Source organism: Lissotriton helveticus, chromosome 4_1 (genome assembly GCF_964261635.1).
Source record: "Lissotriton helveticus chromosome 4_1, aLisHel1.1, whole genome shotgun sequence".
In the NCBI taxonomy this organism is placed as follows: Eukaryota; Metazoa; Chordata; class Amphibia; order Caudata; family Salamandridae; genus Lissotriton; species Lissotriton helveticus.
The window spans coordinates 174,241,295-174,313,383 of record NC_136063.1 but is presented as its reverse complement, the minus strand read 5'-3'; the positions used below and the strand labels follow the sequence as shown (position 1 = coordinate 174,313,383).

Below are 72,089 nucleotides of genomic sequence, written 5' to 3'. Positions count from 1 at the left end.
CCGTGAGGGTACTTCCCCCCAGCAGATCACCCCCATACGCCCTTTATGCCCGCCCTCCAACCGGAGTGCGCATGCACAGCGGGCCCATTTGCCGTGAGGGTACTTCCCCCCCCAGGTCACCCACGTACACCCGGTAGATTATCTCCATAATGGGGCCCTTGCAGTTATGCACCACTTACTTGCGCCATTGTGCATGTGTGGGGTGACCAACCAGCCTACTGAAAAGCATAACTCCCACTCTCCCGCACCCATCCAGCCGACCGGCTGTAACTGCCCCTGGAGTTTTATGAGAGACCACTTGTCCCTCCCCCTTGGGTGATTCAAGAATGGTGCCGCCCTCTAAGGACCTTAAATTTACTGTTCACCAATCATGACCTTATCGCCTGACCAAGGAATGGCACTAAAAATACGACAATAAACATAACCTGTACAAGGACAAAACCTACTAAAACAATGGGAAAGAAAATTATTGCACATATGATAATACATAACCATGTCCGCCTAATAATAAAATTCATGACAAATACCCCCATAACCCTGCTTTTAGGGGACGGTGGGTGGGAAAATGAATTACAGCCTCCTAAGGAGGCTTACGTAACTAATGGCAGGCTGAGGGAGCGGAGAGCAAAGAGGCAGACTCTGCCGCTCCCCAGCCTTTAATCACCAAGAATCGAGCAAGGCCAGTTCTAACTGGCCTGGCATTAGCCCAAATGCGTGACCCGGAAGTGGTTGAAACCCCTTCCGGGTCACGCCCGGACCACAACCAATTGGAGGCCTGCCCCTGTATGTACGCCGTGCCCCTCTGTTTCACACAAATCCAAACAGGTTTATAAGCTGTGGGGGCAGGACGGTAGGGTGATATCAGTGGGGGAACCAGAATCATTCATATTTTCGCTTCTAAAGTTTTAATTGTGACCCGAGAGGAGGGCGGGGATCGCATATGTGCAACCCCGGGTAGTTTCAGGAGCTGCCTACACCAACAGGCGCCAAAGCTGGGTTTGGCTAAATTAAACTAACTGGCGCCAAGGTAGGGTTTCGCTAAAAATAAGCAGCACCCAGCGAGACAACCAGCTCGGACCCGCTCATAAAATATTCCTGACTGGATGCACTAAATTGCTGCAGTTCAACTTTGCAACACCCCGTCAAAGGGCATGTGGATGTAACTCACAGGAAAGCAAGCTTGGCCCTCGGATGCAGGTGTTAGTGTTACACAACAGTTGTGAGAAGTGCAACAACTTCAGTTCTGCTCACTCAGCTGAGGATTAGCTATGGAAGAAAGGAGACGGGAGGGACAGAGAGATGGCGACAGTGTGAATAAGGGATGGGTTAAGGGGGCCTTGGGAAGGCAGGCTGGACCGGAGAGCCGTGATATCATTCCCTAATCAAATGAAGGTCGGAAGGAAGGCAGGAAGGAAGCGAAGTGGGAGGAGGAGGGTGAGAACCATAGACAGCAGGGTGGAATGGAGCAATAGCAATGGGGGGGGGCTTATTAAGCAGGTTAAAGCACACCGGAAGTGCAGAAGCAAACATGTGGTGTGCTCAAACATACTGCCTGGTATTCTATAGCATGCAGGCAGTGGACACAGAGACAGGAGATACCCGGTTGTCACTGCACAGTGCTGCAATCAGACAGCAGGCGTAGGCTATTGGGGAAAGGCATCTATACAGCAACTATGTTATGTTATGTTATGTTATGTTAATTTATTTCTTCTATAGCGCACGGCTACTCCATGGAGCATCCCGGCGCTTTGGCGAAGAATATCAGCAGATAAAAACAGCCACAACAGCAAAAACAGAAGCAAAAGGAGAAGAAATCTATTTCATAAAGAGCCATGTTTTCAGGTCTTTTCTAAAAGCAAAAAGACAGGGAGCCTGTCTCAAGGACAAGGGTAAGTCGTTCCAGGCCTTTGGTACTAGGTAGCGAAAAGACCGACTTCCCATTCTTGCACGCCGAATAGCAGGAACTGTCATCATGGACAAACCAGATGACCTCAAGGTCCTGCTAGGTAAGTACCGGGAAAGACGCTTCCCAATATACTTGGGACCGGTACCATGTAGGGCTTTAAAGGCCACGGTCAGGCTTTTGAAAAGAATTATCTTAGAGATAGGCAGCCAGTGTAAGGTGTTCAATAAAACAGTGGCACCAGCTCTCCTCGGGAGTCCATAGATGGCTCGGGCTGCCGAGTTCTGGACTACTTGCAGACGGGTCAACAGGTATTTCGGTAAACCCAAAAAAAGAACGTTTGTGTAGTCCAGTCGAGAACCGACCAAGGCCTGGACAACTGTTTTCCTATGATTGAGTGATAGTAAGGGAAGAAATTTCCTCAACATCCGCAAAATGCCAAAGCATTTTCCCGAGAGGCACGAGATGTGAGGCCCAAAAGACAATTCACAATCCACTATCACTCCCAAATTTTTGGCCTTAAAAGACACTTTATCAGGGGGAAACATATCTTGTGGCCACCAAGATTTCCAATCGGGTTCGGAAGCGCAGCCAAAAAAAGAGGAGCTCCGACTTATCGGAGTTGCATTTTAAGCCATGACATCTAAACCACTCAAATACCGCACCCAGACAATCCCTGATCTGTATGCCATTAAATGACCCGCCCCTATCACATGTGAACAGGAGCTGGGTGTCATCAGCATATGACACGATCTGGGCGCCAAACGATTCCGCGACCACCGCCACAGGGGCCATAAAGATGTTAAAAAGCATAGGGCTAAGGATGGAGCCCTGGGGGACTCCCACCTCTAGCGGAGCCATATCAGCGGAAAAAGGAGGCGCCCAGATCGTATGGATTAATAGGGAGAGTCTGTCCTCCACTGGGTATAGCATCTATCTATCTATCAATCTATCTATCTATCTATCTATCTATCTATCTATCTATCTATCTATCTATCTATCTATCTATCTATCTATCTATCTATCTATCTATCTATCTATCTATCTATCCATCTATCTATCTATCTATCTACCTACCTATCTATCACAGATGGCGAGAGAGAAAGAATAAAGATGAGTGTCCACCATGTCTGTCTATCTATCTAAATATCTATCTTTCTATCTATCCATCTATCTCCAAATGCCACTTAAGCACTGCCTAGCCCTTTAAATGGGTGCCTCCGTCGTGCCAGTGGCCGTATATAGTTTATTTATTTTTATTTATTTAATGCGATTTCATATAGCGCGAACATTACCCGAAGGTGTCAGAGCGCTTTTCAAAAGAACCAGTTGCGTTACATAAGGACTTTGAATTACTTGAGTTACATAAAAGATAAACAGGAAAAAAAATGCAAATGTACAAGAGGAGTTAAAGAAGGGAAAAATTGCAAATGTAAAGTTACTCATGGAAGAGATACAAACAAATAAACTCTGAAATCACATAGGAATGGTAGTAAGTACAAAGGTCTACTATATATACTAGTGGTTAGAGATATATATATAAATTCCCTTAAATGTTAGAAATAAGCATTTAAAAAACCTTTGAAATTCACTGAAAAAAAATAGGTTTCAGGCATGTTATAGTTAGAAATTAGCATTTAAAAACCTTTGAAATTCATTGAAAAAACCATAGGTTTCAGGGGCGTTATAGTTAGTTGGACATTTCACTCATACAAAACCAGTGAAATCCCCCCGCTATAGTTAGTTCAGCTAACTATAACCCGCTCCCCCACAATGTACTGCTGATGATGGCACATATTACATCACTCATGACATGATCAGTGACATCACTGATGACATCTCAAATGACATCACTGATGACATGATCCAGTGACTGTGTGTTCCTGTAAAGTTTAAATATGTTTAATATATATAGGGAAAGGCGTATTGAAGAATGAGTGGGTGTATAAGTGTCTGAATGGATGATTTAGTAGGTGCGTGACTGACTCTATAAGTGAGTGATTAAACGTATCTTACTGAATGCATGGGTTAGTGACTAAACTGTGTGAATGTCTATATCCGTCTGTCTGTTGGTGTGTAAGCTGCTGCATGGGTTTGTGAATAGCTACATGAGTGTCTATATGAGTTATTGATTGGTTGTCTAAGTATCTGTATGGGTGTCTGAGTGTTTGTGTGGTTGGGGTATGTGTGACTCTACATCGATGTGTGAGTGGGTGAGTGTGTGTATGGGTGTGTTAGTGAGTGAATGTATATCTCAGTGGTACATGTGTGAGTAACGACATATGTGAAAGGCAGTATATATGTGTGTTAGAGTATATAAATAGCTATAAGTGAGAGTGTGTGATTGTGAAAGTGGCTGTATGGATGAGTGTGTGCTTGTATCGTGATTGTATAAGAGCATAAGAATGCGCTAGTATTTGTATGAGTAAGTGAGCTGGTGTGTGTATAACTGCATAGGTGAGTAAATGGGAGTGTGAATAATTATTTGCATGACTGACTAGGTGTGTGAGTACCTCTATGGATGAGTGCCGGTGTGTGAGTATCTATATAGGTGTAAGAGTGACTATAAGTATGAGTGACTGTACGAATGAGTGAGTGGATGTGTGTGTAGACCTCAGAATCAGTGAGCGTGTATGTAGTTATTGGTGTTGGAGTGTCTATGGTTTTGAGAATGGCAGTCTGTAATTTAGAGTGGGTGTATCAAAAGTTATTTTAGGGTGTGAGAAGATGCATGAAATTATCACATGGATGATGTCATCAGTGATGTCATCCGCGATGTCATGAGTGATGTCACTGACCATGTCATGAGTGATGTAATATGTGACATCATCAGCAGTGCATTGCGGGGGCGCGAGTTATAGTTAGCTGAACTAACTATAACGGGGGAATTTTACTGGTTTTGTGCGAGTGAAATGCCCAACTAACTATAACGCCCCTGAAACCTATGTTTTTTTCAGTGACTATATATATATATACTATATATATACTATATATATATATATATATATATATATATATATATATACTCTCCACTCCTGTGTTTACACGATCATAAACAGGCGCTGACACCGTGGGGTCTCATTAAGGAACAAGTTTTATTATTTATCACAAGTGCAAAGTTCGACGCGTTTCGACGGATGAGACCGTCTTGCTCACAACAAAGAATTCAGGTAAGTGAGTGCTTTTTAAACAATCAAAGTGCTCATTGGTCTGCGTGGCGGCATCATTGTTGCCATAGCAACCATTACACCATGGCCACTGAAGAGTTACAACTTTAAATGCAACACTTAAAAACGCGCTGCACATAGCATTCACAATAGACGCAAACCAATAATAAAGTAAACATATTCGACAACAATTCAATTCCATTGTATCAAAGTATAATCTTTTATCAACTAAGGTTCAGCGCTTGTGAAACTCGTGAAATTGCCACCTTCATCTTTCAAAGTGACTCAGCGCGGTATGTGGTTGGTCATTGTTTATATATTTTTGGTCATGTGTGTATAAAATTGTACACATATTGTCTATATACATAGGTACTAGTCTTTACTGTAGGCTAAGTAATTACCCTAGCGATACATCTCACATGTGCCATATGCTAAGGAGGGAAAACTGACTTAAGGGTCTAGTGCCCCATATTTCAGACCAAAATAATCTAATGGTACAAACCCCTCCATCTGTTTAGCATATTCCGGATTGTTCTTGAATACAGCCCATGTGGGCAATTATAAGTGAAAATCTGACATATAGTGTTTCAAACTATTAATGTTAATTTACCTAATGTAAGATATTTGTTGAATTTTCTTACATGACAAGCAATGTTCACATCAACCATACTTTATGTTGCCACCACTAAAATCTCTTTCGACCTTGTGTGTTTTCTACTGTGATACTTACAGCCTTTGCTGAAAAGTAATAGTGAAGCTAATTTTAACCTTCTCCTACGGAGGAGTGGGTTCAGGTTCGCATAGACAGCTACTTTCATTGCTCTAATTTTATGGGCTATAAATGCACACTAAGGGCCTCATCTGCGTTCAATCCCTGTGGGGCCTTAGTGTCCAGAAGGATAATGTACAGCGACTCTAGTCTTCGGAGGGCCAGTTGTCTATTCCCCCCTCTGATATTCTTCTTCACATGGTCGATCACAAAGTACTTAATGTTCTCCGCTTTTCCCCCATGTATAGTATTGATGTGCCTTGCCACTGGGTATGAGGGGTCGTTGTTAATGATAGCTCTTAAATGTTGTAACACCCTTACGTAGGCGGGATGGATAGTGCTGCCCACGTATTTTTTATTACAGCTACATTGCAAGACGTAAACTGCAAAGTCCGTCTTGCATGTATAGTTTGCACATATCTCTAGTGGGTTTTTTCTATGTGGCACATCAACTTTGGTAACATTCATTCCATACTGGCATGCTTTGCATTTAATGCATTTAAAAAAAACATTTTTTGTTTTTAACCGAGGTGGTTCTTTCTTCTTCAGGACAGGGTCATTCACTACCAATTCTTCCTTCATACTTTTAGTTTTATGAAAAGTAAGCTGAGGAATTTTATTACAGCTTTTCCCTATCACAGGATCATTCCTGACAATGGGCCAATGCATATAAATGATATTTCTAAGTTGTTTCTGATAGGCATTGTCCCCTGTGATTAGGCGTGGGGTCCCTGTGTTTTGTTTTGACCTTTGTGTTCCAGGTTTGTGAGAGAAAAGTAAATCTTTTCTTTCCTTCGCATCGCATTTTTGTTCTGCTGTTTTTAGTGTGTGTTCAGGATAGCCTCTGAGGCGCAATCTGCCAAACAAACTAGCCTTAGAATCTTTGTAGTTTGTTTCGGTACTGCAGTTACGCCGCATTCTCAGACATATATAACTTTGACTCCTTTTGATGAATCTCAATGAAACCTTAATTAAGAGTGACATGTTGGGGAGGAGGAGCTTGGCGGGCATCCGAGATGGCCGCGTGAGCACAGCGCTCCCCGGACCCCCGCAACTCCCGGCATGATATCCTGAACTTATCCTGACTTTTTACGAGGATTTGTATAGAGGACACTGGGCTGATTGCCCTGGACTTTTTGGAATTCGATTTGGACCCGGGGTTCCGGAGTTACGTCTGTTCGAACTTTCGGGCTCCACTCTCGAGGTACGCCCGGGACTGGGTGAGGCTCAGTGGCCGTCTTGTAGTTGAACAACAACGGCAGGGGGATTCGACCTGTGGGTCCCCCTCTTAAGTTTCGGTTTCGTTTCTGCCTCAGACTGAGACATCTGGCAGAGGAGCCTGGCCTGGGCTGCAGTCGGGGCACGGAACGGCTGTCGGGCCTTTGGCTAGCTTATTCTCCTATCTGTTGGCCCTTCTACTAGTGGTGCCCTAGCTGCGGTTCTTTGGTCCCGAGGCCCTACTTTCCTGTGGCCACTCCATCCAGCCTGGTTAATTACCTGGTGACGCAGTTCTGATATGGCGGGCAGAGGGGACCGAGAGACTCGGAAGACCAAGACGCCCCTGCGTGGGGGCCCGGTCCAGTCTAACGTTATGGACCGCTACACCCATTCCAAGGGGTCCCCCGGAGCCGCCCTGCCCGGAGCCAGTAATGCTGATCTCACTGTGGACGCGTCAACGGAGCCTTCTTTGCAGGACATCATGGGTGCCATTTCTGCTATGAAGGAGTCGATAGGCCAACAATATGAAGCTTTGGCCCACAAAATCGACACCGTGGCCATCGAGGTCAACTTGATTCGTGCTGACCTGTCGAAAACCAATGAGAAGGTGAAGTCACTGGATCTTAAGTCATCCAGTCTCACGGAGGACGTTTCGGAGATACAGACGGAGGTCGGCAACCTTCGCAGGGTGAACGACTTCATGACCCGGCGCTTGGAGGACTTTGAGAACAGGGCACGTCGCTGTAATGTACGAGTGGTCGGAGTTCCGGAGAATCCAGAACCTCACTCTGTTGATCTCCTTGTTGAGGATTTGATCCAGAACCACCTCTCTCCGTCTGGTCTGACGAAGTTTTTCGCTGTGGAACGTGCCCATCGTGTTCCGGGGGGCAAGGGTAAACCAGGTGCCCCGCCGAGGCCTATTGTTGCGAAACTCTTCCATTATAGGGATCGGGACGCTATCCTGCAAGCATCGCGTGTGAAGGGCCCGGTGGCCTTTGAGAACGCCATGGTGAACTTCTATCCGGACTTTTCTCAACAGGTCCAGAGACAGCGTATGGGCTTCCGTGATGTTAAGAAACGTCTCCGAGACATGGGGCTTCGCTACGCCATGCTTTTTCCGACCAGGCTGCGCGTTGAGTACAACGACCGAACCTTCTTCTTTGATCGGCCTGATTCTGTAAATGACTGGATGGACTCTCTGCCTGATCGATCTCCTGAGACTGAGTCCGCCGCCCACCCGGGTGGTGCTGAGGGTGGTGTGGAGAGCTGAACAATCCGCCTACGCCTGGGCCCTCGAATAGAGTAAACTCTTCAGGGATTTGATGCCTCAGTGCCTCTGCTGTTTGTGTATTCTCCTCATTATCTGTCTTACTCGGGGTGGCGGGTGGGCCGGAGCCTCTCCTCCTCCGGGGTTCTTTTTGTAGAATGGGGGTTCTTGGGCGACAGGCACACTGCATGTTGGGGTGGCTATTTAGCATTTTGCAGGGGTGCAGGGTGGGGGGTGTTTTCTTGATTGTTGGGGGGTGGGTGGTTGGGAAGTTCGATGTTTTTGTGTTATGTTTTCAAGGCGAATCAATCTGGCTTCTGCTCCTTTTTATGTCATGCTCATTGCGGGGGGGTTTCGGGGTTGCTGTGTGGGATGGGGGTAGCGGGTTGAGGCTTGTTTCGTGGAATGTTAATGGTCTGGGAGATCGCATTAAGCGGAGTGTGGTGTTAAAATGCCTACGCCGTTTATCTCCCGATATTGTTTTCTTGCAGGAAACTCATTTGGTGGGCAATACTTGTCGTGCGATGGATAGGTGGGGGTATCGCCTTGCTGCACATTCGGGGTTTACCACGGGTTCCAGGGGGGTGGGTATCCTTGTTCGGGCTTCCCTCCCCCTAGCTATTGATGATGTGATCCTTGATGATCGGGGGCGTTATGCTGTCCTCGTGGGTCGCTATGAAGGTCGTACCCTCTCCTTGTTTACTGTTTATGTGCCCCCCGGCCTACAGACTTCTACCTTTGCCGATTTGGGCCGTGTGTTGTTGGACCTTCCTGATAGTACTCTTTTTCTTGCAGGCGATTTTAATTCTGTGATCTCCGGTCTGCAAGATCGCTACCCCCCTAGGGATACTCCTTTAGCCCAACAGTGGTTAGGTGGGTTTTTGGATACGTTTGGTTTGGTGGATTGCTGGAGGCTCCTGCATCCTACCCAGCTTCAATGCACTTTCCATTCGGGGGCCCACGGGAGTCTGTCTAGACTGGATTATTTCCTGATGCCCGCGGCGCAGACGCCGGCGTTGCGTGAGATCAGACACCTCCCCCGGGGCATCTCCGATCATTCTCCGCTCTGGCTTTGTTTTGAGTTGGGGGTGGAGGCGGTGGGCCGAGTGGCTCCAATTAACCCCTGGTATATTGCCTCCCCTGAGACCCGGAACCTTTTGACTAAGTCTTTAGATGCCTACTTTTTGGACAACGAGGGGTCGGTTTCCTCGGCGGTATCCCTGTGGGAGGCCTTTAAAACAGTGATTCGTGGGCAGGCCCTTTCTCTAATTGCTGAATCCAAGAAGGCTAGGAATCGGGAGGTGGTGGACCTTGAGATAGAGATTGCTGAGAGGGAGGTCGGCTTAGAGTCTGAGATCACCTCTGATAAACTCCACGCCCTGGGTCTGAAACAATTTGCTTATAAATCCTTGGTCACGGATGCGGCTAGACTGATGTTCCGGGAACAGCAGGGTCGTCTGTATGATGTGGGGGACAAAGCGGGTAAATTGTTGGCATGGTTGGATAAGAAAGAGAGAGCGAATCGTGTGGTGCCTGTGATTCAGTCGTCGAATGGTGTCGGAGTGACAGACCCGGTTGGAATAGTTGAATGTTTTGCTGAGTATTTTCGTGTGGTGTATACCCCTGTGTCTGGATGAGATGTGGCTGACTCTCGCCTTTTGTTGCGCGATATAGCTTTGCCCAGTGTTTCCGATCTGGACCGTGTCTCGTTGGAGTCCCCTTTTACTACGGATGAAATAGCGACTGCCATTCGCTCGCTCCGTTCGGGCAAGGCATTGGGCCCGAATGGATTGCCAATTGAGCTGTACAAGTTACGCCCTGACAAGGTAGCGCCCTATCTTCGTGCCATGTTTTTGGAGTCCCGGGAACGGGGTATTCTCCCGTATGACCAGCGTCTTGCCACGATAGTTGTTATTCCCAAGGACGGGAAACCGCGGGACCTCTGTTCGTCTTATAGGCCCATTTCCCTGTTAAATGTTGAGCCTAAGGTCCTGGCTAAGCTCCTGGCAACCCGCCTGCTGACGGTCATTAGTGACTTGGTTCATCCGGATCAGTCCGGATTTATCCCGCATCGCAACACGGCTCTTAACCTACGTCGTCTTCACGGCGCTGTTGCGAGGGCGGGGCTTCTGACGGAGCCGGCCATTTTGGCCTCGTTAGACGCCTCGATGGCTTTTGACACGGTTGAGTGGCCCTATCTTTGGGCAGCTCTCGAAAAATTTGGTTTTGGACCTGAATTTATTGGATGGGTGAAGTTGTTGTATGTGGAACCCTTAGCGCAAGTGGTGGTGAACGGTAGAGTTTCTGTCCCCTTTAGCCTTGGTAGAGGGACCCGTCAGGGTTGCCCCCTGTCTCCATTGCTTTTCGCGCTGGCCTTGGAACCATTAGCTGCGTGGCTTCGATGGGAACCCTCCCTCAAAGGGATCCGTTGGTCACCGGACTTTGAAGACCGCGTCTCTCTTTACGCGGACGACATTCTTCTTTATTTGACATCCCCGCGTAAATCTTTGAACGTCTTATTTGATGTTCTTACTTCGTTCGGTGCTAACTCGGGCCTTGTTATTAATTGGGCTAAGTCCTGTGTGTATGTTCTTTCGGGTGTTTTGCCCTCCTTGCCGGCCAGATTCCCTATCCAGGTGGTCCAGTCTGGCTTCAAGTATTTAGGGATTTTTATTACCCGGGATTCCTCCCTCCGGTTAGAGCGTAATCTCCTCCCCCCGCTTCTTAGATTGTGACTGGATGTGGCCCGTTGGCGTAAGCTGCCCCTGTCTCCTCTGGGTAGGGCTGCTCTCTTTAAAATGATGTCTTTGCCGCGGTTCCTCTACGCCCTTCAGAATTCTTTCGACGATGTTCCTGCTACTTATTTCAGAGAAATCGAGAGTCTGCAAAGACAATTGATTTGGGATGGGCGTCCACGTATAGCCCTTGCGAAACTTACTATCCCTTGGTACGACGGGGGCATGGCACTCCCCGACATCAAGAGGTACTACTGGGCAGCCCAGCTATCGGCCATTAACCATGCGATGTACTCGCCGGGTCGCGATCCGGCGTTTGAGATGGATAAGCTCCAGTTGCCGGGAGGAGACTTTAATAGAGCGATATACTCCAGATCGGCCGGGCGCCACCTTGTGGGCCCGACCAGGGCAGCGGTCAACGTGTGGCGCGCAGCGAATGTGAGTTTGGGATAGGAGAATCGGCTGACGCTGGCGACTCCGCTTTATGCTTCTGAACGTTTGGGATGTCTCTGGTCTTCTAAGGGCTTTGACCGCTGGGATGTGATCGGGATTTGTAAAGTGGGTGACGTTTGTGTGAATGGTCGCGTGAAATCATTCCAGGCCCTTAAGGCGGAATACGACTTGAGTGATAGAGAGTTTTTCCGGTATCTGCAAGTCCGACATGCCTTGGCCTCGGTTCTGACTCCTGATGTGGCCCTGCCCGAGTCTTCCCCCCTTGAAGATCGTATACTAGATGGACATTTGCCCGACAGCACCATCTCTCTCATCTACAAGAAGCTGATTCATAATCGCGCTGATTTGTTGGTCCGACTCCGAGAAATGTGGGTAGGTGATGGATTGGAACTAGATGACGAGGACTGGCAGTCGGCACTCTCCTCCCCGAAGGAGGTCGCCATTCCCGCCCGTCTTCGTTTGGTGCAACTTAAGATCCTCCACCGGGTGTATGTGACTGGTCCGCGTCTGGTCGTGATGGGTTTTTCCCCGGATGGCTTGTGTAGGCGTGGCTGTGGGATGAGCGCTACCTTTATGCACATACTTTGGGAGTGTCCTGTGGTGGCTGCTTATTGGGTGGACGTGCTTGCGTTGATGACTGAGGTGACTGGTGTTGACCTGCGGCCTGAGGCCCGTCGATGTCTGCTGAATGTGTGGGAACCCTCCGATTACTCTGTGGCCCAGACTAGATGGGCGACCCTGGGTTACATGGTCGCGAAGCGTGACATTGCGCAACTCTGGGGCGCATCCCGACCTCCTGATGTTTCAGTGTGGGAGGACAACATGGACTGGTCCATGTTCCGTGAGAAGACAGTCTACATGGCTAGGGGCAGGCCGGGGGCGTGGACGAAAATTTGGGGTCAATGGAATGCGTACCGTGGAGAAATTTGTACCCCTCCCTTGGTTGCCACCTCCGATGTTACCCTGTCTCCTTAGGCTGACGTTCCCGAAATTTTTCGCTCTGTTCTAGGATTTTCCTGTCCTCCCTGCTCCCCCCCCCCCTCACGGCCTTCCCGACTTTCATTGATGTATTTTTGTTCTCCTGTTTCGTGACCTCCCCCTCTGCTATTTGGGCTGACTTGATTATTGCACTCGCCTTATGTTTGTGTTGGTTATTTTCATGTTTTATATAGAAAATGGTTGTATCCTGTTCTATGTCTGTAGCAATTTCGTTCTACGATTTGGCCTGACCTAGGAAATGATTGTTTATTTCATGTGTCGTACTATGCGACTTAGCGGCCAGCCCGTGTGGTTGTGGGCCCATCTATGTAATTTTATGTGATTGCTCAATAAAAGTTTTTAACAAAAAAAAAAAAAAAAAAGAGTGACATGTTGTATTTATACATTTTTATTTATATATTTATATAATATATATATATATATCCTTTTGATGAATCTCAATGAAACCTTAATTAAGAGTGACATGTTGTATTTATAAATTTTTATTTATATATTTATATAATAAATATATATATATATATATATAAAAAAAAATAAAAGGGAGATGTTGTACATGTTGTACTTGTTGTGGGGCAAAAGGTTATTTCCAGTATGTTTTCCCTTTCCGTTAGGTAGCGTCACTCATTGTCACCATGGAATGTTCAGAGTGTATTTAAGTGACGTCACTGTGATCTGTATGACAGATGACAGCTGACGCCGCGGTGACTGCCAGCTACACCCACTTCCTGTGGGCCCTTGTAATCAATAAATCTTATTTGATGACAATCGTTATTCTCATGTCATCTGTCACACTACATTTATTGCTACTTTGGCCCAGGGCCCGTCAGGAATTTCTACTTTCTGCAGTTCATTCTTTTCAATTCTCCAATGTTTATCGGATTTTAAGCATTCCTCGCATTTGTCTACGTGACTCCTTATTTCACTGTCCACACCTGGCCACCAATAGTACATCCTTAGAACGTTTTTTGTAGCTGTGGTGCCTGAATGCCCTCTGTGAGCCATTTTTATGATCTTTTGTCTGAGCTCGAATGGCGGCACAAAAACTTCTCCTCTTTTTAAATAGTTATTCTCCAGTGTCAGTTCATCGCTCACCTGCTGATAAGACCTAAGTTCACTTGGGAGATTTCTTATATGTGGCCAACTGGTCTGTATATACTTTTTCACTTTGGACAAGATGGCATCTTTTTCCATACATTCTTCCCATTCATTGTCCGATATCGATCCTTCGCACATGACCGTTGCATCAATGTGCGCTACTACACATTCAGTGTCGTCTTGTTCCTCCTCCTTTTGTTCCTTTATTGGCAACCTCGATAGGCAGTCCACACTCTACTGTTTTTTCCTCCTTTTATGTGCTCAATCTTGAAATTAAATTCCTGGAGTTTAGACATCAGTCTAATCAACCTAGAGCTTGCGTTTCCATTGCCTCTACCCTTTCCATCCATCATATATATTAAGGGTTTGTGGTCGGTTACAAGTGTGAAGCTCTTCCCCCACAAATAGTCTTTCAGTTTATGCACTGCCCACACGCAAGCTAAAGTCTCACGTTCGATGGTGCTGTAGTGGACCTCTGTGACATTAAGCTTCCTGGAAATAAAAGCAATTGTGTTCTCTTCACTTCCTTTTCTCTGGCAGAACACAGCACCAATTCCTTCGTTGCTTGCATCTACGGTCACTACATTGTCCAGTTGTGGGTCATAGGGTTTTAGAGCGGGTGCATTCGCTATTTCCTCCTTGACTAACTTGAATGCTTTATTCTGTTCATCCTCCCATTCGTAAGCTACGTTCTTTTTCAACAATTTTCTGAGAGGTTCCACTTTTACTGCATATTTCTGTATGAATTTTGCATAATATTCACTGAGGCCAAGGAACGACTTGAGAGTCTCCTTGTTTCTTGGTTCCGGGGCCTCCCTTATTGCACGTACTAAATCATCTTTAGGCAAGATACCATCAGCTGTTAGGACATGCCCTAGGTACTCAATCTCCTTTGTCATGAATTTACACTTATCTTTTGAGACTGTCATGCCTTTCTTCTCCAATACATCTAGAACCATTCCAATCAACTTTATATGTTCTTGTTCAGTTTTTGAATGTAACAGAATGTCATCTTGAAAGGCTTCCACCCCTTTCATTTTCCCAAACAAAACATCCATGAGTTTCTGGAAAACCCCTGACGATGATGCCAGGCCAAAAGGAAGCCTCACATACCAGAATGCTCCAAAAGGAGTGATGAAAGTTGTCAATTTCTTAGACCTTTCTGACAGACACACCTGATGATATGCGGCTCTTAAATCAATCAGTGAAAAATATTTTGAACCTGATGTTGACTGAAGAATGTCTGTGATTTTGGGTAGAGGATGGCAATTTACAATAATGTTTTTATTAAGCGACCTCAGGTCTACACATAACCTAATATCCCCTGTCTTTTTCTTCTTTGATACTACAATTGCAGAAACCCATTCAGATTCTTCTGCTTCTTCAATCACACCTTCTTCCTTTAGTTTTTCGATCACTTCCCTCAACTCTTTCCTTATGGATAATGGTATCGATCTAACTTTGTGTTTACTTGGTATAGCGCCCTCCTTTAGTTTGATGTCATGGTTGAACCCCTTCACACAACCAATTTCATCTTTGAACACTTCTTTGTGTTTTTCAAAAACTGTTTCTAAATCTTCATCTCTTTCCTCTATACAAATGCTGTTCATCCATTCCTCTCTCAAAATCACTGGGTCCTTAGCTCCCGGTACCAGTATCACCCCTAGTTGGGCTAGATCTCTCCATCCTACTAGTATCCTTCCTTTCTCTGCCACATAAATATTGGTTTCAATTACTCTTCCCTTGAAAGTTACAGTGTCAACAAAATATCCCAGCATATTTATGTCCTTTTTTCCAAACGCTTTCGGGTTTATATCAGATTCTATCAGTTGTATACCTTTCCATTTTTCTTCAAAAAGAGTGTCAGATATAGTCGTAATGGGCGCACCAGAATCTGCAGTAAATTTTAGTTCAACCTCACCAATTTTCACATCACTGACAGGACCTTTTATCCTTCCTTCCTCTATTTCAACATATAAAACTATATTCGCGCACATATCCTCATCAAAATTGCCTACTGTACTTATACTCATACTGTTACTCATTCTTTTGGTTTTACATAAGGTGGAATAGTGACCATATCTCTTACATTTAATGCATTTTTTACCTATTGCAGGACAGTTTTTATAATCTGCTAAGTGCTCATTTGATCCACATCGGAAACAGCACAACTGCTTACCTCCCACCTTCCTTTCATTCATACCTTTGTCATACGCCTTACCATCGACCTTCTTCTTTTCCTGTAAATAAAATACATTAGTGTTATTCCCCGTAGAAGATAACTCTTTAGTGGAAATTAGAGACCTCTCTATACCCCTTGCAATTTCTATGACTTCCTGCAAGGTCGGTCTTTTGCATGCTAAGAGCCTTTCCTGCACCTTCTTTGTGTAGCAATAAAAAACGATTTGGTCTCTTATGTACACATCAGTCATTTCCTCATATTCACATTCTACTGCCAAAACCCTTAGACACGCAACATAGTCTTCAATAGCCTCCCCTTCCTGTTGTTTCCTTTGGGCAAATTTATGTCTAGCAACCATAATGTTGTTCTCCTCGTCGAACTGTTTTTCCAACCTTTTATGTGCTTCTTGATACTCATTCAATGACACAAATGTTCCAGGTGGACTCTCATATTCGGGCAAGCTGTCAAATATGTCCTGACCCGCTTTTCCCAACAGTCCAAACAACAAAGAACATTTTCTTTCTGCATCAAAGGCTTTCCCATCTATTGAAACGATATAATTTTCAAAAGCCCTCACCCACTTTTTCCACTTCATTGTGGGCTTACCAGGCTCATCCAGGAACCGAGGAGGTGCGCATATGTTATTGCTTTCGGCCATGTTACTCACGAAATATTATGTTAGCTTTTCACCTCACTGCAAAGTTAAATTATGACTGCCTCGTGTTTATTGCATACACGCTTCACTTATATCTTACCAAATTGAGTATTGTCTCTTTTATTTTACATGTAGGCCCCTTGCCAAAATAACGCGATGACTCTCTTACTTGCAGATCCTATAATATTTCAAACGCGATGAATATGATGCGTGTTTCAAGCTCTTATCATTCGACTATGTTTACTTAGTCAATTTCCAAAATGGCCGCACGCTGTACACGCACGATGACGTGCGCTGTCCTGGACCAATCAGCTTACGTTCCCGGCATGCTTCACGCGGCACAGCTGAGGTAAATGAAAGACGCCTCAACAGTTACCTTGACACCGAAGCGCGCCGATGACTGAAATTTCACAAGCGATCTCACAGGTACAGCAGAGGATTTAAAAGCTGTCACACATTAATTCACTTTCTCCGTCGACATGCTCATTCCTCTATACAGCTTGTTTGACGAAATAAGTCTTATTATTTAATTTACGCGCTGCCGATATTCTCCGCGTTAAGGAGTTTCCTCGTCAAAAATCTTCATTCGACCAGCGCTCATCATACTCCGCAGTGTACTCACTCAGCTTAATTTAATTTAATAGCTCCTCGGTCCGATCACCAGCTTAGTAATTCAAACTTCCTGATCCACCGATTCATTTCTGCAGGCCCTTGTTCCAACAGCCCTCGTCGCCAATTGTAGTGTGACAGATGACATGAGAATAACGATTGTCATCAAATAAGATTTATTGATTACAAGGGCCCACAGGAAGCGGGTGTTGTCGTAATTTAGCAGCGATTAGATTAAGCATTAGCAGAAGACATCCTGTATTTAGAGACTATCTTGTCTTTTTATGGAATCCATTTTGTATTTGGCAGCCATTTTAGATGGCCATGTGCTCACCATGTACTCAGTCCTATCTTGCTGTTCTCTGCTCGGTATATTTAGCCTCTTCCTCCTACTTTGCACATGCTCAGTGGTGCTTGCAGCTGCTAATATTCTGTAACTGTCAGGATGTGCTTGCTAGCATTGGCAAAACTGTTAGCTCCTCCTACTTGTCGACTGTGCTTTTTCTGTATGACCATCTATGTGTGTAACTCTTCTTATGTGCACTTGTACTGCCCTTTTTAGCCCCTGTGAGGGTATATAAGAGATACTGTGGCCTTCAGTCCTCAGACCATCTCATACAGAGTGCTGCGGCTTCTGTGTGACATGGCCTCACTTGTTGTAATTTAATAAATATGTTTCTCTTGATTACAGATTCTGTGCCAACTTTTTCATGCTGCTTTAAAGGATCAGGTGTTAGTGCAAACCCCTGAGATGGGATTTTTGATTTCCTTCATTTGGCGCCCCAACTTGGGGCTCATCAGAGCGGTGACTATCTGCAGGAGCGATTTTTGGTCAGGAGACAGACATTTACTGAGGAAGACAAGGCAGGATTCTACTTAAGGAGGTACCAATTCTGGGGGTTCTTAGTCTGTGTAGCCCAGTCTACTTCTGACCTTCCTGATTTTTGATCCTCCACATGATGGCACCCCTGACTGAGAACATTTCTGGCGTGAATATTTTAAAAGAAAAGACTGTTAGGTCATTCAAAACTTGGCAGATAGAACCTGGACGCTCGTGCTTGGTAAGAACCATTGTATGGTAATTACTGTGAGCTTATGGTAGCCAGTGACTCGCAAGGCAGTTTTAGGATACGCTTGCTGTGGCTTATGGATATGGATATGGATATGTATGGATGATCGATCATATTTATGATATGGATTATGTGATATATGCGTTGCAACACATGTAGGCAGGTAATGTGGAGATGTTTCTCCATTTATGGTTATGAGTGGCGCAATGATTAAGTGCCATTTTAGATTATGATAATGCATATTTTGCATTATGTTTGTTTGCATGCCTGTTCCAAACTCACATGTAAAATGTGTAGTTTTATGAGAGGTACCATAGTGAGATATGAATTGAATTAGCCGGCTTCCCCTAGAGGGAAAACTTAAAATAGGTTTTAGGTATGAAAACATATTTCTTCCTTGGTGAAATTTTTCCCCAGGGAATTTAAATATGCCCATAATACACATGAGGATCCTTTGTTCTGTGCAATTTTATGTATGAAGAGATGCAGAGCGGTATTTGGTGTTCTGCCAGCCTGAATTAGTGAATTGAAAGTATTTCTACTTCAGTTTTTAGAATACTGTTGAGAATAGGGTTTCTCCTTGTAAATATGACTTACAACTGGGATTTACATAGGTGGTTTGGATGCAGTCTGTGAGCTGTGTTTTGTTTCTGGCTTTAGTGTTGACCCATGGTTTAAAAGGTGTTTTTAAATGTCTAGCTGGTTTGTGGGTTTTTCCCATTCATGTAACTTTTGCTTGTACATTGCGTCGTCGCTATTTATGAAACATGGCTAAGGCGCGCTGTATTGTGTGTCTTTTGTGTTTTACCCCTTTTCTGTTTATGTCTGTACTGAGCTCAAATGTATTTTCGTGGTTATTTTTGATGTTTACAGTCTGTTAAACATAATGTTAGATTAATTAATGTTGGGTAAAAATTCGATAGAAATTCAGGAATGACCTATGTGATGTGCTAACATAACTATATGTTTCTCCTTAAAGTTATAGGGTAAGGAATAGCGCATATGTACAACTGTTAAATATTTAAGGGATAAACTTAAAATTCTTTTTCACTAGGAATATTAAAGGCCTATAGCAGAAAAATGAAATTGTGTGTTTTTGTAGACAACACTCTCATAGCATGTTTACTTCTATACTTCGCATTAGATGTTAACAGACAAAACAGTTTAACTGGAGTGAATTTTTCTGAACTCGAAATGTGTATTCTTGCACACGCATTTCAAAGCTGGGAATGTCTGTTTTTAGTAAGGCTGCCTTCAGGAAATTTAACACTGGGTAGGGCCTGCCGTCAAGGACACAGCTGTTGTTTTCGCAGGCCATGTTTATTTAGCCAGGATTTCTTCCTTAGTTAAACGTGCAACTTTGCATTTCAGAGTGTTATTTTGAAAGCAAGGTTTACAAAAATAAGGTTAATTATTTGAATCACAGACATACATTTCAATTGTGGTTTCCCTTCTCTTTTAGCATTTTCTTGTCAGCACATTTATGGCTCTGTTGCTAAAATCATTGTCCTTTTCAAACAAAAGTAGCACGAAGTTGACGTGTATTTAAAATTGAGCTTATGTACTTAGGCTTGTGAATAGTTGCTCTAAAAACATAAGCAAGGGGCAGATTTATAATAGGGATGCAGCTTGGTTTTAAATATAGGATCATTACAAAAACGAAATATGGAGAGTAATTTTGAATTATGACAAAAAAAAAATAGAAAAAAAAAATAAGTGCTTTTTAAAATCGTTTTTTGATATTCATAAAGCTTAATACTCATACTGTGACCTCCTAGCATTATAATTTAATTTAAGTTGTGCAGTACTGCATAATGAGGACATTTATGTATGGGACCTTCACTTGGCGCAGGCGTAAGAAGTCATTTTTTTAAAGATTTACATGAGATATGTCTAAGTCCGATTTCTGCAATCTCTAAAGAACATTTTGAGGATGATTAATATGTAACACAATTATAGGTTATTTATTTCTAAGTGCCTCAAATTGCAAAGTCGATATTGTGTTAAATAGACCATTTTAAAAGGCTTTCTTGCCATTTAAACTAGTTTTATAATGCCTTAGGCTTCAGTGAATGCATACATTCAAGTATAATACAAATGTGCACGTTTGCTTTTTCATAGCTTAGTGAGTCAATGTGCCCAGCGCAGAGGCTTGTGTTTAATATCAGGGTTGAAGTTTTTGACTTCAGCGGGGCCTACTGAGCCATTCATTTATTTAAGGTTGATACAATATTGCATGGGATAGTGACACACATTTATTATGAAGCTGGTATGGTGTGTTGTTATGTTCCATAAATTATTCACAGGCTCTGAGAATAAATAAATTGTAGTTCTCTAAAAGAAGTAATATATTTAAAATGTCTTTTTTTAAATAGGGTTGATTATTGCACAGACTTGCAGAGACTTATTGTCTTTGTCAGTTTCACAGTGAGGTTACAAGAAAGCTTGGTGCTCCAGCAAGATTTTGACCTTTAGGTCAGTGTGGTGGGGGCTTAGGAGTATGTGACAACAAATGGTGAAATGATTGCTTGGAAAAGCGTCACGCAAAGGAGCCATTCACGTCGACATTTGAAGAGTGCATTCCTGACACGGCTTTTTATAAACAGCAGGGCCTAACCTGGGGGGTTGGTGTAAGGGACACGCAGAGGCTGTGAAAGAGTTTTTGCTTAAGAGACTTTGTACATTTACAAAAACTGGGTGGTTCTACTTGAGATTTTGCGTGTTATGTGAAGTATTGGCTGTATGATGAAACAAAGATGTGTCTTTATGACTTCTTTGAAATGAATTATCTGTGCATTTTTATGTTTTTTGCATTTCTTCCATGAATTTTCCCTGCTTTTCCTGTGTGTCTGACGCGACACAGTAAGTTATATTTGACAGCTGATCTTCACTGACTGCTTGATCTGCTGTCAAAAGGGTGAGGATGGAAAAAAAGAAGGTGTTATTTAGGTATAAGTCTGACAAAATTAAAATGGGCCCGAATGTTTTTTTTTTATGTTATTGGAGTGTTTATTGTGCAGAAAGTGCATGAAATGGTGTTGCATGCTATTGTGTTTTTTCTGTGCTTCGGTATATAGCAAAGTATATCTGATGGCTTGGCATGAAATGTCCTATATTATGTATGTTTGTGATCCATGTTGGTGCTTTTGTAAGTTTTGCTGTGTTGTGAAGGGATGACATGACGATGTATATCCTTTGAGCAACAGTGGTTAAAACTTGTTAAGTGGTAAAACTTGCTGATACTAAATTATGATATATGATATTGTTATATTATGAGCAAGAACAGACAGCACTTCACCAAGTGCATGCCTATGTGGTTATAATATATACAGTAAAGTGTGCCACCTTTAGTCGTTACTGCTCTTTTCCCTTAAGGAAAAGGCAGCCTCACATTTATATTTCCTTGATTGGACCTAAGGATGCAATTATAGATCTGTGACTCTTATGCAAGGTGACCTAATTTCTATATAGTATTAGTTAAATGATGTTCTGTCTTAAAAGGAAACCAGGTTTCATTTTCCCCGAGAAAGGAAGGAATGGGATCACTAGCTGAGATTACCGTAGATGGTGTAGTGGCCAGCGGTAGAGTTATAATATGTGTACTATTTTTGACTTTTTTGTATCACCCATGCTCTTGGCATTATGTCCCAAACTAGATTGTCACCCAAGTCATTTTTTGTCCTTCCTATAGATTTTTCTTTTGCTGCTTCTCCCCTGATTGATGTCACATTGTGCCTAGTTTTTTGGGATTTTAGCTGTGTTCTAGTCCTATTTTCTTTTTCGTTTTTCTTTCACCATTTAGAGGTTTACATTTCCAGACTACAGTGATGTATCAGGTTCCTCTATAATATGTGTAATTCCCTTTTGTATGACCAAACTGGTTTTCAAAATTTCTTTAGGCCTACTCTGATGTTTTCTAGTCTGACTGTTAGGGTAGTGATAGATTATAGTAAGATAAGTTGTCCACCTCAATAGGAGATACTTTCACGTGTATTTAGTATGACAAATTCAAATGCCTATTCTAATTTGGTTTTCAGTTCTTTTTCCCTGCTGCCTTAATTTTTGGTGGGATCAGATGTGTCCTAATCATGGAAATACCAGGACTCTAGTTCTTGTCTGTTGTTTCTACATTGCTATTAGCTTTTGTATTGTATAGTCCACCTGATGCACAATTAGTCTACATGTCCCTGATAATCTGTATTGTGTGATTTCTCTTTTTGAGGTGTTCTAGATAAGGAATTTAGGAACACCTAGACTTAATCATTGAGGAAAGTGTGTTTACCCCTTAGACAATGTCACTATGTGTGAAAACATCCACTCAAACAGAATTTGTATGTAGTTGTCTAACTTTAGATGGTAGAGGTTATGCTCTCACATGGAAACCCAATTGAAGAGGCTAGAGGTGCTGTTTACCTACTACCTTTTGTCTTTGTACTCTATGACAATGACAGTATTTTGTTTTAGATCACTATAGTCCCATGGTGTATGGCCACTCCTTTGAAAATTGCAGGCCACCTGCTTGCAAATCCCCTGCAATGAATTGTTTTTTGTATACTTGCCAATAGGTCCAGCCTGTGTTTTTCTTTACTCTCACATAGATAGATGGAAGTGGTTCTTGGGTGCCTTGCTAATATATGGGGCATCCCAAGACTAGGAAGTATTTTCTAACACTCTGTTGATAGACTGTTTCTGTTCCTTGTCTAAAGACAATTTGTTCTGTTCACCAATAGATATTTGCTGCTGTACAAACCACTACCAGAGGGGCCCGGACATCAGATTCAGCCTGGGGAGTCAGCGTCAGCACCAGTGCAGCTTGAAGCCAAAATGAAGGTAACCAGCACAAGCATTGCTGGCAACTAGGACCTCAGTGAAGGCGGAAGCCCTGTGATTAAGTGTGTACCCCTGCCACTGTTTTGAGCGAAAGACGGGGTCACAAATCAGAAAGGAGAAATCGTGGATCATGCCTAGCTGAGAGTCACAGACCGACCAGAATGGCAAGGAGGCTTTGCTTGAGGTGACCCCTTCTGAAACAAGGGTTGCTTCAGAGATCCTAGAATAAGGCCTCTGATTTCTGGTCCTAAAGTGAATACAAGTTTGCACCTTTGTTTGTTGGTCAAAAGATACCTGGGTACACTGGATGCAAATGTGTAGCCCCAACGAATGAGCAGTGCGCCAGCAGAGCAATATAGGAGATAGGGAAGGACTTGAGATTAGGGTTCAAGTGCTGTGTCTCTGGTGCCTGTTAGATTGAAGTGAAGAGAAGTGGTGCACTGTTTGAGACACTGGACAGGATCGCTAAGAGCATTTGCCTGTTGGGTGACTGCCCTATCCTGAAAGAAGAGACTTTTTTCCTTGAAACTGGACTGTGATTCTTGAGTTGCGAGTTGTGCAGCTCCACCGTGGAAACAACAAGAGCTTGCCTGTGAGGCTCAAACGGACACAGGGAGAAGACTCCCCCTCTGGTTGGTGGTACAGCGGCTTCAATTTCCCAAAGGACTTCTTCTTTTTGTCAATAATGTATCCCTTTAGTTGTCCCATTTTTGAAGAGCAGCCCTTTGCAGCTCTTGGTCCTAATTCCTATGGCCCTGTGTGGTCCTCCTGGTCCCAGATATGCTTGATGTTCTAGCCATCATAAAAGGAAAATGTAACAGTCAATTGGAAAATGTTTTTATTAGATATGAGCTGTTAGCTATTCTGAAATTTAAAATGAATAGTCACTGAAATGCATAGGAGCCCTGAAAATGTCTACTAGATAATTTTAGGATTTGCTTTAGCTTAGGCCAAGAAAAATGATAATTCTGTTTATAATAGTGGCCATTGCTTTCTCCTACTGTCTGTATGTTTATTATGATCCAATGCCCGTTTTTCTTGGATTCCTGCTGATACCCTTAGTGAAATGTTTAGACTGGAAAATGCTCCCCTAGCAATGAATTAGGATATTGATAAATTGTGAAAACGAATGTACAAATATTTTCTATGTTCTTACTGGATCATGGGAATGTCTTCAGCTAATGCTGAAAGGGTCGTCTGTCGTAATTTAGCAGCGATTAGATTAAGCATTAGCAGAAGACATCCTGTATTTAGAGACTATCTTGTCTTTTTATGGAATCCATTTTGTATTTGGCAGCCATTTTAGATGGCCATGTGCTCACCATGTACTCAGTCCTATCTTGCTGTTCTCTGCTCGGTATATTTAGCCTCTTCCTCCTACTTTCCACATGCTCAGTGGTGCTTGCAGCTGCTAATATTCTGTAACTGTCAGGATGTGCTTGCTAGCATTGGCAAAACTGTTAGCTCCTCCTACTTGTCGACTGTGCTTTTTCTGTATGACCATCTATGTGTGTAACTCTTCTTATGTGCACTTGTACTGCCCTTTTTAGCCCCTGTGAGGGTATATAAGAGATGCTGTGGCCTTCAGTCCTCAGACCATCTCATACAGAGTGCTGCGGCTTCTGTGTGACATGGCCTCACTTGTTGTAATTTAATAAATATGTTTCTCTTGATTACAGATTCTGTGCCAACTTTTTCATGCTGCTTTAAAGGATCAGGTGTTAGTGCAAACCCCTGAGATGGGATTTTTGATTTCCTTCATTGTAGCTGGCAGTCACCGCGGCGTCAGCTGTCATCTGTCATACAGATCACAGTGACGTCACTTAAATACACTCTGAACATTCCATGGTGACAATGAGTGACGCTACCTAACGGAAAGGGAAAACATACTGGAAATAACCTTTTGCCCCACAACAAGTACAACATGTACAACAGTTGACTAGTTTGTGCATGCAAAGTTTTGGCGTGATCCATCAAGCATATGCTGAGAAACAGGGGGGGTCCCAAAATGCATTTTCCCCATTCATTTGGAACCTCCATGGCCCCAGCCGGCTCCCCGAATACGGGGATTGCTCTAACCCTCAGGGGGACTCAGATTCAGACAAGTCCCCAAAAAACATTTACCACGCCAGTGCCAAAGAGCATTTTTTTTATTGCCCTGCGAACATCCCTGAATCTCGGGATTTAACATTTTATTTTTAACAAGTGCACTTGTTTATAGTTGGGCCCCTGGGTGGGGCAGGTCCCGGCGGCTAATTTAAATATTAAGTTTGAGTAGGGGGATGCATGCAGCCCACAACCCCATGGCCGATATAGCCCCAGAGACTGCCACCTCCCAGGGGCCAGCCCAATATAATAGAATGGAGGAGGGAGCCGTAGACCCCCTCGCCAGGCCGTTACAGCCCCAGGGACCGCCACCTCCCCCAAAAACAAATGAAAAAATTGTCCCCACACTCAGGGAGCAGCATTGTTTGCTGCTCTCTGTGTGAGGAAGCAATGCCAGCTCCCACTGGAAATTGGAAGCCGGCATGGAACGCAGAGGAATTGAGGCTCCCCATCTCCCGGGGCCTGCCCCTTTTTAATTTTATTTAATTTTTAATGAAAAAGGGAGGGAAGCCGTGCGGACCCCCTCCCGGGCCAATTTCGGACCGGGGATCCCATCTCCCAGTGTCGGCCTCTCCACTGGGAGCCTGGTCCCACCCAGCGCACCCACTTTTTAAATGCTGAGGACCATGGGGAGCCTGAAGGCCCCCGCGGACCCTGTCGGTTCTGCACGTCTGCGGGAGCCTGAGTTGCTTTTTGGACAGAGGGAGCTGCTAACATGCAGTTCCCTTTGTCCAAAAACAATTCTGCTACACTTCTAGAAGTGAAGCAGTGTTTGCTCCTGCCAAGCCATAGCAAAACGGCAATGTCCCAGGGGTGGGCACCCTGGGACTTTGCAGGAGCCAGCCCTGGGTGGGGTGGCGGTCTCTATGGCCAATATTGGCTCCAGGCAGAGGGGCCACCCTCCAATGTTAATTTAGCCCCGGGCGATATTATGTCCCCCAGGCTGTGGGTGCCGTGTGCCCCCCTATTAATTTTAAATTGTTGCCCCAAAGAAGGTGGCGATACCAGGGCTGCGGAGCGTGTCCAGTCCCCTCCACATTCATGTTTTCTTTAGCCCCAGGGAGGTGGTGGGCCCCAGAGCTGCGGGGGCACAAGGTGGGCCCCCTGCATTAAAATTAAGATTTTTCCCTGAGGAGTCCCGGTGAGGTGGTGTTCCCCGGGGCAGCAGGGGAGCATGCAACCCCCCCCCCCTGCATTCATGTTTTCTTTTGCCCTGGGGAGGGGGTGGTACCCGGGGCTTCCGGGGGGGGGGGGAGGGAGCAGGGCAGGCACCCCGCATTAAAATATATATATAAAGATGGATATATAGATATAGATACACAAACATATATCCTTTTTTGTACAATCGTGTTGGCTGTAAATAAATGACTAACCCTTGCTAAATTTTTATCAACAAATTATTAAAGGGAGAGGTAAACCTCAGACCATGCAATTCACAGCTGCGAAAGGGTGTGGACGAGAGGAGAAAGTCAAGGGCAAAGGAGCAGTCTTTGTTAGAAAAATAAGTTTGCATTTATAAAAACATAAAAGCTTGAGAGGGTTCACAAAGGTTTTTGAACATCCCTGGTGCGTGCATATCCTGTACACAGTGCTCAATTGAAAGTGAAATCCTTCTGATGATTCACAGATGCCGACAATCACGCAGGGGAGGGGAAGGATAGGTAAAACCAGAGAATAGAAATGTATGTGTATAAATCCTGGTGAGGCTCACCTGTTCCCCTCCTATACTTAGTAATCACATCTGTTCTTCTCGTCCAGCTGCGCCCATAGCAAACAAAAGCAAGGCGTAGTTAAGTCCGTTGCATAAATACCCTTGGACAGTCAGAGTCACCATTTGACGCGCTTGCAGAGCAAACTGAAGACATGGAGACTATTATCATCACTCTTCTGGCTGCTTCACTGTTTGTGGGGCCAGGTAAGATGGTTTCCACCTCCGTCAAAACAAAGCCATAATCTTCATTGTGGTAGGTACTCGGCTCTGCAGTCTGGAATGTCCCTGATTACCATTTGAAACAACTTTTGGGTTTATCTGTTTGCAGTGTTTATTTATTGTGTCATCACACCCACCCAGCCCTTTGCATGTTAACTCCTTAAGTTTCCCACTAAACTCCTTAAATATAACCATTGGGGCATATTTACTAGAAACTAGGGGAGTTATGTGTTATGCCAAAATTGGTAATGTCCCACTCTGTCAGTTTCAAATTGCAGGCATGCAACATATTTACAAGAATGTGGCACACTCCTGCATTTCTCCTAGCGCTGGCGCTAAAGAAGCTCCCTAGCGCCAGCACATGCACCCTTCCATCCTGTTGCAAGGGTGCCTGCGCTTCAGGGGTGATTGTTTATGCGCAGGAAGGGACACCTTCCTGCACATAAACAATCTTTACAGGTGATCTGCTGTTTCTAAGAGCAAAATACGAGGAGAAATTAAACATTTCTCCTCATGTCTCTTGCTGAAGACCAGGTATTCCCTGGTGATATTATTGGCGCTGCCCCATACCTTGTAAATACGGTGCAGCATCAAATAGCAATCAGTGTTCCGGCGGAACTCCCACTGCAACATCCATTGCATGCGACTTTTCACGCTATAGGGGCATTATTTAGAAGGCAGTGTTAAGCCACCTTCAGTGGCTTAACGTCGTAACTAAGGGGAAGGACTTAACCTTAATGTCACCAAAAAAGCAGAGAAAGTGACATTCTGGTGGTGTTAACTCCTTGAAAATATGCTCGTGGGTGTTTTACCTGAAAACTGTTATAGGCTGATTATCTTTTGCTGGAAATATCCAGTAATGCGACATGAAAAAATGCTTTATAGTTATTCATTAATTCTTTCGGGGAAACTAGCTGATTTCTGGTGCACCTTATAGAAGACCCATCTTTTTGTTCTGCTGGCAATATATAGTCTTATCTCTAAACAGCCACATACGCTCTAATCAGTCCCGCAGGGACCATTTGTAAATGGTGAACTTGAATTCCAGCCGAGAATCCGAGAAGATAGCATATAGATCTCTTTGAAATCTTCTATTTGGTGTTTGCTTTTGCTCATCACACTTACTATTTAGAAAAAGTGCTTAATGTCCAAGAAGTTTTTACTCTTACATATTCCTGTTTCCTAGTTGTTTTTCGATTTATGTCTGTTTTCCACTTACCTGCGTTGTTACAAGCTATTCTGTTAGTTTCTTTTTGTGGGATACTACTCCTACAACTTCTTACTGAACCTCATATGAGTTGTCATCATTAATCGATTCTTTTCTGAATCTCCAATCCACTTTTACATCATATGTTGTTTCACGCCAGGTTTATGTACCCAATTCATAATGCATTTTCATCCTATGTTCGCCTAGTTGTACTAATTGCATGGTATGTGTTAATTGAAGCTTAGATCTCTCACTATGTAGATGTGCCTCAAAAATGATCTACTCACACTTTAACATTACATTTGAATGGTGTAATATTGATTGGGAGTACATTTCCCCCAGCAAATGTGAAAGTGGGCGGTTCAGGACAGGGTTGCCAAGCATAGCTGGTGACCCTACATACACCTGCGAGTTTGTTCTTATCCTCAAAGGTTTTCTTGACCACTATCGCAATGGATACAATCTTACATCTACACCTGTCAAAAGCAAGAGTAAATTCCCATAAATGGCAGAATGGAGGGAACGATCAGGGGGGGACAGGATCAAAAATGTTGGTGCTCTGAGAAAAGAGGTTTCTCCGCAGTAGAAATATTTTCCCTGTAAACAAATTCACCATGTCCAAGTGTGCTTTTACTACTCATGTCCACGTAAGCACATCTGGAAGCCTGATGCTTCACGGCTTCCCAGGAGCCCTCGGATTGTTGGATAACTACAAAACTTTGAAATGTGCTTCAAATGTAGAGTTAAAGTCAGTGGTGGAGATATCTCCTCCTTTTCCCATATGTTTTGCCCTTTTCTCCTTTTATTACATATCCATGCCCTCATTCATTGCTAGCTACTGATACATTAACGCCTATTCCAAATTGTGCTCTCAGAAATCTGGCATAAAAAGCGGATTTTGGTGGTTACTGCACCCAAATCTGTATGTCCTGGTATTTTTCAGCCATTTTTCTCCTGGTAAATATCAGAATGGTTGATGTCCTAAATTGTATCCAGGGGTGCAGATTTTAGTGAGTGAGATTCAATCCGCACAGGTCATTACACCGATGTGTGCAGGAAATGTCCAATATTCACCTTGGTCTACAGGAAATTATTGCCAGTATTTGAGAGTACTTATTGAAGTTCTGCATAATTAAGTCTGTTGTTGAAAATTACAGTTGTTAGAAAGACTGCTGCCTTTTTGGAAACTTTAATTGGGATACAAGACTGATTCAGTGAGTAAGCGAAAATCTTGGGGTGTGATTTGCTCACAGTTGAACTGTAAAAAAAACAGGCACCATTAAATGAAATGGAGGATGAAACATGCCAGCTGGAGGGGTGGAGAGAAGAGGATCAGAAAAAGAGATGGCTAGCAAGTAGATGGTGCCTTGTGGTCAAGGTAAAGGTGCCACACATGCCAAAGCAAAACATCAGACATCAGACATGCTAAAAAAAATAGATATGAACACTCTGATAATGAAACCCCCAAAAAGCATTCACAGTGTCAATATGTCTCTCCTGCGACACACTCCAGAGGCAGACATAATGGACTGATTTTACTTCCGCCAAAATTAAAAATTATTCTAAGATGGCTGCCGTGTATGAGATTGTAAGTCTAGCTGCCCTCTCAGAATGTTTTTATGTGACTTTTTTAAAAGTACTTGGACAAACATAGTGGATAAGGCTGGTAATATATGAGAAATTAAGCTCTCCCTGAGCACACATGTTTTTACTGACAACAAATATGATTATTAATGAATTGACCTTTTGGGCAACGTCATACTTTAGAAAACTAATCTCTACTTCACTATTCTAAGTATGAAGACCTGTGAGCAAAAAGTGCAGGTAGGAAGTCAAATCACTGTCCTGTTAGGAGTGATTTTGAAGCTTTTAACTAAGCACATAATCATCAAACTTAACATCAAATTATACAGTGTATGTTTCCACCTGCTAGACAAGTAAATGCCGCCCTTTGAGCTCACAAAGTACCTTTATAGAGACTTCATAAGTTGGTGGACATGCCATTGATAAGATTCCCCCCACAAATATATTTTTTAATTCATGGGAGTAGAGGCCTGATTTAGGTCTTGGCGGACACACGGTGATAGATATCCCGCTCACCATATAAATCCCATTATATCCTATGGGATTTATAATTTGGCAGATGGGATACTCGCCACCGTTGTGAAAGAGGAAGCCGTCCACCAAGATCTCGATCAGGCCCATAGTGTTTATCGATATGGAAATGATCCCTCACTCGCCTATGTCAAGTGAGTTTTCATGAGAAACAAATGTAATAAAAAAAATACATATAGTTGTATATATATATTGTATTTTCTTTTGCAGCTTACTCTTTGCGGTGCTACTCATGCATGGCAGCGATAAACGACAAAGACTGCGAGGACGTTGACCAGTGTGCACCACACGAACAAGTCTGCTTCACCTCAATAGGTAAGAAGGTTAACATTTTATCATCAACAGTTGGATACCAAGGGGCCCATGGAATTTGATGCTGAACCACATTTACAATGTGATGTAAACCTGAGGAAGCATCAAATCTGTATGCCTCCCTAGTTGAGGCATAACGAGAAAAATATGTTTATTTCTACTCGTTTTTTCCTCTTTTCATGTGTGCTGCATTCTAGGAGGCTTTTTTCTCTTTCCATGAGTGCTGCACAATTAATGCTTCCAGTGTCAGGCCTAAAACCTTACAAGCATTCAGAGAGACACTGGAGGCTTCCCACCAGGCCAAAGCCTCTGCCCCTTCAATACCCTGCAATGGCATCTGGTCTGGAGACATAAGACACCTGGGGCATATGTATGTATATATATATATATATATATATATATATATATATTCACTGAAAAAACCATAGGTTTCACACCGGTTATAGTTAGCTGGAAATTTTACTCGCATAAAACCATTAAAATTCCCACGTTATAGTTAGTTGGACTCGCTACAACTTGCGCGTGCAATGCACTGCTGATGACGTCACATATTACATCACTCATGACAAGAAAAAAGTAAATGCGCCTAAGGTAACCTGCTTAATATGTCATCAGGAGCTGTCAAGGGGGAATCCCAACAAAAAGTACTCCTTTGGCAACCACACCATGATCAGGCATATGCTACGCAGGCATCCAAATACCTATGCTAGGGCAGAGGTCAGGGAAACTGGCCAGAAACCCTGTCCAATCTTTTGCCAGCACCTCCCAAACTAATGTTCCCACCCCATCGGGACCGGAAGTTAGGGAGATATGCTCCACCATACAAACAAAGTTTTCCAATTTTAAAATGGTTTGTATTTTTTGTGGACAAACAATATGCAATGGAGAGCAAAGCATCACACTTATTAACCTTGCTTGGGATAACCACAAGTGCCCAAGGAAACATTGATTTTTTCCGCCTTTTTTTTTGCTCCTGTTGAGCCCTTTAGAATTCCCTACTTTTTGTTTCTCCCCTTAAAAAATACAAAAATAATATAAAACTTCAGAAAAGCCAAAAAAAATAAAAAATGTTCCAAAAAACAATAAAAAAAATATAAAACAACAAAAACAATAAAAAAACAGTTCTTTTTAGAACTACCTTCAATTTATAAAAAATAAACCTATATTTTTAAAGAATCTCTGTCAATCTTTTTTCTGCAGGGTACGCGTACCGGTACGCTCCCCGGGGCGCGTACCGGCGGTTTCCCCCGCGAAAATCGATTTTTTTTTTTTGTTTTGTCCCGCGGGACCCTTTTATGGCCCCCACATCAAACCTAGGGGGTCAGGGGGGGTGTACCCTGCCCCCTTTTGGTCATTTCCCCCTTTGTTTTTTGCCACCTCTTGTGTCTCGATCCTACCGAGACACAAGATGGCGGCCGCTGCGGACTGTTTCGAATGTTTACAGACACCCGAGAGCCAATCAGCTTTCTGTGCGCAAGTCGCGTAGCGCGCCCGGTGCGCTCCCCGGAGCGCGTACCGGGGCGCGCTTATAGATATATATATTTTTTTAAACCCAAATTACTCAAAATCCTCTGGAGCACATATCTTGAGACATAGCAAAGGCACATCGGGCTACCAGTCCCTACAATTTTGCCAAGTTTGGTGAAAATCCATTCAGCCGTTCGAGCTAAAAGTGAGTTCAACCGCCCTATGGAAATTAACATGGGGAAAACACGTTTTGGGACCCCCCTTTTATCTCAGCCCCCGATTGACGAATCCCCCTCAAACTTTCAGGGAAGGAGCGGAGAGCCGCGAGGCAAATATAAAGAAAATTTCAGGCAGATTCCTCAACCGGCGCCAAAGTTATTCCCAATAGAATGTTGTGATTTCCCTATGGAAAACAATCCTAACTATAACTACCTACTGGCGACCGCCAGTAGGTAATATATATATATATATATATATATATATATATATATATATATATATATATATATATATATATTGTAGTTTTCCTCCAAACATCCAGTAAATAACGATAGAAGAATAGCGGACCCAGAAAGTTCTTCGTGCCAGAAATATTTATTTTGAAACACCCTGCATCGCCGCCATGACGCGTTTCAGTCCCACCTGGACCTTGATCACATGACGCGTTGCGTTAGTGAAAAGCCATTTTTAAAGCACCTGTGCAACATTATTTACAACAGCTGTGCAGCAAATTCATAGATAACAAGGACAGACTACGGCAGTGTTTTCAATGAGAACATGGATGTTGAAAAGTAAAAATGTAAAATCTTTACAAATATTTACAATTCAAATATATATATATTTCCAAGGTTGTCCAACAGTTGAAAAACGCACTCCACAACAGCGGATCCACCGGATAATTTAATTGGAGGAGTCACCACAACCTCACCCGCCTTATTCTGCCTGACCGGTTTCGGAGCCCCCAGCTCCTTTCTCAGAGGCATGCATCACAAAGAACGGATTATTTTCTGGCATTTCTACAAGGCACCCTACTTCCTTGCACCATCTTCAAAATCATGAATTGACTGTGGGGCTGGAATCATTTTGAGCCCCTTTTCAGCACAACAGCGTTTGTTAATTTAATCACCACACACACGCCTGCCGCCCACCGGAGGGCAAAAAAGATGCAAAACATTTCATACTAGAAACGGTACCTAAGAAAGGAAAACAAAATGGCGGATTGGAACTTCAAGTACTAGCATGCATAGCGGGATGGTGGCTCACCTTGGATTACATCAGATTGTGAGGTAGAACTCGGTTGGGCGTGCCCACCTGGATACCTCGTGAGGCATGTTCCTCGTGGCTCGGGGAGAGGAGGGGGAGTCGGATGTATTTTCAGAGACTCAATCTCCCTCCTACCGCTTGTGATAAAGGAAATTCAGGGATTTGAGCTCATGGGCTTTTCTATCGGGACCCAAGGTGGTACGCTGATGGCCGGCCTGTTGTGTTATAGACCACCCTCGTCAACTACAGCGGCCCTTCAATCCCTGGTCGATCTGATATATGATCTTTCAAACTCCCACTCCAAGTTCCTAGTCTTGGGCGACTTTAATCTGTGGCCCTCTGGGCCCCATGATCTTGCCTTCCGAGAACTTTGCCAAGCGTGTGAGAACATTCAACTTGAACAACTTGTCCTCTCCTCTACCCACACGAAGGGGCATACACTGGACTTGGTGTTTGCGGACAAGGAACTAATCTTAGTGAAGGACATTCTAACCCAATGCTGGACTGACCACTCATTGATCCTCTTCACTGTAGCTCAGCCGGCTTTATCAAAACCAGTTAGTTCGGGGAGTACTACATTTAATCGATCATGGACTCGCCTGTTAAAGGAGATTAAGCAACCTATGTTCCTGTCCCGAACATTTGAGTTAAAGGACAGCGTAGGTGAGAGCTACGATGCCCTTTGTCAGCGAATCTTGACAACCTTGGACGAGGTAGCACCTTTACGGAAACTGAAGGACAGATCCAGAGGGACCAATGGTTGGTTCACCGAGGAACTCGGTCAGGTGAAGCTACGCTGTAAACAAGCGGAACGCACATGGAGGAAAGGGTATGCAGAGCAGGACAGGGCTGCCTATAAAGGCATCTTACTGGAATATAAGCTCCAGTTAAGAAAGGCCAAAGCCAAATTTTTGGAAGAGACATTGGCAAAGGCATCGAATAAATCACAGACCCTGTTCAAATTGGTAAAGAGCTTATCCAACCCTACATGTGCCATACCATCTCCACAGGTGTCACAGGAGCTTTGTGACTCTTTAGCCACGGCTTTTGATGACAAAATTAGGAACATTCTGAAGGGCTTTGAGGTCTCTATGCAGCCTATGCCATCTGGTTCTTGTCCCTCTGGGTCCCCTGGCCACCCGGCTTCTGAGCCAAGTATGAACAAGGAGTTTGCCTGTCAGTTGCCGAGCTTTCCAATACCCTCGTTGGAGGAGTTTTGTGCCCTGGCTAACTGTGTATCATCTGGCTCTCCTCTTGATCCCATGCCGCACAAGATCTGGAAGGCCTTCTAGGGCGAGCTGTTTCCCCCGCTCCACTCAATCTGTTGCCAATCGTTAGCTACTGCATCTGTACCAGACTGCTGGAAGTTAGCAATTGTAACACCTCTACTAAAAAAGGCTACCTTGGACCCCCTCTGTCCAGCCAATTATAGGCCTATTTCGCTGCTACCATTCGCGATAAAGATCTTAGAGAAGTGGGTTACGAGAGCCTTGGCCAACTTCCTGGAATCCAACTCCAGTCTGGATGTAGCTCAATTTGGCTTCAGACCGGGCCACGGTACTGAGACTGCTCTGGTTACCGTGTTGAATGATCTGCGAACGCGTGTCGACAGGGGCAAGTCAGCATTTTTAGTACTGCTTGACATGTCGGCCGCGTTCGACACGGTGAACCATGAGGTCCTTTTGGGCCGTCTCTGTAATGCGGGAATAACCGGCTCGGCACTAGCCTGGTTATCATCATATCTGGATAACAGACAACAGGCAGTAACACTACCACCTTTCCGTTCTGCCATACGCCAGGTGAACCAGGGTGTCCCCCAGGGGTCGGCAATAAGTCCGATTCTTTTTAATCTGTACCTCCGGCCCCTGATACAACTTATAAGGTCTTTCGGTATTCAAGTTATCAACTATGCCGATGATACCCAATTGATTTTTTCATTTGAGGGTTCAGAGGCAGTGTCGAGGGACACTTTCCATCAGTGTATGTCGGCCACAGCAGAGTGGTTGCAAGCTAACTCACTCCAATTCAATGGCGCAAAGACGGAGATATTGCACTGCTCTTCAGACCGACTCCCTCGCCCATTGCCGGAAGACTTCTGGCCTAGTTCCATCCCAGGCTCGGTGGAGGCGGCAGACTCGGCCTGCAATTTGGGAGTCATGTTCGAGTCGAACCTGCAATTGGACGTCTCGGTGAACAGGACTGTTGGGACATGTATGGGCCTGCTCCGTGCTCTACGGGAGATACTGCCGCTTCTCCCGCGGGAAGCCAGAGTAGAAGTAGTGCGTAGTACCATCCTCAGTAGGTTAGACTACTGCAACGCACTACTTCTTGGAGCCCCAAAGGTTCTGATCCTTAAATTACAAAGGGTTCAAAATATGGCGGCTAAACTAGCCCTGTCCTTGCCTCGCTCGGCTTCTTCTGCCGGAGCTCTGGCAGTCTTACATTGGTTACCGGTCCAGCAGAGGATCTCCTATAAGGCTTTATGCCTGATTTTTGGAGCTCTGCATGGTCAAGGACCAATTCCACTGCAAAATCTCTTTTCGTGGTATCAGGCTGCCAGACCTCAGCTTTCTTAGTGAAAATCCCAAAAATAAACAGAGTGAGAATGGGCGGCCGCGCCTTCAGTTTTACGGCCGCCACAATGTGGAACACTCTACCTTTAACACTGAGGAGCAGACAAAACTTGATTTTATTTAAAAGGGACCTTAAAACCTATCTCTTCCCTAGAGCAGAATAAATTGTAGACCAGATGGTGGAACTGATCTCAGCGCCAGGATACCCGCTGGGTGACAGCTGCGCTTAATAAGCATTAAAATACATACATACATACATACATACATACATACCTGAGAGACATTGCCGTGAAATGGAAAGGACCCACTGGAGGGTTGAAAGGAAGTATGCTGCCTTGTAGAAATGCCAGAAAATAATCCGTTCTTTTTGATGCATGCCTCTAAGAAAGGAGCTGGGGGCTCTGAAACCGGTCAGGCAGAATAAGGCGGGTGTGGTTGTGGTGATTCCTCCAATTAAATGATCCGGTGGATCCGCTGTTCTGGAGTGCGTTTTTCAACTGTTGGACAACCTTGGAAATATATATATACTATAAACTAACAGCAGGTGGAGCCAACTAGCATTTAACTGGGGCATCTACTTGCAGCAGCATTTCTACTCACCCTCCCATTACATTCTGGGCGCTGACGAGGCCACATGGCCGAAATGCATACGCCCGCTGAAATTGCCTTTCCAGATTAAAAAGACTTCATTTGTCCCCATTACGTGGCCTCTGCCTTTTTCTTCGAGGAAGGTTACCTGAATACTAATTTTGCACAGTGAGCCTGCGACGTGCATCAGAGGTCCCTGCACACTTTCGCGAGGTCAACGCTGGCGCTGTTCTGTCTCGGCAGAGCTTACCTTGTTCCGATGTATCGGAAAGACTGAGCCCATCACTACACGACTGGAGGAAAACAAGCGGTGTCGGAGTCACTGAACGTCGCATTGGGCGGGACACACTGCTGTTCTCGCCCCCGTGGATTATATGCCGGAAGGTGGTGATTGTGCAGTTTGGGGAGGCGAGAAGCCTCGCTGATGTGGATGGCAGCTAACGGGACACCGGGTGAGAGCTGCTCGAGGGGTCTCCTGGTTCCGCTGCTCCGCGGTGGTCCCTGCAGGAACATTGCATGCTGGGACCTGAAGTGCACTCCACCATGTAAAAACTAACAGCAGGTGGAGCCAACTAGCATTTAACTAGGGCATCTACTTGCAGCAGCATTTCTACTCACCCTCCCATTACATTCTGGGCGCTGACGAGGCCACATGGCCGAAATGCATACGCCCGCTGAAATTGCCTTTCCAGATTAAAAAGACTTAATTTGTCCCCATTACATGGCCTCTGCCTTTTTCTTCGAGGAAGGTTACCTGAATACTAATTTTGCACAGTGAGCCTGCGACGTGCATCAGAGGTCCCTGCACACTTTGGGCGAGGTCAACGCTGGCGCTGTTCTGTATCGGCAGAGCTTACCTTGTTCCGATGTATCGGAAAGACTGAGCCCATCACTACACGACTGGAGGAAAACAAGCGGTGTCGGAGTCACTGAACTTCGCATTGGGCGGGACACACTGCTGTTCTCACCCCCGTGGATTATATGCAGGAAGGTGGTGATTGTGCAGTTTGGGGACGCGAGAAGCCTCGCTGATGTGGATGGCAGCTAACGGGACACCGGGTGAGAGCTGCTCGAGGGGTCTCCTGGTTCCGCTGCTCCGCGGTGGTCCCTGCAGGAACATTGCATGCTGGGACCTGAAGTGCACTCCACCATGTAAAAACTAACAGCAGGTGGAGCCAACTAGCATTTAACTGGGGCATCTACTTGCAGCAGCATTTCTACTCACCCTCCCATTACATTCTGGGCGCTGACGAGGCCACATGGCCGAAATGCATACGCCCGCCAAAATTGCCTTTCCAGATTAAAAAGACTTCATTTGTCCCCATTACGTGGCCTCTGCCTTTTTCTTCGAGGAAGGTTACCTGAATATATATATATTTATTTATTTATTTTATTTTATTTATAGTGTTTTACATATATATTTTATTTTTTTTATATATATATATAGAACACCAATCCTGCTTTAATAAAAACGGGTCCGACACATGCTTGGAACCTCTTCAGGAAACATTTATTTGCCACCATCTAGAGAAAGAAAACCCTGGCAGACGCGTTTCGGCGTTTGCGGTAATCATTGCCAGCTTCGTGTTCAGTCTTTGTTATCTGCACGGGGCTTTAATATGCTGCTGGGTGTATTCCCATTGGATGATGAAATAATTGCCAGCTTCGTGTTCAGTCTTTGTAATCTGCACGGGGCTTTAATATGCTGCTGGGTGTATTCCCATTGGATGATGAAATAATCCAATCAGAGGCACGATGTTTCAAACCTCTGTATGCGGCATACGCAAAGGTTGCTGGTAGATGTAGTCCCCACAGTGCATTCCAATCCAAAGGCTCACTCCACCAGGACATGCAGGCCTTCCCACATCGCGAGCTCAGGTACAGTGACCGCTTCGTGCATTAAGTAATGCCCTGACTGTGTCAGCTTGTGAGTCCGCCCAATCCCGGTTTTCTGAGCATATGGCGGCAATCGTCTCCTGAAGGTGTCCCAATCAGCAGGGGTCTGCTGCTCTCTCCCCGATACCATGAGCGATGTCTTGGGCGGGGGGGCGCCGCTGTGTGCATTCAGCACGTTACACCAGGGAAGATGTCGGTCATCAGCGGAGCTCCAGAACGAGAGGTGCATCGATAATGGAGCACCGACTGCTGTAACAATATAGAACACCAATCCCGCTTTAATAAAAACGGGTCCGACACATGCTTGGAACCGCTTCAGGAAAAATGTATTTGCCACCATCTGGAGAAAGAAAACACCTGGCAGACGCGTTTTGGCGTTTGCCTTAATCATGGCCAGCTTCGTGTTTAGTCTTTGTTATCTGCACGGGGCTTTAATATGCTGCTGGGTGTATTCCCATTGGTTGATGAAATAATCCAATCAGAGGCACAATGTTTCAAACCTCTGTATCTGGCATACGCAAAGGTTGCTGGTAGATGTAGTCCCCACAGTGCGTTGCAATCGAAAGGCTCACTCCACCAGGACATGCAGGCCTTCCCACATCGCGAGCTCAGGTACGGTGACCGCTTCGTGCATTAAGTAATGCCCTGACTGTGTCAGCTTGTGAGTCCGCCCAATCCCGTTTTTCTGAGCATATGGCGGCAATCGTCTCCTGAAGGTGTCCCAATCAGGCAGGGGTCTGCTGCTCTCTCCCCGATACCATGAGCGATGTCTTGGGCGGGGGGGGGGGTGCCGCTGTGTGCATTCAGCACGTTACACCAGGGAAGATGTAGGTCATCAGCGGAGCTCCAGAACGAGAGGCGCATCGGTAATGCAGCACCGACTGCTGCAACAATATAGAACACCAATCTCGCTTTAATAAAAACGGGTCCGACACATGCTTGGAATCTCTTCAGGAAAAATGTATTTGCCACTATCTGGAGAAAGAAAACACCTGGCAGACGCGTTTCGGCGTTTGCCTTAATCATTGCCAGCTTCGTGATTAGTCTTTGTTATCTGCACGGGGCTTTAATATGCTGCTGGGTGTATTTCCATTGGATGATGAAACAATCCAATCCGAGGCACGATGTTTCAAACCTCTGTATGCGGCATACGCAAAGGTTGCTGGTAGATGTAGTCCCCACAGTGCGTTGCAATTCAAAGGCTCACTCCACCAGGACATGCAGGCCTTTCCACATCGCGAGCTCAGGTACAGTGACCGCTTCGTGCATTAAGTAATGCCCTGACTGTGTCAGCTTGTGAGTCCGCCCAATCCCGGTTTTCTGAGCATATGACGGCAATCGTCTCCTGAAATTGTCCCAATCAGCAGGGGTCTGCTGCTCTCTCCCCGATACCATGAGCGATGACTTGGGCGGGGTGGCGCCGCTGTGTGCATTCAGCACGTTACACCAGGGAAGATGTCGGTCTTCAGCGGAGCTCCAGAACAAGAGGCGCATCGGTAATGCAGCACCGACTGCTGCAACAATATAGAACACCAATCCCGCTTTAATAAAAACGGGTCCGACACATGCTTGGAACCTCTTCAGGAAAAATTTATTTGCCACCATCTGGAGAAAGAAAACACCTGGCAGACGCATTTCGGCGTTTGCCTTAATCATTGCCAGCTTCGTGTTTAGTCTTTGTTATCTGCACGGGGCTTTAATATGCTGCTGGGTGTATTCCCATTGGATGATGAAATAATCCAATCAGAGGCACGATGTTTCAAACCTCTGTATGCGGCATACGCAAAGGTTGCTGGTAGATGTAGTCCCCACAGTGCATTCCAATCCAAAGGCTCACTCCACCAGGACATGCAGGCCTTCCCACATCGCGAGCTCAGGTACAGTGACCGCTTCGTGCATTAAGTAATGCCCTGACTGTGTCAGCTTGTGAGTCCGCCCAATCCCGGTTTTCTGAGCATATGGCGGCAATCGTCTCCTGAAGGTGTCCCAATCAGCAGGGGTCTGCTGCTCTCTCCCCGATACCATGAGCGATGTCTTGGGCGGGGGGGCGCCGCTGTGTGCATTCAGCACGTTACACCAGGGAAGATGTCGGTCATCAGCGGAGCTCCAGAACGAGAGGCGCATCGATAATGGAGCACCGACTGCTGTAACAATATAGAACACCAATCCCGCTTTAATAAAAACGGGTCCGACACATGCTTGGAACCTCTTCAGGAAAAATGTATTTGCCACCATCTGGAGAAAGAAAACACCTGGCAGACGCGTTTCGGCGTTTGCCTTAATCATTGCCAGCTTTGTGTTTAGTCTTTGTTATCTGCACGGGGCTTTAATATGCTGCTGGGTGTATTCCCATTGGTTGATGAAATAATCCAATCAGAGGCACAATGTTTCAAACCTCTGTATGTGGCATACGCAAAGGTTGCTGGTAGATGTAGTCCCCACAGTGCGTTGCAATTCAAAGGCTCACTCCACCAGGACATGCAGGCCTTCCCACATTGCGAGCTCAGGTACGGTGACCGCTTCGTGCATTAAGTAATGCCCTGACTGTGTCAGCTTGTGAGTCCGCCCAATCCCGGTTTTCTGAGCATATGGCGGCAATCATCTCCTGAAGGTGTCCCAATCAGCAGGGGTCTGCTGCTCTCTCCCCGATTCCATGAGCGATGTCTTGGGCGGGGGGCGCCACTGTGTGTATTCAGCACGTTACACCAGGGAAGATGTCGGTCATCAGCGGAGCTCCAGAACGAGAGGCGCATCGGTAATGCAGCACCGACTGCTGCAACAATATAAAACACCAATCCCGCTTTAATAAAAACGGGTCCGACACATGCTTGGAACCTCTTCAGGAAAAATGTATTTGCCACCATCTGGAGAAAGAAAACGGTCATCGGTCATATCGGATATCGGTCATCAGCGGAGCTCCAGAACGAGAGGCGCATCGGTAATGCAGCACCGACTGCTGCAACAACAATAACAATATAGAACACCAATCCCGCTTTAATAAAAACGGGTCCGACACATGCTTGGAACCTCTTCAGGAAAAATTTATTTTCCACCATCTGGAGAAAGAAAACACCTGGCAGACGCGTTTCGGCGTTTGCCTTAATCATTGCCAGCTTTGTGTTTAGTCTTTGTTATCTGCACGGGGCTTTAATATGCTGCTGGGTGTATTCCCATTGGATGATGAAATAACCAATCAGAGGCACGATGTTTCAAACCTCTGTATGCGGCATACGCAAAGGTTGCTGGTAGATGTAGTCCCCACAGTGCGTTACAATCCAAAGGCTCACTCAACCAGGACATGCAGGCCTTCCCACATCGCGAGCTCAGGTACAGTGACCACTTTGTGCATTAAGTAATGCCCTGACTGTGTCAGCTTGTGAGTCCGCCCAATCCCGGTTTTCTGAGCATATGGCGGCAATCGTCTCCTGAAGGTGTCCCAATCAGCAGGGGTCTGCTGCTCTCTCCCCGATACCATGAGCGATGTCTTGGGCGGGGGGGCGCCGCTGTGTGCATTCAGCACGTTACACCAGGGAAGATATCGGTCATCAGCGGAGCTCCAGAACGAGAGGCGCATCGGTAATGCAGCACCGACTGCTGCAACAATATAGAACACCAATCCCGCTTTAATAAAAACGGGTCCGACACATGCTTGGAGCCTCTTCAGGAAAAATTTATTTTCCACCATCTGGAGAAAGAAAACACCTGGCAGACGCGTTTATATATATATATATATATACAACCAAAGAGTTCCTTGTTATGTAAGATGCCTCACCACAGGTAAATATTCGCCACCTCAGTTTTATTGCAGGAAGCAGCAGCGTGAATGCAACCATGCCCACAAGGTACAAACTCCAGACCCAACGTGTTTCGTAGTTACTTCATCAGGGGCTTAGGAGAAGGGAGCAACAGCAGGGCAATTTCGGCGGCATCATTATATGTTCACAAACACCCCGCCTCAATGGGTGTGGCCTGAACTCAGGCCTGCTGGTATTTGTAGTGTCACCAATATTCTCGAGTGAGCTGCCTGCTGCTTACTGTCCCAAATTAAACATTATTAACATCTCAGTGGATCGTGGTGTCAGGTCACAGTTTAAGGCTCCCGCCTGTATTCCTCAAAAAACGGCACCAGTGTCTTGCGCAAACCCGCCATTTGACGGGCTTGCAGAAATGCTGTAAACAGCATTGGGGCATCTTCCGCGACTCAGGATAGCCGCTACAAAACCAACCAAAGAGTTCCTTGTTATGGAAGACGCCTCACCACAGGTAAATATTGGCCACCTCAGTTTTATTGCAGGAAGCAGCAGCATGAATGCAACCATGCCCACAAGGTACAAACTCCAGACCCAACGCGTTTCATAGTTACTTCATCAGGGGCTTAGGAGAAGGCAGCAACAGCAGGGCAATTTCGGAGGCATCATTATATGTTCACAAACACCGCGCCTCAATGGGTGTGGCCTGAACTCAGACCTGCCGTTATTTGTAGTGTCACCATTATTCTCGAGTGAGCTGCCTGCTGCTTACTGTCCCAAATTAAACATTATTAACATCTCATTGGATCATTGTGTCAGGTCACAGTTCATGGCTCCCGCCTGTATTCCCCAAAAAACGGCGCCAGTGTCTTGCGCAAACCCGCCGTTTGACGGGCTTGCAGAAATGCTGTAAACAGCATTGGGGCATCTTCCGCGACTCAGGATAGCCGCTACAAAACCAACCAAAGAGTTCCTTGTTATGGAAGACGCCTCACCACAGGTAAATATTCACCACCTCAGTTTTATTGCAGGAAGCAGCAGCGTGAATGCAACCATGCCCACGCACTCGCAGGAGGTAAACGTGTCCCCAGTTCTTATTTATTTAATCAACAAAGCAACTCCAAGGTCATAAAAACCGATGCGTTTCGTTATCCCCTGATAACTAGCTCATGGTTACAACCCAAAGGTTTGATTACACCCATTAAAATAATTCAAAATACACCATGTGACTTGTGATCTCATCCTCACGCTATTTCTGCAAGAAATTGTGGTACTTGTAGGTAAAAGTAGTATGTGTGTAATTTAGCGAAGTGAAAAACGTACATCTTAGTTGTAAAATGACAAATAAAATCATTTAGATTTATATATATCTCTGTCAAATGTTGTTTCGAACCGAAGGTTGTTTCACTATTTATTACGGCCACAAAGTTTTCAGTTCCCCTCCTTTTCTCATTACTGTAACATGAGATTTGGTTAATATAGTTACTAGGACATCCTTATTTTAAACGGAAGGGATTCGCTCAGCTTATATTGGATCCAATATTTGGTACCTGTGGGGCTTCAGGGGGGGTCTCAAACAGATCCACACACACGGGTTGTCGGGGTAGTGCAGGTTTTTTTATTTGATAAAGTCTGCGTTTCTGTACAGGCACCCGGTAAAAGGGTAGGGGTTGTTCTGCCTCCTCCGTCGTGGTTCTTCCCCCTCCGGAGCGTCGATCCCAATGCCTCCTGGGAGTTGTAGGCCTTTTATCCGCCGTCTCGTTGTCCTCGACGTGCCGGTGTGGGAAAAAGAAAAGAAAACCCGTCTCAGTACAAGAGTCCGGTAATACACTTCGTGTGGGGGAAAGGGGGTGAGGGGAACACACGTGCCCGCTGATACCCCTGCTCAGTGACGTGATCCCTTGTGCTCAGTAAACAACAACAAGGGTGTGTAGCTGAGGTTTCGTGTATTAAGGGGGCTTCCCTCGCCTGATGCCTGCCCACCCTGTGAACTTGGACCGTACCTGGTCGAGCCACACTTCCGTATTAGTGTGGCTGGGCGATGCGCGTTCCACAGAGCCTCCTGGCTTATTGCGGTAGCCGCCCTCAGCGTTGTCCACCGGTCCGGTCGTCGCCTTCTCCCCTGGAGTCTCTTCGTAGCTCCGTTCCGCCTCTGCTTCTCTCCCCGTCTTCCTCCGAGGTCGCGCTGGTCTTCCCTCGTAGGTCCTCCGGTGTTCCTCTGCTTCCTCCGCTTCCGTGCTGCTCTCTCCGTCCTCCTCTTCCTCGATTCTCAGTCTTTCCTCCGCCCTCCGTTCGTCTTCCTCCTCCGTCCACTCCGCTCCGCTGTCTCTCCACTCACGCCACCAGTCTCCTACTCCGCCTCCGGGTGTCTCGCACACCTGGCTTGATTCAGGGATGGGTTTTACCTCTTCGGGGAGGGCGTGCCGCCATTCAGGATCCGCCCCCTTAAAGGTGTAAGCCTGTCGATCCTCCGCATCGGACCGTCGTCGTACGTCTTCAGGTGTACTCCACGCCTCTGTATGCTGGACGAAAAGGGCAGAAACATTAATAGGCATACCAGGGGGCCCCTCATCCGGGTCCCCCACGTCACAGTACCTCACATGTTATTTATTGCGTCTCAGCAGTTCATGCGGAAACCCCATAAGACATGGCGGTACGAAACCTACCCTATTCAACCCTCCAGTGGGTGATAATTCTGTTGGAGACTACTTCTCTATTAAGAGTAGCCGCTGGGATACTATTTGCAAATGTATTCAATATTTTGCCCTCCAGTGGGCACTTGAACTATATTTGTTTTGATATATTCCAATCTTATTATAGTCTCCAACCTCAAGAATATATGTTTTGCATTATTAGGAAATACTTTTTTGAGTACCATTAGTTGGAATTAGCCTCCTGAATATAATTGGACCTCAAAGCTTTTTGTAACTTGTGGCTTATCATAAAACAACAGAAAAATCGATATTAAACATTTTCGCTGCCACATACACAATAGGCCATCTCTGTACCACATATTTCTCTTTACGAACAGGATGATAAAGACAATGCGGTGAGAGAAAACACTTTCCCCTTAAAGATGTACGTAGAGTTCCTCACTTTGATTAAGACCCCACGGTTTAAAGTTCTGAAGTTCAAGATTTGTCGGGATTCTCTCCGTCTTAATTTCTTTTACGGATCTCCACCTCTCTCATTAGTAGAAATCGTTTCAAGGGCGTAAAAACGCAAAGCTTTCCAATCTCCTCCATGATTTGCTTCCATGTGTTTTGCAACTGTGTTGCTCCTGTCACAATTCACAGTGGCTCGCACATGTTCGAGTATTCTTTTTTTCAACTCGCATTTCGTACTTCCAATGCATTTTAATGCACATGGGCATTCAATTACATAAACAACAAATTGACTCTTGCATGTAATTAACTCTTTGATCTACCACATTTTGTTATTTGGCAAGGTTACTGTGGTTGTGTTTTTGGCAATTTGACAAACTTTACATGTCTGGCATTTTATAAATCCTCTTGTCTTCAACCACTGTGTTCCTTTCTATTTTCCTGACCCTTGATGATGGCTATGTACCAATTTTTCGCTTAAGTTTTGTGCACGGCAGAAGGTGACATTGGGGTGTTTGGCCATCATTTTCCCTACCGTGGGGTCAAGTTGTAATAACTTCCAATTTTTCCTTAAGATTTTCACAATCTGTTTGGATTCTCTGGTGTAGTCCAGAATTAATCTCACTGGATCCCCAGTTTTGTGTTCCTCATTTGGTATCTGACTTTTAACTTGTAATGTTTCCTCTCGTTTTTTATCATTTGCTCTTTGCCAGCCTAGTTTGATGATATGGTCCTTGTAGCCACGTTGTCTAAATCTTCCGACCGCGTGAATGCATGAGAACTTCCAAAATGTATTTCGGTCACTCGACAGTAAAATTGCAATGTACAATATAACTCTTGCTTATAATGTTAAAATATGAGTCGGGCAATGATTACATAGCAAAGACCCCTAAGTTGTAAAGAGCAGTTCAACTCATACAGTCAGAGTTATAGTTCGAAAAGAAATGTAAAACTATTGAAAGGAAAAAAAACATATCATAGGCATCACATTTCTAGGTAGAAATGTGAGATTCAACTCAATCATAAAAATTATAAATTGTTAAAAAATCAAATCTTCAAAGAGGTCCATTGTGATGCCAACCAGAAAATGATATGCAGCCAACGCAGATCTTGCGGTGTCCATGATAAGATGCAAAACAGCGGAGACATCTAGTTATTGCAAAGCAGGAAAGGTAAGCTACTTCTCTCCACCCTCAACCTCGCTCTGCTTGCAGAAGCATCCTCCTGAGGGGGCTCCAAGAGTTTATCAATCAGGGTATCAAGAGTTCAAAGTTGAAGGAGTCAAGAGGCCCCAACAGGTTTCCAGCCGAGTCCCAGGGCCCAATTGCCTACAAAACCTTGTCCAAGGAGCACCCCCCCCAGCTGTACTTAGGAAAATTTGAACTTCCACTCAGCCCAGGAGCGGGAGAGATTGTAGGGGTAGAAAGCTCTAAAACTCAGCCCCACCCGCAGGCTTCTGCAGAAGGCCCAGATCGACCTCCCCCGGGCGCCTCTCACCTAACTGTCTTCCACACTGTCTTACACTCTGTGGATGCCAATCTGACAGGGTGAGGCCGCTGCACAGCTCCCAAACCTTCAGTTGCATGGGGCATCTCCCGGACAGGAAGGGGAGCTGTGCACCAGGGACGCACACCCGCCGTGATGGACCAGTGGCACCTGGGCTCACCACTAGGCCTCAGCATGCACTCTCACCACCGCTCCACACCAAGTCCACCGTCAGGAGCTCCGATCTGCCCCTGGAGATAAGGAGGCCAATGGCGACCAGGACGCAGCACTAAGCAAGCACAGCCTCCTCCAGGGAGGCCCAGTCCCCAGCCCACTCACGCGGCTCGGACTCTGTAGCAGCTTCGAACGTGGCACGTCGGGTGGCTTTGTATGTAGCCGCCATCAGGGCCGAAGTGGTGGCTACAGTCCGGTATCATCGACGGAGGAGGAACCAGTGCTCTGGATGGGACGGGTGTAGTGGAGCGGTCTGGGGACTCTGCGACCCTTCAGTACCTTGATCTTTAGGCCTCTGACTCTCCCAGGACTCGCACCAACCCCAGAGAAAAAGCAGGCAGAATGCTGGTGAATCTGGGCTCAAGCTCTGGCCATCTCTGCCCCCGAGGGAGCTCCAGGGTAGCAGCATGCTGGTACGGGCTCAAACCAAGGCTGTAGGGCTCTGGGTAACTAGGCCCCACAGGGGGAGCAGGACTGGGCCCGACAGCTGGGAGCAGAGAGACCAAAAATAAATCTCAGCTGTCTGCCATCTTGGCCACGTCCAACACATATGTTAACATATACTTATATTATAATGCTAACATGCATCGGTGGGTGTAGTGTTTTGTTATTTATCTACTCAATTTGCTAAAACACGACAGATGAACATGCACAAATGCACATCTAAGAATTAAATAAATGTGGAAATATACCATTTTACGACTTCATTTATTCTCAAAACACAAAATAAATATGGATAAATGCCAACAAAATGGACAAAAAATAAATATGGATAAATACAGATGTAAATGTTAAAGAAATACATATCATAAAACCATGAGCCCTATCTATAACTATCACTGGGATTCAAGCATCTTTGAATGCAGTTAATCACCATATTGTACTTAGTATTTGAAATGGAGAGAATTTAGAATTTCAGAGAATTTGTGAAAATATCGATTGAGACATAATTAAAATTATGGGACCCACTAGTGGAATCATGTCCCTGTGATTTCCAAATTTCTTGGTAAAGGTATGGAATGATTCATGATTGAGTAAAGATAAGAAGTGCACCAGGACAAGTAGGTTGTTCTGCAGTTGTTCGTTGTAAATCAAATTCAGAATCTAGTTAAGTACTAGCTGTGAAATGATAAAGAAGCTTTTGTTATGCACAGGCTGTGCACAACAAAAGTTTCTTTATCATGATCGTTCATAACCTCAAATACATTTTGAAGAAATCAAGAGAAGATACAAGTTTCCAACCTCATTTCACAGCTAGTACTTAACTAGATTCTGTATTTGATTTACAATGAACATCTACAGAACAACCTACTTGTCCTGGTGCACTTATGTTTCTGAACTAATGGGTAAGGGGTTTCTCATTTCCAAGCGGTACCCAAATTATCTACAATGATAAACAGGCTGGCAAAAAAAACTGAACCATTAAACCTTCTAGATTTTTGCATATGTGGTTGAGTAAAGCCAGTGGCCACTAGTAGGGAATAAGGTGGCGGGATGGCAGGGGAAGGTGAGGGGGTTAGGAAAAGAATAAAAAAAAGAAGACGTACCTGCTGGTTGTCGTCCCTAGCCGCCGGCTCTCCTCTAGCACGAACCTGGAAGCACATAGGCTCCCAGACTCCCCTGGGCAATCACGACGTTGTGTTACAAAGGCGTTGTGATTGGTCTGAGTGCAGTGGTTCAGGCTCTCAGAGAGGGACTGGCAGGCTGTGCATGTTCTCCACCCAGGCTGTGTAATAGAGGTGGTGGAGAACATGCAAAGTGAGCATGACCGTTTAGCATGGCCGAGACGGTTGGCCAAACCATCATGCGCACTTATGGTGCAGCAACTACATCTCCTCCTCCCTCTGAGTCACAGGAGCCCGGCCAGCCCGCACTAACCTGGCTCCACCTGCAGTACAAAAAATAAAATGTTAATGTTCCGTTATCATCATTTAATTTTTTCCTTTGCACTGCTTTAAAGCAGTGGGTGGCTCTCCTCCGCCTTAGCGGAGGAGCAGCAGCTGAGTGAAGAACATTTACCAGTTTTAGAGCAAAATCTCTTATTAAATGATTCTGGGAGTTCCAGTGACACCTGTGGCAACCTTCTATAAGAACATGCACGGGGGCGAAGAACAGATACCCCAGTGATTCAAAACACCCTGCTTCTTCTTGGACTAGTGGCCATGTGCAAAGACAGATTTTACATTTTTCCTCCATGTCAAACTGTTTTCTTTCAGTAGTGTTAATTGTTCCAATAGATTACTATTTGATCATGACAAAAATTGCTTTTCAAACCTACATGCTTAAGATAAAATTGAATCTAGGTCCCAGCTGAGTTGTTCATCCAACCAATCACATAATGCCATAGTCTTCTCAATTGTCCATATAGACAGAGAAATCCTATTGATACACTTTCATACATATTGCATAAATTGTATTAGTGGTCTGGAGTTGGGTGTACTAATTATGGAACCTTTCTTCGTTTCAGTGGATCTTTTTGACATTCCTGTGGTCACGAAGATGTGCGCCCCATCGTGCGATATACCAGACCCTGATGGAGCTTCCACGAACGGCACCCAGGATTGCTGCAGCGAGGATCTGTGCAATGACCTGAGCATTGGCGACAACTTTGACTTCGGCAGCGGGGCGAGTAGTGTCAAAATCAGCTCCATAGCTGGGGCCATTTCGGTGTGCGTTGCCATCAGCGCCCTGCTAAAGCTTGAGCTATAATATGGAAAAAATTGCCTGTGGGTGCACAGCTTTGTCAATGTCAATGAAGCCTCTTCACAAAACTCATCACAGAGAATTTTAAGCATTGTTTCATTTTACAAAAGACCTCAATGCATATTCATATTACTTTAGTACCGAAAATTAGAGTAATTTTAAAGCACGAAAGAGCAATAAGTTGTTGAGTGACTTTGGAAATTAAAAGTGATTTGTAGTCCAATAAAATGAATCGGTAACAACTCTTAGTTCTGATTCTTGATTTGCTGCTGTCCAGTGGCTCTGGTAGAGTGCTTGTATGTAATGCAATTTTACAGCACTATTTCAGTTGAAGAGCAACAGTGCTTCACATTAGTGTTTGATTGTGAGAAAATTCACGAGTGTTGGAAAGTACCATCTCTTGTGTGGTATTCCCCCAAATATTTGCCTTCTTTATTTGAATCACTTATGTTGACCATAGGGCAATGCATACCTTACTACTGCTATATCCAGTGGTGAAATGTGTGTGCTCTCCATTTCTAAACATGGTAACACTGGTATACACCTAATTGTCATATTTAATTTCTTTATAAGTCCCTGGTGAATGCTACTACATGTACCCAGGGTCTGTAAATTAAATGCTAAAAGTGAGCTCCAGCACTCATTGGGTCTCCCACTGAAGTAGCACTGTACAGCATGTCATCAGGCATGCCCTTGCAGCCTGTGTGCGCAGTCTTATATTGCCATTTTGACATGGCACAATAAACCTTTTGCCAGGCCTATGCTTCTTTTTCAATTCACACAAGTCACCCCTAATGCCCATAGGGAAGAATGCAAGGTATTCAAATATCAGGGCATGTAAATTTAGGGGTCGATTACGATGTCGGTGGGGAATCCTCTGACTGCTAGTTAAAAGCTTTCTGACAGTAGCCCGAGGGTCTCTGACCGAGCCGGGCGGTTTGCTGTCCGACCGCCCAATTACTATGTCGGCGGTCGGAGTGTGAACCGGCCGGTCATTCTGATGTGGTTCCGACCAGCACTCGGAGTCTTCCAGCCCATCGGAACCGCACTGTAATCCCCTATGGACGGCGTTTCCGCTGTCGGGATTACAATGCTGGATTCCCACAGCCTTTCCGTGCTGTCCTTTTCGACATGGAAAGACTCTTGGAAAGAGACTTTGGGGACCCATAGCAGGACACCCGTACCTCCATGGCCTACGTTTGGTGGAGTAGGAGGTACCTATGGTGCCCCCCTGTTCATCTATGCACTGTGTGGCAGGCCCCATGGGGTGCCTGCCACAGAGCACAGGGTTTGAAACACACCCCTATTTCTTTATGAGAGCCTGAATTACGGCCATAACGCAAGCTCCAATAGAGAAATGTGAGTATCCGACCAAACAGTGTTTGGTCACATCTTAATCAGGTGGTTGGAACCGCTGACCAGAGGTTGGTCATTCTGCAGACCGAAACGGTGTCGGTCGTAGGCAACTTCGACTGACTTTGTACTAAGCCCTTAAAGTTGTACATATACTGGCAGTGAAAAAACTCCAAAGTCATTTTTCACTGTAGCAAGACTGACTTTCCCATAGGAAAACATTGGGTTACATTATAACACCTATAGTGCTTAATTTTGGTTTGGGGGCAGCTGCAAAATTGATTGAAGGACTCATTTTAATAGTAATTTAATATCTAACCTAATGGCAAAGCCCGATTTTATATTACTATTTTGAAAATGAAATTTTTAGAAATGTAGTATTTTCTTGCAGAAGCGAAGTGCCTTTCTGTCAGTTTCCAGTGTCCCTTGATTGGTGAATGGCTCCTCTGTGGTAAGGTGTGGATTGCTTCCAGAGTAGGAAAGGCTTGGGTGTGGAGAATATTTTTTCCTCCATTAGCAGGATGGCCTGGGTGTCTGTGCCCAGCCCCTTCCCGAGCTTACCCTGTCAGTAGCAGATGTAGCTCACACCTAGGCGTGCCTCACTTTGTTCTCCTAGTAAGCTTGACTCCAAACCCAGTGGTGGGTGAGATCTAGCCCAGAGCATATTTGGAGTCTCCACAATGGATGATTTCCCCATTACTATAGCCAACCCTCTGGGTGGGCACAGGGAGGTCTGACCAGTAAAAGAAAGGTCCTGTCAAGTTGGCTTTAAGTAGATAGGAGAACAGTGAGACAGGTTACAGTATAACACACAGGAAGTACTGCAAAAATGGGTAGGGTCACCTCTGAGAACATGTACCCCATTGGTGAGGAAATGTCAGGAGTTTAAACCACACACATGCTGGCACTGGGCATGAATATGGTTGCCCCAGTACCTTCTTCAGAACACCCCAAGACATGTAAAAACCAGTATAAGGACTGACCTGCTGCCTGAATTCTGTAGGAAGACTGGACCTGCCTGCCTTTAACCCAGGACCCTAGAATGGACTTCTGTTGCCTGGCCTCCTGTTTGACCTACAGGGACACAAAAGGCTTCCAGAGACCTTTTCCTGCAACTGCCCAGCTAATCAGTACCAACAGAAAATGCCCTGGACCCTGCCTCTGCTTGCTTCTGTTGGTGTGTTTCTAAACCCAAGGGGTGCTTCCCCCATTTCTGGGCTGTTGGCTGATGTTAGAGTGTATTCGTCCTGTCCCCAAAATGCAAGATATGTAAATTTGAACCTTTTTCCAACTTTCTGCCTGGTGAACTGTAGGAAACTGGGACCACTACTGAAGGCACAGCTGTTGACATTGAATCGTTGGTCGCCTCAGCTTGCTGTTTAGCGCCCTTGAAGGAGATCTGAAATTCAGAAGAGCTTCAGAGTTCAAACATAGAGTTTCCTTGGACTGGATGCCAAGCAGCAATCCATAGACGTCGAGGCCTTCCTGGGGACAGACTTCATACTTCATCTGCTTAGTCTGCTCCAGGATCCCACTGTTCAGCAACCCACTTTCATAAAGCCCTGCTTTGGGTCCATTCCAAAGGTAAACTTTCCACATGGATGAACCTGGTCCCGATATCTAATCCAAGTTCCATCACAGTCGGCCTTAGCTTTAACATAGTCTAGCACAACCAAGTTATGGCAGTCTGCACTTTGTGCTTTTTAGTACTCATTTTTAAGTTCAAACTTAAAAAAAACATATCTCCACTTCTAATTATTGGATTTTTGCAGCTTTGGTGCCATTTTGTTTATTAAAATGTACTCTATTTATTTTTCTAAATTGGTTTGGTGTATGATTTTTTCGTGTTGTGTTTTCACTACATTCCTTTTTGAGTACTGCATAAATACATTACACATTGCCTCCAAGTTAAACCTGACTGCTTTTGTGCCAAGCTGCCAGAGGGTTAAGCACAGGTTTATTTAGTGACTTTTGTGGTTCACTCTGACAAAGATTATGATTATTAATTGAGGTGGGTTTTCACCCCCCTCAACTAACGCTCACATTTCTTACTAAGGTCAGCTTGGTCATTGAGACGTTGGTGTTATTTGTAAATGCAAATCAGACCAGCCTATATTCCTTGTGTGCTAGTCATTAAAACCAAGACAGAAGACATTTTCAATAATTCAAAAACATAAACAGTATCAACAGCACAGATTGCATCATTTGCCTCATTGGTTCATCCCATTTTCATCCTGGCCATGACAACATTTCCCCACCGCACCCCTCTCACACCCTGGTCCCCAGGGGTCCATGCTTATGACCAGCAGTACTGGGCATTTCAGAAGATGTTTTGCAGGTGCTCAATAATTAGTTCCTCGGCTGCAGCGGCCCACCTACACCCCCTAAATCACATAGTGAATCACAGGGATCTCAGCAAAAAGGCACATCCATAAACAAAGGTTTTTACTTGTAGATAGCTCAGCGGGGAACCCCACGTCTCCTCAAACCTATGTCCCATTTCTAGGAACCAAAAGACAGTTTTTCCATTGCCAACAATGTACATAGTCACCCTGCCCATTCCAGCATGGTTGGGATCTATCTTCCCTGTCCCTACTCTAAGTGTCAGTGCTTGTTTCCTTGCTTTCTCTTTTACAGTTGCATGTGCTTGTTTCTGATGTGCTGCTTGCAAGAGCTCGTGCTTGTTTACTGTTCCTCTCTTTGCACTTGCTTGTGCTTGTTCTCTCCTTGCCGCCTGACCTTAAAATGGCCGCTCACAGTCCTCACATAGGGGATGTCTGTGGCTGCCTGACCTAAAGATGGCCGCCGCTTTGAAGTCTCGGCTCTCACGAGACTTGGCTTTCTCCCCAGTGTTTCAGTCTCTCGGCCCCTCGCCACACTCACCGGGTGCAGGGGCTTCCTTTTGGATGCAGAGGCTGTCGCTGCCTCCACCACAGCAGCGAACGGCACAGGTACGACCGGGGTGAGCTCCCGACGTCGCGTCCTCTGTCCCTTCTAAGACTCACGCGTCGGGGGTAAGCTTTGAATTTCTTTTGGCGCGCGATCGCGCTAGCTGCATTCTTCACGGCACTCACTTGCAGCGCGCCACACTCCACGCAGCCTCCACAGCCACGAGGCTTCAGGACACGCAGGCAGTGTTCCTGGTGGCTCAGTCTTCGCCACGGTGCTTACTTTCATTCACGAACCATAGGCGAGAGCAGCCTCCCCGGCCACCTACAACCCCTCCCTGGTACCCCGGCGGAACCTGCTCGCCAACGCTGCCAGCCTGGCAACCTGACCAGGCCACCCTTTCCGGCCCGACTCCATCTTGGGGCCATCACGACCCGAACACGTGGCCGCAGCCATCCCGGGCCCCGGCCCCAGCAAAGCCCCGACATTGAGACACCAAGATCCTCCTAGGTGGTAAAGTGGCCACTCGACAAGATCCCGGAGGAGGAGAGTTTCGATGGGCCTCCAGCCGCCCCCGGACGCCTGGTATCAATCGCCCTCCAGCCTCCCTGGGCGCTGGCTCCACCCCCCTGCTGGGTGTCTGGACACCTTCATCCCGGCCCCTCTGACCCCCAGGCGCGAGGGTCCGGACATCAAAGCCCTCCAGTCCTATATCTGGGCCAGCCCTGGATTAGGACGGCAGTTGTATCTGGAGTCGAAGCCCTGCTGACCTCGTCGCGGCCTGACCAAGCTGAACTATCTTAGAGGCCCTGCTGACGCTGTCGCGGCCTGACCAAGCTGAACTATCTTCGAGGCCCTGCTGACGCTGTCGCGGCCTGACCAAGCTGAACCACCTTCGAGGCCCTGCTGACGCTGTCGCGGCCTGACCAAGCTGAACTACCTTCGAGGCCCTGCTGACGCTGTCGCGGCCTGACCAATTTGAACTTTCTTCGAGGCCCTGCTGACGCTGTCGCGGCCTGAACAAACGTAGGGAGCTCCTGTGAGGAGCTCCCAGTGCTGGGGATCCCATTCGGGCATTATCCCTGTTAGCACCTACCAGCACGACGGAACGAAAGGAGAAAGAAGAACGGAACGAAAGAGTAACTGGATCGAGTAACTGGATTGACTAATGACCCCTGAAATGCCCTGCGATCGGACTTTCGATTCTGTTTCGATTCTGACACCCTCATCGCTGACGCGGTGCTGCTGAGCCGACACCGCGGACCACCCTGCCGACACTGCGGACCACCCTGCCACCAGCCCTGCACTGGATCCAAGGCGGCATAAGAGCGGCGCGTCACAGGGGCGGCTGAAACTCCAGGAGCCTATTCCAGACAGCTCGATGACTTTGGAGGGCTGGAAGTGGTCCCCCGCTACAAGGCGGAGGAAGGCACTGGAGCTCGGTTGCTGATCCATCCCTGGGCTGCAAAGGAAGCCCAAAGGCATACAGGGCAGCATCGGTGGGCACCCTCGGCAGCATAGGAGGGCACCCCCCCGCGCAGAGGCGGCTAAAGCTCCGTGAGCCTGCTGAGCCGGAACCGCCCGCCCGCTCCACCGCAGTGAGACGCAGTGAGTCTCAGAGGCTACGGAGGGCTAAGTAAAGCCGCAGCAGAGGAGCTACAGCGAACACCAGAGGATTGAAAGTGGCCCCCCCACCGTCCGCTCCACGGTGGAGGACGCCGGCTGCTACGAAGTAGCAGTCCCCCCCCCCCTCCTCCCCCCCGCACCGCAGCACCGGAGACAGGACACGGGCTCTCAGGAGATGGATGCGCACGGAGGGTATTGCGCCGCCGCTGCCCAGGGGAGCGACTGAGGAGAGCCCTGAGACCAACAACGGGAGCGGTTCTGCGACAGAAGACTGAAGCCTGCCCCCATCGACTTCGTTAGATACCGGGTGATTACCTACGCTGCGTCTCATGGTGATACAGGCTTGGAGCCATGATCTGATCTAATCTGTGGAGTTCAATCACAAGCAGTTCACAAATTTTAGCAAATCGGAAGGGACTGAGACACTTTGTGGATTAATGCATTGCTTCTGAAAGACTCTACGGTCGGACTCAGGGGGCACACAGAGACTTGAGGTATTTGTATTTCTCCTACCCGCCTGCTCACTTTTAAACTACCTCCTCTGTCCAAAATGGCTGGAGCCATAAACCTGTAACAATAAATCCCCCCCCCCCTCCCACGGTACCTCTGTCCACGAGGCTCCTCAATTTAACTCCCCCACACAGAGATAAGCCACCTCACTTACTACAGCGCGGGGACACGCCAGTGGCGTAACCAGGCGCTTTACAAATGCCCAATAATAATAATAATAATAATAAGCATTCCTCCCAGATAGCTGGAGCATTGCTGGCTCGGATAGAAGGTGAAACTCCTCCCCCTAGGCTTAAAGTAATAGCAGCAGACAGAGGACTAATATCTCCACCTCCCCTGCATGCATGAAGGAGAGGGGACACTGCTTTCTATGCTAGCTAAGCAACAGCAACAAACAGAGGACTAATGTCTCTATCCCACCTATTTGACGGACATGTTTGACTATTCTCTCTCATGGGCGGACATCCTGGATTAGTCATTTTATTCTTTATCTGAACACTCGCCAAGAATTAATCACTCTAGACTAATCACAACTACTGAGTACTTGGCTCAGTTAGGTATCTACACCCTCTTGTGAAAGAATGCCTGCCTATTATTATATTATTATACTTTTAACTATATTCTGAACATATGTAATGCACAGAATGCCACCTCATATTTGCAAGAATGTCTGCCTATTATTGTAGTACACTCCTAGCTCTACTCTAAACATTTGTAATGCACAGATTGCTACACCATATCTGAAAGAATGTTTGCCTAGTTTTGAAGTATTGTACCTATACCTGTATGTTGAACATTTGTAATGCGCAGATTGCTACCTCGTATACCTTTTACCGCAGTATTATTCTTCTCCCTGTATTTCGAACATTTGTAATGCAATGCTACTACATTTACCTTGGTTGCTAACTAATGTCATTTCTGATTTCAATGATTTTGGATTTTTGATGGTGGCACTACCCCATATATATATCTGGTTGATCACCAGTGACACTGTTGTACTCTATAACCTATTGTAACCTATTGTATGTATATGTTTCTCTGCACACTCTTACATTTGGGATACGCCGATTGATCACTAGTACTATTCTTACACCGTGTAACCTACTGTATGTTTTTGTTTTTCCTGCACATGTGTACCACTATAGTGCATTCTCCTAGTCCCACCTAAACCATCATCGCAACATGGATCCCCTCCCATCCCCCCCATTCTCAGTCCCCATTACCCTCTCACCTCCTTTCTTAGTATAACTCCCCCTCCCCACAACATGACCACACCCAATCCCATTTCCCCTCCTACTCTCAGTCCCCATTACCCTTCCTGCACCCCCACCTCGACTATCAGTCTCCCAGCATACACCTTGACCCACCCACCTACCATCACTGCCCTCACTCACACCACCAACCCCCTCCCCACCTCATCCACACCCCTCCCGCCCAAAACATCCCTTCTCCCCAACACCTTCTCGTACACCAACACAACGCACACCTCCACGAACACCAGCCCACGCTCCCACCTGCACACAAATTTCCCGGTCAGCCATTCCCCTCAGACGGCCGCCCCCACCTCCACCACCTACCCCACGATGGACAACATCATGGCCATCCTTGCTCAGATCAAAGATGACATACACAACATCAAGGAACTACTCGCCACACACCCCATACACCCCTCACACACCTCCCCTCCCAACGTATTCCCTACCCATCCGGTTGACTCACTCACTCAACACGCCCCAAACCGGGCGTCAATCCCCGCTCTTAGACGCAGCAAATGCCCTCGTTCCCCTCGTCGCCCCTGCAACACCTCACACAACTACACCTCCCCGCCCAACGGGTCCTCCATCCTTCCGTCGAACTCTCCCACTCAACCTTAATCATTTTTATTAATTGTCTGATTCCAACAGGTTTGACTTTGTAGCCATTTACTTGTGCCATTTACTTGTACTATTTTGTACACAGATTGGCTTTGTAGCCACCTATTTGTACCATTTATACTATGTGACCTATTGATTTATCTGTATGACTATGCGTCCCCATGTACTCCTCTTTGTAAAGCGCTCTGATATCCGCAAGGATCTTGTCCGCGCTATATAAAACTTTCAAAATAAATAAATAAATAAATAAGTACATAGTCACCCTGCCCATTCCAGCATGGTTGGGATCTGGTCAGATGTCCATTTAAGTCAAGCAATTGTTTGGCCACAAGAGACATATTTGTAATCAGATGCCAATCCCTCATTTAGAGGCATTTCATCTCCTGTGATCTTACAGTCATAATCAGTGTTTCTGGGTCTGGTCACAGTGGCTATCTGATCACCCCCATCATGTGGTTCAGGATTTCTTTGCAGAAAAGCTGGAGACGCGGGTATGACCAGCACACGTGCAACATATCCTCCACATGGCTGCACCCTCTCCAGCATTACTCATCTGCTGTGTCATACATAAGTTGCAATTTCTCAGGTGTCACATAGCATCTCAGCAATATTTTGTACCTGGTTTATCGGCTCCAGATGCTTTTCCACACAGATGTGATACCCCCCACAGCTTCTCCCACTGGGACAAGTTGGATCTGTTTCCCCAGGGCTGTTTGCCAGCATTTCATGTACAGCCACTCCATGGAGGGGCCAACTCTAGACAATATAGGGTAAATATTGGAAATAAGGCCCTCGAGGCTGCTGTATGTCGCAAAACATTTTTCCCATGTCGTCCGGGGTCTGAGGGCTGCCTCTTTATCATAGGGGTGGAGAGCCCAATGCTGCAACTGGAAGTAGTGCAGCCTGTCAGCTTTCTTCAGGTGGTACTACTGTTTGCACTTGGGGAAGGGCTTGTTTTCCCCTCTCTGCAACAGTTCACTGAATATCCTACAGCGCCCTTCATCCCAACGACCATCTCATTCAATCAAACCCACTATAAAGTCCCATTTGCCCAACAGGGGCCTTTAGGGGCAGGGGAACAGGGGGCAGGGGAACGACATTACCGGCTTCAGGAGCTCAGAGTAGTAACAGACTGGTGACCTTGCATGTTTGGGTGGCCAAGGCCGGGCTCACAGCGCGCGGCTCATCAACGCTGCATCCAGGTGGATCCAGTGGCGCTCTGTCGCACATAGGAACCGTTCGAAGAAAAGCCGCATCTGGGCCGCCTGGTAGTATTTTTTAATTTCTGGCAACCCCACTCACCCTGATCGTCCACTGGCCTGTAAGACGCTCCTGGATACTCTAGCCCTTTTCCCTCCACATATATAGGTGTCTGTCTCTCTTTGGAGGGCCCTCATCTGGAACTCCACCAGTAAGGCCAGTGAAACATACAGTTTCATTGGCCTTAGGGAGAGGCTGTGGTCCGTCGGCTAGATTGCCAACTTTGGTGCTGGAAACCAGGGTTCGAGCCTCGGGGTCGTGTACACATCCTGTGATTCTTGGCAAACCACTTCATCTCCCCGTGCCTGAATGTGTTAAGTAACCGGTGCTCATGTAAAGCGCTCCAATACCTTCAGGTCGAGTTCGCGCTATATAAAATCTGCAAAATAAATAAATAAAAAATACAGTAATTGCACCAGAACATTTTGTTAGACTACCGCTACCCTGCCCAGCCATTATGGGAAGAGTCCCTTTGATTTACACAGATCGCTAGTGGTCGGGGGTAGCTGGCCGCATAGAGCAGGTGATGTGACGGTGTGATGTAGATCCCTAGAGTTATAACTTTCCTCTCCTCCCAGCACAAGGAGTTGGCCTAGAGAATTGTTATTTTGGAGACTGAAGGGACAACTACGATAAGCATTTCGGGGCAGATTTATGAAGGCCTTGCGCCGCCGGTGCGTCATTTTTAACATGGGAAAAAGTGACGCACCAACGGCGCAAGGCCTTCATAAATCTGCCCCTTCGTACTTACCAAGATTGACCTTGAAACCAGACACTTCCCATAGGTTTCTAGTGCCCCAATCATGCAAGGCATGAAATGTTCGGATTCCGTCGGAGTCAGCAGGACGTGCCTTTTCAGTTAGGTACAATACCTGTTGGATATTGTCTGCGACCTGCCGCTGTTTAGCAAACCACGACTGGTCCAGGGTGCATCAAGAGTCTGTTCGCTAATACTCTTCGAAAGATTTTTTAGAGCAGAGTTCTGGAGTGCTGTAAGGCCCATCGGAAGGGCTTTCAGTGGCATTGAAAAACTGAGGGGTCTCTCAAAGAGGCATGGTTGATAAAATTGAGGGTGTGACTTAAAAACACCCAAGCCAAAAATCTGTGCTTAGCATAGTGTGCCGTTCGACTGGTATTTTGCTGCTTCTGTCATTGCATCAAGTTATATAATACAAGTAACATTACACCTACTATAAGCCAGAACTATTGGCTTTGTCAATGATTATTACTTGCATAAGATAAATAAGCAATGAGTGTGGCTCTCATGTATATAGTACTGCAAATGTTTCATTTCTGAAATGATGAGACTGTGAAAGAACTATAACGAGTTTCTTCAAAGTTACATCAAAGGCAGTGAAGGATGGTCTTGCTGCAGAGTTAAGATATGTTTTTCATCCTGAGGGCGAGGGTCAAAACGGAGAGCCAAATAGGGACCCGTTTCAGCACCTGCTTTTAAGAACTGCTGGTGTTGAGCGCTGGCAGGACCCGTCCCACTTAAAGCCTTCCTTAAGGATTTTCGAAACATGCCACGTTTCCCTTAAAGTTGCTCCAATAGATTCTCTCAGTGCCTGCCTTGATGGGCGGACCCTAAGTAAGACCCTATTGAACTGCCATAAGGGTGATCCCTGCACCATTCTCTGCTGGTCACCCCCCTCCCACAGAACCCTCGCATGGTCCAAGAGTGCTATGGTGCTCTGCTCAATGGTGGTCGTAGCCTCAAGAAAGAAATGGGACCCCCACATCAAGTCGATCCTGGAATAGGTCATGTGAACATGGAAGAAAAAGGTGAAGTCCTTCTTCACTGGCTGTTTCGCCCTCCAGAGGTCCACCAGCCCCAGATCTGCCAGGAGTCTCTTGAGCAATACACCCTGCATGAATTTATCCTGAGGGAGCCTATCCAGCTGCACACCAGGAGCCAGATGAAAATCTCCTACTCAGAGGAGGTTCTCCGGTGTTCATGTCTAGACCTTATCGGCCAGACTTCGAATGTACTGAGCCTGTCCCTGGTTCAGGACATATACTTTAAAAATAGGCAATGTGCATTCCTGTCCCCTCCCTTCTTTAAGTAAATATATCACCCCTTTAGTATCTCTCTCGACTTTCACAATATCGATGGGATAGTCCTTGTGCCTATCATCACCCTGCCCTTCAGCATCGTCAGAAAAAGCACACAATAAAAAAACTCAAGCACAATGAAGTACAAGCATGTCATTATGCAGATGCCCATATGCATCATGACACTACTGTGGCCCCCAAATTGATGATGAATGTCCATGCATGTGCCACTATAATGGCACACACATGCATCTTGATTAAGGCTTATCAGTTTTCCATTTTTACTGATTCTTACAGATAAATACAGACAGAAAACAATGTGTTTCCGGTCTGTAATTAGTTTTAAAAGTGGACAAATACAGAAAATTGTGCATCTTGTGGGTGACTCTCCATGCTGTTTCGTGATTTCAAAGACAATAGCTGAGCATGGGAGCATGAGAAAGCACGGGAAGTAAAAAACAAAAAAAGGTTGTGATTTTCCTAAATACCTGCATCTGTTAACATATATATGTATTATAATGGTGATATTTACCAGTGGATGTAATCGTTTGCTATATTTGGCTGCTTAATTTGTTAAAACGGGAAATGCAGCAAAGTACGGTTGCATGTTTTTCAGTTACATAAATGTGGAAATATACAATTTTATGACTCCATTTCTTCTCAAAATACTAACTAAATATGGATAAATACCTATAAGATGGCCAAAAAATAAATATGGATAAACACAGAAAGAAATGTTTAAAAAGAAATACCATAAAAGCGGGAACCCTATTCTTGATGCATGGAGTGCTAAATAAAATAAAAAAGGTAGTTGCTTGGAAACAAGCAGAAGAATAATACGCTATGCAAGCAAAAGGGTGGTAAAAACAAGGTTATGCTCCTTAAAGTGCCAAACCCAAGAAAAAGGAGCAGACAAACAACGTTGACAAGTACCCTAATCAATAAAAAGCAATAGGCTGAGTCAAAGACCACTGACGTAGGGGTTTATTACGAAGTACATTCATTCAAATTCAAATTCAAAGTAGCTTTATTCGGTTTCAATTAAAAAGAAAATCACAAAAGCACAAGTAAAAGTACATTTAAAACTCAAGCTACGTGACCATTCAAAGCGAGGGATCATTATAAAATTGGGATACAGAAAAGCAATGTACTAAGATACAATTTTCGAGTAGGAAAAGTTCATTATTTGGTGTTTCTAATGTTCAATATATAAAAAGGAAAAATGGGCAGGAGCACAAGCAACTAAAACCATTAAAACATGTAATCACTAAAATTCAATAAAAAATAGTCATAAATAATTACACTATATTAAATCAATGCATTGGTATTCGATTTCTAATAGTGTTTTTTAAAAACATATACATCAAATGCATGGTCATTTCATCTTCTAGCATTTGTAATCTAAGGCGCGCCGGTCTGCACTGCTTCAATCCCCATTTTCTAAGAAGGAGTATTAAATATTTTTCCCTGGGGAGAATATAACATTTACAAAAAAAGGTAAAATGTAACATGGATTTTGTTTTAACTTTTTGCATTACCATTGTTGTTAATTGTCTGGACAAAAACATGAACACACATCATTTTGAACTCTAATTATGCTAGGTCCTTGGACAAAAACAGATACAAAAACAATTTGCTACAGCTTTTGCACATGCACTTGTGACAAAATAACTCAACAAGTGCATATTTACATTAGAAACATACATTCAAATATCTATATATTGATATACGTGGAGATTATAAGGAGGATAAGGATTCCATTGGAGGAATCAACATCTGCCAGTGTGGCAGAGGTTCCTAGTCTGCCTCACTGATTAGGAAAGTATATTTTATAAATAACTATTATTAAAGTTGGCTGTTCCTTCTAGGGTGGAAATCGTCTATGGCGAGGACTCTGTGGGAGACATTTTATCATGGCAATATTGGAATTCAATTCCCATTGGTTTGTACCCGGAAATGGCATACCCCAAAGTGGGGATTCATTCTCAGCAACCATACGTTATGCCTCCATAGCATGCTGGATGTTCTTCATCATGACATGGAAACATACAACATTTTTTGGTGGAGAAAGGCTACCCTTATGTTGCTATCCTTTAACACTGCTTACACTGCACTGCATGCACAGTAAACTCGGTATCAGACCAAAAACTATGCTCGGTGTTGCTTATTACTTAGAATAAATCTACTAAGTGAAATAAAAGAATATATATATTTTAAGAGAAGTAGCCAAGGTGTCTAAGGGATTATTAGGTTGTGGAGAATATAAATTCCAGTAAATATTGGAATGATGTTGATCAGGCACTGCCCGTGCTTGTAAGAGCAGTGGGGCAGGTGTCAGGGGGCAAGGAGCGTGGTTGGAGTCAACATACGATGACGAGGGAAACTTTACCCTGCACGGGTCACGCCTGATGTTAAGTTATCAGTTTAAAATGAGAGGCTCTTTTTAGGTGGCTCAAGAAGTTTCTGTCATTGTTGCTACAGCCCTCTGTCCCAGAGGCATCGCCTTCCAGGGGATAGACTTAAGAGAAAAGGAATGGGTGACTAGTGTGCCACATCCACTGCTCTGTCTTTTACCACCTCCACTAGTGACCACATACATAGGAATAGGAATGGCAGTGCTAGAAACCAGGAAAGTGGAATGGGATAAGAGAGAAAATGGAGACAATGGACTCTACCACTCTGACTCATAACTCATATTGGTCAAGAATGTCTCCAAGATGTAGTGGAGATCTACAAGGCAAAGAGATATCTTAACTGTCTTCCAGTTCAGCTGTAATGGTGGACTTAGCTTCAAAATATCCCTGTGAAACCGACTCACGATACTTTGACGTGGAGCTTGTATTTTATTTTCTGAAACACACAAAGATGGAGTACCTCAAGTATGTCTTCACTAACACTTTTTCCTCTGACTTAAAGTTACCTCAAGCTTTGTCATCATGTGCTCTATGTGGAAGATGAGTTATACTTAACTCTTAGATAATTGCAGGATAATCAACTGTTAGACGTGGCTTCATTGGCGTGGTTTTCCCTAACTGTTTGCCTCTACCTCCTGTGTTTTTGATGCTGTGCTGGATTTTGTTTTTGCTGCCTTAGCTGGTTTTTGCCACGGCTGATCAGTGTCAAAGTGCAAGTGGTCCCTGTGTAAATTGATATTGTGATTGGGTCTCCCAGATTGGCATATTAAATTTACCACTAGGTCCCTAGTAAAGTGTACTAAGTGTGCCAGGGCTGGTAAATCAAATGCTACTAGTGGGCTTGCAGCGCTGATTGTGCCACCCACCAGAGTAGCCCTGAAAAGAGGTCTTAGACCTGCCACTGCAGTGCCTGTGCACAGTTTGTTAACTGCCATGTCGACTTGACAAGTGCAACCACTTGCCAGGCCCTACCCTTCCCTTCTCTTACACATAGGACCCCCCTATGGTATGCCCAAGGTACCCCCCTGGGCAGGGTGCAGTGTATGTGAAAGGTAGGATAATGTACTGGTGTGTGTAACATGTCCTGACACTGAAATACTGCCAATTTTGTATTTCACTGTTGAAAGGCTATCTTGCACCATAGGACAGGATGGGGAATGCTTTATAATATTTTACAAGCATATATTCCCATAGGGATAAGATAGAAAACTGAGTTTAGTATCCCTGCACTCAGGATTTAATAACACATTTTTTAGTAAAGATGTTTTTTAAATTGTGTTTTTGAAAATACCACTTTTAGAAAGTGGCTATTTTCTTGTTCAACCTTCCTGTGTGCCTTTTCCTGTTTGTGGATTGACTGTCTGGTTTAAGCATGACAGAGGATGTGCATTCCCTGTAGACACCCCCTGGGATGGGGTTGAGGTGTGCCCTTCCTGGATGACTCAGGCCTGAGCTGAATAGACCCTGGCTGCATATAGAGTGGCAGGAGGAGATTTACCTTTCACCTGAATGGAGCTTGTCTCCCTTGCACAATGCTGTCTCCACCTCCTGTGGTCACACTGCACCAGTGAAGGCAGAACTGGTTCGAACTGGGCTCAGAGCCCCCTGCACAAAGAGAACAAATACATTTTGGGGTATAAGTATTAGACTTAAAACCCCTGAACTTTAGATCATTCCTGTAATTCAAGAGGAACATTTGTCAAGGAGAAGAGCTGGAGAGACTGAGGAGATGAAATGCCTTTACTGTGTGTCTTGGGTTGGCCTGCAGTTGCTGTTTCTGCCAAGGAAAGGAGAACGACTTTGCTGTGTGCTGTGTCTCCTGCTTGAAGTAGATCTCCAAAGGCCTGAGGTGAGCTGGCCTCCTGTTCAGATGTCTCAGGGACACAAAGACTTCACCCCCAGCTCCCCTGAACTCTGCTGCTGTGAGTTCTAGCCTGCCAAGGGGTGCATGTACCAGTTTTGGGCCTCTGGAGGTTGTTGCTGTGGTTTGGGAGCTGGAAGAAAGAAGAAACGTGAAGAACTGCTAAAATCCACGCATCGCTCGTCTTGCTGCTGTTTTCTCAACGCATCTCCAAGGTGCGAAAAGAATTTCCACGCATCGCCGTGCCGCTACAAAAACCATCGCAGCGCCTGTCGCTGCTGCAAGAATCAACGCATCGAGGGATTGCGGCTGAAGAGGACTGATGCAGCGCCGCTCGACTCCGCTGTACAGAACACCGATGCATCCCGGATTTCCACACATTGTACCTGTGCGGCATGCTTTCCCCTTGCATCACCTGCAAACCAGAACCGTCACAAAGAATCGACGCAGCACTCCCCATACATACCAGATTTGACTCAACTTGTCCTCTGCGTGTTGGAGAACTGTCTTATTGCCTCCCTAAGGTCTCAGGAGTGTTGCATCTCGTTGTTTTCCGACTCTGCCGCTGTTTGGCTTTGAAATTTTAAAGCATCTTTAGGTACTTTGGTGAAAAGTCACGTATCCATAGTTTTCTATTGTACAAGTACTTGAAAGCTTTTGAAAGTCATATTTTTAATAGGGTATGTTGGATTTTTGTCGTTTTGGTCTTGTTTAGCTTAGATAAAGATACTTTCTTTTTCTAAACTAGTGTGATGTTCTTTTGTGGTGTTTTCACAGTGTTACTGTGAGTGTTGGTACAAATACATTACACATTGCCTTTGGGATAAGCCTGTCTGCTCGTGCCAAGCTACTAAGGGGTGAGCAGGGGATATCTAAAGTATGTAGCCCCCTTACCCTGACTAGAAGCAAGGGTCCCTATTTGGACAAAGGTACCTACCTCTGCCAACTAGAGACCATGGGCCTCATTTATGAGAAATGACGCATCGCTGCGTGAAAGCAGCGATGCGTCACTTCTCAGTGCGCACTCCTTGCCACATTCCTGATGCGTCATATTTAATGTATGACGCATCATGTCGCAAGGAGTTACAGATACGTCAGTATTTCTGACGTATCTGTAAGTGCAAAAGTGACGCATTGCTGGGGTGTGTCACAAAAGTGACGCAACTCAAGCAATGAGTCCTTTCACATGGGGAAAGCCCCGTGTGAAAGGGCTTGCGTCAGTCTTACGCCTGCTGTGAGGCAGGCGCAAGATTTTGACGCAACAGCGTCCTAAAAGTGACGCAGTGAAATCTCACAGATTTCACTGCGTCACTATTACGAGGCTTTTTGCGGGGGAACGCCCCCTCTGCATGCATTATACCTGATGCAGGTATAATGTTGCGCAGGGGTTTACAAAGTGACGCATCTGCTTAGATGCGTCACTTTGTAAATAGTGCTCAACAGGAGGTATGTTTTACGCCGCCGATGCGTCACAAAAAGTGACGCATCGGAAGCGCAAAACTGACGCAAGGCCTCATAAATGAGGCTCCATCATTTAAAACACAAACAGTGTTAATATTCAGTTGTTTCCTCATCTTGACAATGTGTGTGTTCTTACAAGAGCTATAATGCCTTATATTTGACTGTCATGCATAACATGAGCAACATCATTCAGTCTATGAATCCTTGCTGCTCCCTCACACGATACTCATTGACAAATGTAATAACGCCCAGTCTTGGATGGGTTTATATAAATGTTCAGTAAGTAGTTAACAGTGCTTCAATGCAAATTCATATGCCCACAAAGCACGGTCCTGGCAGCAGCATGACTGCTGCACGACTGCCTAGCGAATACTATGGGCCACGAGGTAAGATATTCAAGATATTCAAGAAGGCCACAATTTCTCCAGAATATGCAAAAGTTTGCGACCTGTTGAGAATTTATTGTCAGAGTGCTGCCACATAGTGCATTCTCTGCACACACACAGATTCACTCCAGACAGCACTAGAACTCTGCAATGACTACCAGCCTTTCCTTCCCTGAAGGACATGGATGCAGAGTAGGGTTGAAGTAACGCTTCTCCTATTCTTGTCCAGTACCAAGTGCTACGCAATGCCCCCTACCTCGCTGTTTAACAATAGGGCATTTGTGCTGCTGGTAGTGAAGTCAAAATCCAGCCAATTTTCAGTGACATTACCATTACTACCCTTCTCTAAAAGAGGTTACAGGTTATAAGTGTTCTGCTCAGAATCAGTGGGCCTAAGGTAACTTGGGTGGGGGGGATTACTGTTGATAAGTGTACAGAGAGATACAGTAAAACATATTGTTAGACCTGGCATCTTTGGCATGGTTCCCCCTATCTTTTTGCCTCTACCTCCTGTATTTTTGATGCTGTGCTGGATTTCATTTTTGCTGGTTTAGATGCTTTGGACACTCTGCCACTGCTGATCAGTGCCAGAGTGTAAGTGTTCCCTATGTAAATTCGTATTATGATTGGATATACATAATTGGCATATTTGTATCACCATGAAGTCCCTAGTAAAGTGCACTGGGTGTGCCAGGGCTGGTGATGACAAATGCTACTAGTGGGCCTGCAGCACTGATTGTGCCACCCACATGAGTAGCCCTAAAATGGTGTTTCAGGCCTGCCATCTCAGTGCCTGTGTGCAGTCTGTGAACTGCCATGTCCTCCTGGTCAGTGTCCCCACTGACCAGGCCTAACCCTTCCCTTTTTGTGCACATTGGTCACCCCTATGGAAGGCCCAAGGTACCCCCCTGGGCAGGGTGCAGTGTATGTGAAAGGTAGAGCATGTACTGGTGCAGGTGACATGCTCTGGTAGTGAATTACAGCCATTTTCGTTTTTCACTATTGTAAGGCTATCTTACTCCATAGGTTAACATGGGGGATGCTGGCTACAGTGGCTACCAGCATTTCTTCCCATAGGAACAAGATAGGACATAAGAGCCTAGTATCCCTGAACTCAGAATTTAATATCACATCTTTTAGGAAAGGTTGTTTTTGAATCCTGTGTTTGAGAACAGCACTTTTAGAATGTTGCTGTTCTCTTGTCTGACCTTCCTGTGTGCCTTGGCCTGTTTGTGTATTGACTGTCTGGTTTGAGAGTGGCAGGGGCAGGGGATTCCCGAGGAGGCTTAATGACTGCATTTGCAACTTGAGTGGTGGGAGGAGATAGCACCTGGGCCTGAATAGGGCTGTGCCTGCCTTCCACAATGCTGGCTCCACCTCCTGCTGGGCGGCTGACGACCCTGCCCCTCGCTCTGAAAGGAAAGGAGAAGCCAGGAAAACCAAGTGCTCAAGAAACACCCAGAACTGGTTCAGACCGGGCTCCGGGCCCACTTGCACAAAGAGAACAAAGACTTTTAGGGGTATAAGTACAGGACCCCTGACAACAGAAAATTAGATCATCCTGGAATCAAGAAGGAACCTCTGCCAAGGAGTAAGCTGAAACTGAAGAAGGAAGATTGTCCAGCTGTTGCTCTGCTGGATTGTCCTGCTGTTGCTTTGCTGCCAAGGAGAGGGGAAGGCCTTTGCTTTGTGCTGTGTCCCCTTGCTTGAAGGAATCTCCAAGGGCCTGCGAAGAGCTGGCTCCCTGTTCTTCAGTCCCAGGAACAAAATGACTTCGCCCCCAGCTTCCCCTGAGCTCTACTGGGAGAGTTCTGTCCTTCCTGGAGTTCTTGGCCCATGTGTGGTGCCTCTGGAAGTTGGACCTGTGTTGGGAAGCTGGAAACTAAGCTTGAGAGACTTTGCTACAGAAAAGTTATTGCATCGCTCGCTGAGGAGCGCATCCCCGACAGTGCGAGGAAATTCCCGCCGCTACGAAGGTCGAGATCATCGCAGCGCCTGTTGCTGCTGTCAGAGCCGACGCATCCATCGTTTGCGGGACGCACCCGAACTGTGCGGGAAATCTAACACTGCTGCGAGTGTCGTCGCAGAGCCTGTCGTCGCTGGGTGAGATCGCCGCACCGCCTGCTTGCGGACCGCATCACGTCACTGCGAGAGTCATCGCCGAAGCCATCGCATCGAGGAGCTGCGAGAGAGAAGATCACTGCCGGTCCGCGCATCGTCACCTCGGGGATCATTGGAACTCCAAAGATCGTCGCATCGTACCTTTGCGAGAACAAACTTCCTACGGAACCTACTCACCGGAATCTAGACAAGTAGCCTTCCTCCCCATACAGACCGGATTCGTCGCAACACACCTGCTGCTGCAGCAGGGCTGTCGCAAACGCCTCCCCAGGGTCTCAGGAGCAATGCATCGCTTGTTTTCCACGGCACCAGCTTCTGCTTTTGGAACTTTGTCGCAACTAAAGGTACTGTGAGATAAAAGTGACGCAACTGTGAACTTTTCACGTAACTTTGGATTATTTTATCGCAACCTAAAGAATTTTATCGCAACCTAAAGAATTCTATTGAAACCTTAAGAACTCTTTTAAAACCATATTCTTGAACTGTGTATGTTGGATTTTTGTAGTTTTGGTCTTGTGTAGTTTAGCATAAATACTTTTATTTTTCTAAACGGTTGTGTAGTCAGTTTGTGGTGTTTTCACTGTGTTACTGAGAGTGTTGGTACAAATACTTCACACATTGCCTTTGGTTAGCCTAGACTGCTCGGGCCAAGCTACCTAGAGGGTGAGCAGGGGTAATCTCAGAGGGTTTCCTCCTTACCCTGACTAGAAGCAAGGGTCCCTATTTGGACAGTGGTACCTACCTCTGCCAACTAGAGACCCCCATTTCTAACAAATATGCACTGATGGAGAAAAGTTATTTTGTTAGCGCCCCCAGTGGGAATGGTTAAAAAAATGAATGGAAGGGTTCTACCCTAAATTAAAGCTCATACCATTGTGGCTTTCCCACCTCAAAGGCGCTCCTGTTCCTCAGGGTAGTAACCCGCATTGATGGATTTGTCTACCAGTGTGAGGAGGTGCCCTCTGATAGTGGGGGAATAGGTGTGGACTTTCATCCTTTAAAGAAAACAACCCCTTAGGGAGAACCACTTTCTCTTTTGCTCTTTTGTTTCATACCTTTTTTGTGCATACAGTTATACTAAAAAAGGGCAATGCATTTAAAATGTTCATAGGCACGCAGTTAATCGTGTTTAAAGCAGCCAAGAGATCTAATAAGACTAATGCACCAACACCAGACTGGTTCACCAGCAGCCTTGGATCGTCGCTCACTAACTCAAGGCATCTTCCCAGAATCTCTCAAAATATGCAAAATTCTCCCACTCCTAAAGAAACTGTGATGAACACTACAACTACCAGGCTCACTCACTATTCACATGCAAGATCATTTAAAAAACAGTCTGTGTTCAACTCCAAGATCATATTAAAACTATCTCCTCAACATCTACCAGTCTGGCTTCAGATTATGCTGCAGCACAGAGAATGCTTACACATTATATATGATGTCCTCCTGGACACACATGAAGATGAGCCCTGCTTCCTACTATTGCTGGACTTCTCAGTTGCCTTCAACTCAGTCAACCATCACACCCTCATATGCACCCTGGAGTATCAAATAGGATTCCCCAGCAATGTCCTTCACTGGATCTCTTCCAATCTTTCCAATCAATACCAGTGTGGTCAAATGGGCACCTCCAGGTCTCAAAATATCCCTTTCTCCTGCAGAGTCTCCCAGGGTTCCATCCTGTCCCCTGTCTTCTTCAACATGTATACGGAACCCCTTAATTCTCTACTGCTCACAGATAATGACATCAAGATTCACCAAATGCTAATAATACACAACACAACTCTACTTGAAACTCTTCAGGCTTCATACATGCAGTGCCTCCAACACTGCCTACACACCATCCAGACCTGAATGTCCAGCGCCTACCTAAACCTCAACCCAACCAAAATGGAATCCCTCGTAGTTGCAAAGAACAGCAACAAAGAAACAGTACACACTTGGCTTAATAACATGAACCTTGACAGCTTTGAACCCCAGCTTTCACTGAACATCAAGTAACTTGGACTCAACCTGGACACCAACCTTCTCTTTAACAAATTCATTGCCAAATAAACAAAGACGGACTGGTACCAGCTCTATCTTGTACCAAAAGTGAAGCCCTTTCTTCTAAAAGATGACTTTAGAATTGCAGTTCAAATTGTCACATCTGAATGGTGGTGACGCATAGGGCTAGGTGGTAAACTCCACTCCGCCGGTAGAGTTTGCAGAGTTTCGGCCACTCCTTGCCCCACTTGGAGCTTGGCAAAAACTTCTGAGTTTACCAGCGTGTTTAACCTTGGAAAATCAGTTCAGAAATCTCAGAAACCTCACGTCAGCACCTTAAAGGAAACTTGAGGAGCTCAGGATTTCCAGGGCTCACCCACACACTTAACGACTGAATAATGAGATCTACCTCGCTGCGAAAGTCAGAGCTATGTTCATGCTTGCCACGTTCAGTGTTAACAAGCAGAAGAGGTGCAGCAACCACACAGAGCAGCTGGGATGCAAATGCACACGCAGGCAACCACAAGCATCACAGCGGTAATGTGCATACCTGACGCGCTTGTGTGTGGTCCACTTGCCAGTATTGTTAATCCATAAACAAATAACATG

The 72,089-nt window shown here is 45.5% G+C and overlaps 1 protein-coding gene across 1 annotated transcript; it reads left to right on the top strand.

Moving 5' to 3' along the window:
* The first annotated feature begins 26,839 nt into the window (after positions 1 to 26,839).
* LOC144827094 (secreted Ly-6/uPAR-related protein 1-like) lies at positions 26,840 to 49,790 on the top strand. Its single transcript, XM_078685538.1, has 3 exons — positions 26,840 to 26,973; positions 30,521 to 30,625; positions 49,449 to 49,790. The coding sequence occupies exons 1-3, from the start codon at positions 26,922 to 26,924 to the stop codon at positions 49,688 to 49,690; spliced, it is 399 nt and encodes a 132-aa protein (XP_078541664.1). The 5' UTR covers positions 26,840 to 26,921; the 3' UTR covers positions 49,691 to 49,790.
* Positions 49,791 to 72,089: the final 22,299 nt, after the last annotated feature.

Coding starts and splice junctions, on each gene's coding strand:
- LOC144827094 (XM_078685538.1), top strand. CDS start 26,922: ATGGAGACTATTATCATCACTCTTCTGGCTGCTTCACTGTTTGTGGGG. Junction 26,974..30,520: donor TTCACTGTTTGTGGGGCCAG/GTAAGATGGTTT, acceptor TTTCTTTTGCAG/CTTACTCTTTGCGGTGCTAC. Junction 30,626..49,448: donor AGTCTGCTTCACCTCAATAG/GTAAGAAGGTTA, acceptor TCTTCGTTTCAG/TGGATCTTTTTGACATTCCT.